The 60,922-nt window shown below is 40.3% G+C and overlaps 2 protein-coding genes across 3 annotated transcripts; one reads left to right on the top strand and one right to left on the bottom strand.

The window, feature by feature from the left end:
* Positions 1 to 17,460: 17,460 nt before the first annotated feature.
* On the bottom strand, positions 17,461 to 47,776 carry fhl3a (four and a half LIM domains 3a). 2 transcript variants are annotated; one of them, XM_061050138.1, is made up of 6 exons: positions 47,518 to 47,776; positions 23,782 to 23,954; positions 22,217 to 22,391; positions 19,734 to 19,903; positions 19,426 to 19,612; positions 17,461 to 18,699 (listed from the first exon to the last, which is right to left on the bottom strand). In XM_061050138.1, the coding sequence occupies exons 2-6, from the start codon at positions 23,935 to 23,937 to the stop codon at positions 18,548 to 18,550; spliced, it is 840 nt and encodes a 279-aa protein (XP_060906121.1). In that variant the 5' UTR covers positions 23,938 to 23,954; positions 47,518 to 47,776; the 3' UTR covers positions 17,461 to 18,547. The 2 variants fall into 2 exon arrangements, with proteins under 2 accessions (XP_060906121.1, XP_060906122.1); XM_061050139.1 differs by lacking the exon at positions 47,518 to 47,776 and adding an exon at positions 24,094 to 24,253.
* An 8,699-nt stretch (positions 47,777 to 56,475) lies between these two features.
* Positions 56,476 to 59,605, top strand: utp11 (UTP11 small subunit processome component). The gene is made up of 8 exons (XM_061050137.1): positions 56,476 to 56,699; positions 57,094 to 57,155; positions 57,300 to 57,402; positions 57,622 to 57,735; positions 58,586 to 58,679; positions 58,797 to 58,927; positions 59,082 to 59,192; positions 59,326 to 59,605. The coding sequence occupies exons 1-8, from the start codon at positions 56,640 to 56,642 to the stop codon at positions 59,407 to 59,409; spliced, it is 759 nt and encodes a 252-aa protein (XP_060906120.1). The 5' UTR covers positions 56,476 to 56,639; the 3' UTR covers positions 59,410 to 59,605.
* Positions 59,606 to 60,922: the final 1,317 nt, after the last annotated feature.

Genomic DNA, 60,922 nt, shown 5'->3' with positions numbered 1-60,922 from the left:
AAGCATTCTTGACTAATTGGTCTTATTTTCATTAGTTCCAGATTTTTTTTTCAAAGCAGGCCTAATGTGATTATTTCTTGTGCAAAGTTTGTACAACTTAATGTCCTAATTCTTGTTTTCTGACCTGACATCTGGGTGTTTCGGTGCAATCAATCTCCAGCCCTGAGCCCTCAGTAGTCATGTTCTGTCCTATATCTCAAACTGAAGGAGGCCATCTTGGGTGGTGGAAGAGCTCCGATGGTGTGATGGTCCCGATCAGCGGCCAAATGCTGGCGCCCAGGAGGGGGTCGTAAAAGCAGAGACAGAAATAAAAATTAATGGTGTGTCATAGCCAGAAGGGAGGGGGTATACCATGCCTTGGACCTACAACAAAACAGCCGTTTCTCATTACCAAAAGGGAGGGCAGGGGGAATGGTAGAGTATGCACCGTAAATTACACATTCATCGCTCTTCCTGACCATAAATTCTTACCCTGGCTCCATTGGACGGGGCTCTCCCTCACCTCCCACTCTCCCTTTTTACTCTCCCTCATGTTCCCCACTCCCATGTTTTCCAAGAGAAATGAATGGTAAATCTTTGGAGTATATGGGTGACCTTTGATTTGCCAAGATCCATAACACTGAATGATTTCATTACTTTAGTTTGGCCTTGAAGCCGGACCCCAGGGAGAGTGTAACGACAACAGAGAACACCCAGTACACGTCGGCCTGACTTACACGCACAATCCCTGATCCAAATGTAAACAAAGCGATACCACCACAGCACCAAAACTTCCAATCAGGGGGTGAAGTCACTTTTGCACTGACTGACATGTTTTTGAAATCCAAAATTATTTATGGAGGTATTAATGGTTTTAATGCAGTTTAGGGTCTTTGAGAAACAAAAAAATTAACTCAAAGGATACATTTTATTTATTTAGATGAAGTGCCCAACCATTGCATTAGGTAATACTGATAGGCAATTGTTTATAATGATGTTGAGAAACAAACAAATAAATTATAATAGGCCTATTAAATAAATAAAAAAAAGTACACTTTGGTAAGGTAATTTGTCCAAGAGAAACAAGTTTTTCAATCATGACATTGTGTTGTAAATAATTACACATTTGTGGAGCACAAAAGCTTAATGCAGATTTTCCAAGTTCAGGGTGAACCTGCAGGACTTGAGATATTTAGCAGAGGGATTTGGTTGGGTCCAGTGGTCCAGTTCAGCAGAGATGTTAGATGATGAATGTCGTCTAGTGAGGGATTTATAGATAAAAAAAGATTCAATCAACCATCTATCCAACTTTGTGATACAGAAGACAATGACGAGTGTAACAAGGATCTCCACATTATGTATCTAAGAGCAATTTATTCAAACCTTGGCATTATTTAACCAGGAAAAATCTCCTTTTCAAGAGTTTCCTGGCCAAGACAATGAGCAGTCGTATTCATAAACGTACAAGATGCATTACTATTACAATACTATTTATACACCAAAAAGACAGGAAATCAAACCAGCAAAAATGGGTCAAGGTCGCCCACTGCCATTTATTTATCAGGCAGAGCATCTCTACAGCGTGATGTGTATGACCTCCAACATCCTCTTAAAAGCATCCAATGAGAGCATCTCATTTAGTTTCAGTTCTTTTTGTAATTCGTTCTAAGTAAAGGGCGCAGAAAACTTAAACACCTTTTTCCCTAGTTAAGGAAAAGAAGAAATTCCAGTCCATATATGATTAATTCAAAAAGACAACACTGAACATTATTTAGGTTAACTCTCCGCCCCGCCGTTCATGAATGAAGGATCTATGTACGTTTGTTTGAACCAGCGTTACTTTAAAACAGTAAATGCTTAAGAAAAAGAGGTGTAATATATATATAACATTTAAGATGAAAAATCTTTGCCTTGCACAGGATAATCCAGTCACCTCAGATGACCTGTGTTGGGTCACAGTTGGATATGCACGAATCTTAAAAATCCCCCACAGTTTTTAAATGTAAGTCTTATTTTCTGAAGATTTGACCATGTAAACATGTCTGACTCACATCGCCTGTGAGAGCACCCTGTCAGGTTGCAACAAAATTCCCTCTCTCATCTTTTCCAGTTCCATTTTAACGCACAGCATCACCGACATAACTCTTGCAGAAATCTTCCTAAGATGTTCTGTCATCAGCCCGGCGAATAAGAGGTCTGGGCTACATTAGGTCACTGGAGTCTCCAACTGAGTCACCAGTGACCGCCAGCAGCATCTCACTGGTCTCCTCCCCTCCCAGTTCTGTTGTTTCCAGCTCTTTAAACATCAGCCTTCAGAGATGTCCTGTCAGCATTCCCACTGATCCATGATAAATCCCATTTCTAAACTCCACAACCACCCTCTCTCGTGGCGCAAGATCTGAGAGGTCGAATCTGGAAATCTACAAAGAGAAAATGTCCTCTTCGATTCAAAAATACTCCAACAAATTGTACATCAGCGCTGACAGACCGGCATGTTTCTATCAGCCGCAGATACCTATTAAAGAAGAACTGCTAAATCAAAATAACAAAACTATTTCATGTCTTTGGGAAGCCAACCGTCTTTGTGAAGTTGCATCTGATGATAGTTAAAAGACATAAGTCACTAATGATACAAATCATATCTGAGGCATCAGGGTGGTGTAGTGAGTACACATTTGGCAAACCTGGCTTCATTGTTAAAGCCAGATGTTTAAAGAGTCCCTGAAAGATTCACTGAATTCCTGCAGTATCATCTGAAGTGTCTGCACTTTATATTTTCTTTCTCAAAAAGCAAGATTAAGACCCAGGCTATGCATGTGATAAACAGCTCTTTTAAGGATGTATAGCTTCTATTTATAAAGTTTGTTTTAACCCAAATGTGTATTAAGCTGAGTGCAGGGTCATTGAGTCCAGATACAGAGCAGAAATGTTTTTAAAAATCGAAATAATACTATAATTGATATGTACTGCCCTCTTTTGGAATTAGACAGAACTACATGGGAAGAAAACCAGAATTTCTTAAACACTGTGGAGTAAAGGATGTGTGCTGATCTGTGTGTACGCATGTTTAAAGGAATAGCCAAAGGATAAAGAGGTGATATGTAACTATAATAGACTGGAAATATTAAGGTAATTATCTTTGCTGTGAATTTCACATGATTTAGTTTAAATAATGGGGGGTTGGCAGGTCAATTAGGGGACTACCGGTGCATTGAATTAAGCAGATCTGCAAAGAACCTATCAAACTATACATCAAAATAGAAAGAGTAGGGGGTGCGCGTGCCCCAAGTGAAGATACCTGTGTCCTTGGGAGGTCTCCTCAGTTTCATCCGACCTGTGGCCCCTTTCCCGCATGTCATGTAATGCCAAACCAGGCCTGTCTTTTCAACATTTAGTATATCTTTTACTTGTATCCCTTTGGGTTTCTGTAGTACACAAGCTGTACTGACTTGAACTATATGCGGTAACAGATTAAATCAGCAGTGTGTCACAGTAATAGTTGATGGGGAGAATCAGCAGTTTTGTGGTACATTTTCTGTACAAAAGGTAAATATTTGGTGAATTGTTCTTTACGTAAATAGTATCATCTTGCAGATTATGATATCTTAAATTTGTGTTGGTGGACAATTGCAATGAAACAACAAACAACATGACCTCAAGAGGGAGCCAAAGACAAACTATACACTTCATCCACTTCCTGCAAATCAGACTTCAAGCATTGAACCATTCTAGTATGAAACTGAGGCTTAAGGTTTTCTGGACTACCCTTGAGATCGTTATAAGGCATGCATAATAAAGCAATCCAAACGAGTAGAACAAGGCTTGTTAAAAGAGTTTGGGCTGAACGTTTTTGGACGAGGACAGAGAGCTGTAAAGAAGAAAGGAGAAAATAGAAAACACAATAAAGATAATGAATTCAATCATATCATTTTTTGCTGGTTCAGTCAATAATTCTAAACATATTTTTCATGGTTACAAAAGGAGAATTTTCCCCTTCCCCAGTGTACCAAACAAAACCAGTCCCAATCCCAAATCTGTATTTACGCCCACATGTTTTTCCATCTGATACAGTGGGCTTCTGCTGCTGTCCTTGTTGAACTTCTGATAATAGACATGTGACTGTAATGTCTGTCCTGACTGTCATTGTATGCATGCCTTCAGAGGTTCTCTATGTATGTTTTATGGTTATATGAGCTTGTGAGAAAAATACTGTCTGTGAGGCAGGTGTTTGCAACCCCTTAAGTAGCTGAAAGTAATGTGAAATGATTATTGCAGTGATGATAGAAATCCCATTGCCTTGATCACACTTAAATATATTTAAAGCATTAATTAACTGGTGTCTTGAAATCATAAACATGATCTTAAAAATACCCAAATTAAACCCAGCCCAGTTGTTCAAAAGGTTTAATCCGGATAAAAATTATCCAAATTTGGTAATCCAATTTTATTCTACCAAGGATGATGTAATAGAGCTCGATTTTATCCTGGTTGTTCAAAGAAAATGGGAATGGATCAAGGGAACGTCACACTTCATAATTTGTCCACAGAGGGCGCCAAAGTTCACAAAACAAAGAGATAATCAGCTGCTTTTAATTAGATATTTAATGTGTGTTATTGACGCTATTTAGTGAAATACTGTAACGGACAAAATACTGTATTCTTTTTTACAACCCTAATGTCTATTTTTACATCCACTTTTGCTGAGCTATTTTTGGGCCTTTTGCTTTATTGCATAGGACAGCTGAAGAGAGAGGAAATGTTGGGAGGAGAGGGTGGGGGATGGCATGCGGCAAGGGGCCAAGGTTGGAGTTGAACCCACAGCAGCTGCAATGAGTACTTCAGCCTCTGTACATGTGGCACACAACATAACCAGTAGGCTATCCGGTGCCCCGACATTATCCATGAAAAAAAACCCATTCTAGAGCAAATACATTCAAAAATGTTAATTATCAACTACTTCCCTGTAAAAATAATCTATTTAATAGTTTTCTTATGTATTTCCCAGTTTCCAGTCTGAATCAAACCCTCTGCTGGGATCAGCATTTTTTTTTAATCATTCCATCAAAATCCGACTTTCATAGATAACTTTCTTTTTTACAGCTTTACCACAAAAAGGGAATTAGGGTCAGGCTTCTTGACAGCTCACCTGCTTGTCTTCAGTGCTAAATCTTCAGAGCTAAATCTTCTCGACGTTTTGAATTACAGTCAATCATGGTCAATCCACTCCTCAAACTTCCTTCATACTAAACATCTCATCTCCTAACAACTGTTCCAGTGGAGCTGCTCAGCTGCCAGGAGGACTGGAGTACGCTCTGCTGCTGAAGGAAAGACATGCAAGTGTAGGAAAATAACATTGACAGTTATCAAAGAAGCATGCATGATCGGCTAACACTTTTTTAATCACCCTTAGTCACTCTTTGTGTTTTATAATCTCAGGATGGTCACACACTTCCTCTTGTAAAAAGGTTTCTACTGGCAAATATTTGGTCCAATTAAAGCAGAAAATTGATCAACAGGTTTCCAATCTGCCATTACATTTTTGTCTCATTTGATCAATCTGATGTCGTCCTTACCGTTGACACATAAATACAGCAGAAATCAATTATATCCTCTGTGAATGTTATTCTGAGTCATGACTGTCTACAATGAGTGTGAAGTGTGAGTCCCGCCAGCTGTATTGTTGTCGGAGCTTTGTTAACATCATGTTTACATGGACGGGACGGCCCTGCGTATAAAGCTGTTTTAGTCAAGGATTAGAGAAAAGAAGAATAATATTGCTTACTGACTGCTCCAGGGCTCGACATTATAACTGGCCCGTTAGCCCAGATGAATGATTGCTAGAGTCCGGGCCAGCTGATTGTACGTTCAGCTGGCTCGCTCGGGCCAGTTCAAATACTGCCTGAAAAAAAAATAGACAGTAACACGTTCTCAATTTCACAGCACTTTCCTATCATACCGGTGTTTTGTCAGTATTTTTTTTTTTTTAAAACATTGTGCTAATAACAAATAAAAAAACAGGTTTGATATAACGGTTTTAAAACCATCAAATCCCGACAAAAGCCGGGCTTAAATCAGCATTCAAAGGAAACAAATCACCGGAAGAGTCACGAGTGACAGCAGGTTTTAAAAGTTTCAGCCACAGTGGCAGAGAGCTGGAGGAGCTGGAACACACTGCAGCTAAATTTCCCCTTAAAGTTAAAGACTAGATCATGGTAAAGATAAAAGTTATTCACAAAGCATCTTAGCCCTTAAGAGAGCTCCTAAAGTAAAGATCTAAGGATGAAGAGTTTCTCACAGAGAAGAAAGAAGGAGAGAAAGGTGATCATAACAATTCCAGCTCTATCACAGCCTCATATTAATATCAGATTAAGTAGACTCTTACAGTTACCAGCATGGTGAATAAACATGAGCACATAAATATAAGAAAAATACAAAATATTTTTATAACTAGAGCTCAATTAATTAAATAAAAGTTGTAATTTACTTTTGCATCAGAATGGTTCAAGAGTAAATTGGTGTCTGTTATTCTTCAAATCAAAAGTAACGTTTCAGGGCCAGCGGTTACAATGGTCGGGCCAGTGATCTTTGAAAACCAGTGGCCCGGAGGGCAAATTTAGCTTAACGTCAACCCCTGCTGCTCACTGTCATTCCGTGTCAATTTATATGCAATATGAAGCTTTGAGTTAACCAAAGTGTGCTAACATTAGCCTGCTAACACAACAATGAAGTGCCACAGGCAATTAATGGTGCTTAATAATGATGCGATCTAAAAAGGGAATGGAGGTGTGCCGCTGGAGGTGAGAGGAGGCTTCAGAATAGCGGCGGTGTTGCCAAACAGTAGTTTGTTTTGGTTTCATGCCGGGGCTCAAGGGGGATATCTACTGGATCAAAAAATTGCACATTCTTACTTTAAAATATTTTTTTATTTCCAAAACCACATCAAACACTTAAACATGTAAAAAATAAAAGAGGGAGATGATAGCAACAGATCAAACAACACATTTAGCACCTGTAGGATGTGTGAAATGAAGTGTTAGTGTGAAATCCAAGTACAGTGCACACCTAAAGAACATTTTGTGCACATTTATAGAAGTGATTGGATTCTTGAAAAAACACATTTTTGTAGGAGTGGTGGTGTTTTTTAAATTAGAAAAGGTGAGGTATTAATTGTCCGTAAAAAGTAAACTGCACACCGACCAGGATGCCAACCAGAATTAAAGTTGCCATCCGTCATACTCCAGAATACAGGGGATTAAAATAGAGGCTGAGCAGTGGACACATCTGACCCTGACCTCTGGAAAAACAAGCCCTTGTTTTCCTGCTGCGAGCGCTTATTACAAGACAGTAGACAAGCTTCCCACAAACAAGCACAACTCCTTGACCTAAGCTGGGAATGAATGGAGAGGATGAGAGCTTGGGCCAAGCCACAGAGGCAGACTCTGAAAAACCTCGCCAGCAAGCACCAGCCTCCCGAATGTCAGCTTGGGACACATATGTATGTTGTTGTTGCTTCACAGCACAGATAGACCTTTAGGACACAGTGAGCTGCTACAGTTGCTCTGCAGTGGAGTGTTACTTTATGTTGTTGGACAGAACTTCATCCAAATAAATCCAACCAATATGCGTGTAGTAGAAGAAGAGCCTCCCTTCTGTTCTAAATAACCAATAACAGTTTTGGAAATTTCTCTGTGTCTAGGCCGGCTCAAAGCCAGTGACAAATGACGAGAGGAGACTCGCAAAAATACAGCGGCCAGGCTCCTGGCGAGCAGCCGTCTCGCCGCTATATTTATATTTTTTCGGCATTATTAGCTTTCTCCATAGAGCCTGTTAGCATAGCTTCCAAGCAATATGGCGGACGTTAAGTTTCGATTCTAGGAGTGAGTTCCCACCCACTGATCTGTGATTGGTCTGTAGCTTCAGTGGTCAAAAATATGAGGAACTAGCGTTGTATTTTCACCCTGCTAACCGCAACAGCTTCCAGTGACGTCACTGGAAGCTCCTTTTCAGACTTAGAAGTACAAAGATTTCCCATCTCAGGGGAAAATGAGGATAGGATGCACGGCCATTCAATAATACTACCAGGTTTCTAATGATACAAAGCGTAATGCAAATGGTTGAAGTATCCCTTTAAGTTGATACTGACTCAGCATTAGTCCATGGTCTCAACGTTTCCAGTAGTAAACATGCAGTTAAGTAGTCACTGAGGTATGTTAAATTACCATTGACAGAATAATCTCTCAGACATTTGGGGTTAAACCCACATCTGCTGAGGTTACAGTATACAGTCATGACTGCGGTGGATGAGAGAATTTTGTCAAGGAGACCACAGATTGTATAAAACATGGATGTATAGTCTCAATGATGTCACCCATTGGTTACTCAAGAGGAGTTTTGAAGTCCAATGATGGCTGTCAACATAGTGAAAATGCTGTCTCAACCTAACTTTGTCTCAACCTAGAAGACAAATAGGAGCAGCTGAGACAGTCTTCGAACCTTAACATCAAAAAGCTTCATCATGCCTACTCTGAAGTCAGAGTAAAAAAAAAAAAAAAATCATCCTACATGTGCCAGTAAAGACGTGAGCTATTTAGACCATAATCATTTTTGTACCAGACTGTAAACATGTTTATTTCTGCTATCAAAATGAGCCTTGTAACATCATTGTGTATGTGATTTTTGGGGCTTTTGAAGCCAGCCCCTAATGGACATTGGATGAACTGCAGTTTTTTGTAGTTCTGCATTGGCTTACTTTTGTTTGCCACTTGGTAGACATCTAAATGTTAAAAGGAGTAATGATACCGTTCAGCATAGATCAGGAGGAAAACATGGAAAATATGGCCAGAGTTTAATTTTGTATCTTTTGGTTGCATCATTGATCAGTTAGTTTGAACATTTTTTCTCAGAAAACTCAAATCCTGTCTCTGCAAAAGTACATAGATAATTTGATGTGTTTCTGGTCAATTTAAATAAACTTGTGGTTTAACACTTTAACTAGTGCTGTCCTCAGGTTACCTCTGTTAATCAACATATGAAAGCATAGCTCTCTTCTTATAATCACAACCTGACTTTCTCTGTTTAACCACAATCACACATTGTCTTGTCAAAAAGGCACATTTTCTCAAAAAAGAATAATACAAGGGCATATTAGTTTGTGATTTAATGTGATTTATTTGACAGAACAGAGAACAACACTGATGGATACAAGTTTAAGGCCCAACATCAAGAAACTAATTTCTTTTAAAGTTTTTTTGATTTTGATATCCTTTGATATTCCTGAGGGAAATTCGGGTTTACACTCCTGTTATTTATAGGGACATGCTTCTCACACACATAGGCCCGAATCACACGCATGCACAAACAGGACCTGTGGACATGCAATGGTGGAGAGATGTCAGAGTGGGGCTGCTAAGCAGAGAGACCCTATTTTTGTGATTTAGAAAGTGAGGTATATATTTACAGTGATTAAGGAGGAATTCTCATTGATGTCCTCCTACTTTTTTCTCATTTATCTCGGAGAAACCATGATCAATATTACCTCTATTAGTTTGGAAACCTTGAAAATCCGGACCTTATATCTGAATAAAGCCAAGAAAGTAACTTCTAGATTTTAATGTTAAATTAATGGAGCAAATAACTCCACATAACTATGATGTTGGTGTTTAAGTGCTGATGTGATGATCAAATAGACAATTAATCAAGACAAATTAAACTTTATTGAAGAACCAAAATTCCAGCAGTTAAAAATGACACACACCAAAAGAAACTCACAAAAGTGCTCGCACTTCTGTGTCAAAACCATGACAGTCAAGGACAGGTCCTATACTATTGCTTACTTGAACTATAATTTCTTCACAGCAACATGAACTTCTTAAACAACAAAAAGAAAGCAGATGACACACCTCACTATATTTACACAGCACATCACTCACCACAAGTGTGTTTCCAAGTAAGTAAGGTGAGACACTCAATCTCAACAATTGCCAATCTTACCAAGTTATTTTTAATGACATCATCCTAATAAATAAATCTGTTGAGGAGCATGCTATGGGTACATTGAACATGTGGGTTACAGTAGATCACGATGAGAATAGTAACATCGTCTTCTGACTCATGCGTTGCTACGTTGTCTAGACATCATTCAGGACATGACCTCAAGCTGCCGCAACACTCACCAATGCTGGAAGGAGTTTCTCTGATTATGTCTTGATATTTGATAAATTAAAGGCAGCAGGGTGGTCATTAATTGATAATTTCAGTTTTAAATTAATTTAGTGTTTCAAGCACAAAGCAGCTCACTTACTTTGTAGTTATGTAACTAATCAGATTGGTCAGATTATTTTTTTTATATTGGGAAATGTTTTGATTGAATCTACCCAGATAGACTTTTGTAGGGTAAATTATGTGATAACTGTTTTGTATTACTACCTATTTAAATTTGAAAGAAGCCTAATACACTTGGATGTGAAAGGGTGTTGCCGCATGCAGCTGTTTAAAAAACAACAACTAATCCAATATGTCTCAGACTTAGTGGAGCCTGTTTGAACTGATGCATTATGTAAATTGGGAAAGTTGTTTACTTACAGGACCAGTATGTAGGATCTTCCAGAAGAAATGGATCGTGACAGAAACAGAGAGGATGGAGAGAAATACAGAGACAGAGAGGATGGAGAGAAATACAGTATTTTTGACCTATGTGTATTACTTTTGTGTCTCCATAATTGTATTTTCTTGTGTTATCCATTCACTAAGATAAAACACAGGATTATTACAATCAACCTCCTGCACCCTGCTAGAACAGACATTAGACCAGTGGTTCTACGTACTGATTTCTCTGGCCATAAATTCAGTAGATCATCAGACCAGTCTTCTCTTTCCCACAACACAAAGCGCCAGGTCAAAGATTGAAAAGACGGACAGCAACGGCTATCGTACCAGAGAAAATCAATAATACACAAATCAAACAATTTAACAAGATATCGCAATCTCTGCGCCTCTGTTTACCTATTGAAAATAATTAATTTAACTGACTCTATAGGATTCTGTTAATGATGACTGATGAGTCACATACTTTGCATTTCAGAAACTGATGTGGATGCCATTGATGTTTGCCTGGACGGACAGTTTCTGGTGGTCTGCGAAAGAAATGGAAACCTTCAGTTGATCTATGTCCCTCTTATGGCCAGAGCCACATTCTCTCCTCTTTAGTTGTTAACCAGCACATGTTTATTTAGCAGTCAACAATACAAACAGCTTACCCAATTAGTTTGATTTATTATGAGGTTTTTTTTGCATTTAGTCTTTCATTGTTTAGATTTTTTTGCATATAGTTTAGACATTGTAAGATTAAACACTCATTTCAGTTATACGAATCATTATTTCTTTCTTTTGAGTTACCTGGATGTTGGGGGTGGGAACTTCCTGGTCTGGCCAAAAGGCATGGCCAAGGGCAGACCAAGATCTTATGCTGAAGCCAGTTTATTGGAGCAGACCATGTGCTGTGAAGTCATGGGGGGATTTGGGTTTAGTTGGTTTTTCCTTGTATTTAGTTAATTTGGCGTCCATTTTGTCTACCCCTTGTGTTGGAGTTGGTTTGGCCAAACCACTATATAAGTTTCCCTTTTATCTCATTGTGTTAGGTCTGTTTTTTTAGTTCATACCTTAGTTTTCATCTTGTTGATTTAAAGTTATATTAAGTTGACCTCTTTTATAGACCTAGTTCTTATAATTTTGTTTGTAAACCAAATTACAAGAACTAGGTCTATAGTATTTTCTATTTGTGGGTAAAATAAAAACCCACCCTTAATCCTGTGTCTTGTGCCTTACTGCTTGGTCCCAACAATTGGGGGCAGTGGTAGGATCATTTAGTGAAAGACACAGGATTTTTTTTTCTCTTCAACATTTGGATTTGTTTTGTTTTCTACCCTGTTCCCTCTGAAAAGAAGACAAATGCATCGTGGTGGGAAAAGTGGAAGGAACAAAGGAGGGCCCAGTGAATACCCAGGAAAGGCAAGCCAGTGATGAAGAGGAAGACAATGGAGCTTGTGGGGCGGTAGGAAGCACTGAGGGTAAAGGTAAGGAGCCAACTCTGTCAGACCAGATTTCCATTCTCCAGGTCCACATGGGTAAGCAAGAGGCCCGGGAGGCTAAGCATAATGAGCTTACTACAAGGCAAGAACAGCGATTTAAAGCACTTCAACATCAGTTTCAGCTTCTGCATTTAGAAGTTCAGGCCAGAACAACTCCAGTACCTGATCCTCAGTTTTCAGACTCTGATCCATCAAATGTGGAGGCTCCATTGACTACCCTGCACTATCCTTCCGCCCAAGCTGAGGCCTCTGCAGGTCCTTTTCACTCACACTACGAGCCAAGGTTGGATAAATTGTCTGGTAATGGTGACATTGAACACTTCCTAGTCACGTTTGAATGTATTGTTGTAGCATACCGTTGGCAAAGAGCTGATTGGGGTTTTCACTTCATACCATTTCTTAATGGCAAGGCTAGAGGTGATTATGTGCATATTGACATTGATGACTCTCTTAATTATGAAAGGGTAAAGCCATTTTTGCTAAAAATGACATTAACCCAGAGACTTACAGGCAAAGATTCCGCTCCCTGGACGTCGACCCTGATGAGAGTTGTATGTGAGGCTCAAGGAGCTCTTTGGGAAATGGATCCAATCAAAAGGTAAAAGCATCCAAGAAGTAAGTGAAATGACAACCAGCTAGCAGGCCAACAAAATCCTCTAGCAAAAAGCTAATTTGTTATCTATGTGGACTTGGAAGGCCATACTTAACCCACGTGCCCGAAAAACTCGGCAAAGATGACACAAATGTGCTTTGTATCACATCCTGACATTGAAAATGAGCTTAAAAATGACTGTTCTATTAAAATGCAAAACATTTAAGTTATTGGAACCACTCTTAGGGCCTTCCTCATCTCTGGGGGTGATTAGACACTGGTACACAGGAAGTTGGTACCACCCAACATTGTCAGCAACAGTGACACCATCCCTATCTGTTGTCTACATGGAGACGAGAAGCAGCTCGTACATTAAGGCAGAAGGTTAAACTTACCTTTTGAACATTGGGGTTGCTGATAATCTGCCTTTTGATGCTGTTCTAGATTTGTTGGAGCCAGAACGAAGCAGAAAGTTTAACGCTGTGGTAACCAGAATGCAGGCCAATCAATTCAATGAGCCCTCCGTAATTCTCAGTGCCCTGCCCTTTTTCAATGAAGAGTTGGAGACCACACCTGGGAAGTCTCGGAAAACCCGCAGACAGAGAAGGCAGGAGAAATTCCAAAAGACAGTGGTGATACCATCAACCAGCACTGAGCCAGAGTTACCACTAGGGTTTCAAGTTCCAGGTAATAAGTGATATGCAGAAAACTAATCCATCTTTAGTCTCTTTTCCAGGAGTCAAAGGAGAAAGAGCCGGAGGCTGAGTTGGACATCATAAGTGATGAGTATATCCTACAAAATGGCATCCTCTATCGTCAACAAGAGTCAGCATTGCAGCTAGTGGTTTCCCAAGCAGCTAGAAACTCCATACTTGCCCTGAGGCATGCAGTTCCATGGGCTTGCCACCTGGGTAAACACAAAACCACGGCTCACATTAAAAACCATTTCCACTGGCCTGGCCTGCGAAGAGATGTTGCTTGTCTCTGGTGAGATGTTATTAACAAATAAAACCAGCAAGAAACATATTGAATCAAGGCTGTACCTACCAGCAGCAACACCAAACACAAATGCACATGCCAGACAGGAGCGGGAGGCCTGTACCTTGCATACAGCTGCCTTAATTAAGATCACCTGATTAGTTAGTGGGGGAGGGGACAGGTGAAAGGCTGTGTTGAAGAGCTCACTGTTGTGTTGTCTACCACACTAATTAGAAGTGTGCTGGATGAAGGAGAAGTGGATGAGCAATACTTACCTCTCTCTAGTGACCTGGTAGACCATGATCTCAGTAACCTCTCAGACAACCAAAGGCTTCAGGTGAAATCTATCTGTAATTCAGAGGTTTTCCAGGAGAATCCTGGGAGAACAAATATTGTTGAACATGACATTGTTGTAAGAGAAGGTGCTTCAGTGAGAAGATTAAGTTACAGGATCCGTGAGGGCCTGCTGGCCTCACTGAAGAGGGAGGTTGACCCTGGGGATCATCGAGTGGTGTAACCCAGTGGTGCTCATACCATCCATAAGGATGGAAGCATAAGGTTCTGCATCGATTTCAGGTACCTGAGTTCAATTTGTCACTGTTTTTCTAACTGTCAACCCGTCAAAGTGCGTCTTTGCTGCTGCAGAGACAGAGTACCTGGGCCATGTCATCGACAATGGGGTTGTACACCCTCAGGCCAAAAAACCCAGGCCATAGAGTCCTGCCCACTGCCACAAACAAGGAAGCAGCTCCAATCCTTTTTTGGGCTATCCGGCTTCTATCACCGCTTCATACCCCATTTCCAACAGGGCAGCTCTACTCACAGACTTGACTAGATCCCGGAGTCCCAATCAGATCTAGTTGACAGAGGAGGCATTGGCAGCTTTCAGTGATATCCAGCAATCACTAAGTAAACAACCTGTTCTGTACAGCCCAAACTTCGACAAACATTTTCTTCTGCAAACTGATGCTTCTGACAGGGGTTTGGGAGCTGTGTTACTCCAGGGACCTCAGGATGATCGGCATCCAGTCGCATACATCAGCTGGAAACTGTTCCCCAGAGAGGTTCGGTATTCGACAGTGGTGAAGGACGCACTGGCTATGAAGTGGGCCCTTGATTTCTTCCGGTACTACCAAATTAAACATTAATTCCTCTTTTTTTTCATCGCAGCCGTAGAAAAAATAGATGTTGGATCTTTGAAAGAGGTTAGTTGAGACCCTCTTCTGTAAGTGCTATTTTTTTTTTCTTCTGATAAGCAGAATTTTAATCCCACACACTCAGTTCCAGTCTCAAATAAAGATAGACTTCTCCAAGGGTTACCACGACGAGGGCAGCAGTACAGCGTTGATGTTCATTCTGGGCCATGAAATGTTGTGTGTGCATTGCAGCCTATGCTTGTGTAGCCTAAATAATGGAGTGAAAAAGTAATTTCTACCCGTGGGATTAATAAAGGATATCTTCTTCTTACAATGTTTGTCTCTGATAACATACTGTATACATATTCCTCAAATCAACACATGTAAGCCAAATTAATGTGTATGCCAACTGAAAGTAAAACCAAGTTTTGATAAAGGAAGAATGTGCAACATATTACACATAAATACAGCAGAAATCAAGTTTATCCTCTGTAAATGTCTCTCTGAGTCATGACTGTCTACAATGAGTGAGAAGCCCCGGCTGTACTGTTGTCGGAGCCGTGTTTACATGGAAGGGACGGCCTTGCGTATAAAGTTGTTTTGGTCAAGGACTAGAGAAAAGAAGAATAACATACTCACTGCTTATTTGGACGTCACATAAGTGTGTTTAGATCACGGTCATTCTGTGTCAATTTATGTTCAATGTGAAGCTTTGAGTTAACAGAGTGTGCTAACATTAGCCTGCTAACACAACAATGCAGGCCACAGGTTATTGCAGCTCCAGCAAAGGACAATTTTGTCCGCCACTTTTTCTAAATGGTGCTTAATTATGGTGCGTTCTATTTGATAACTTTTGTGTGAACACAAGTGGAGAGGGGTTGGGGATGTGCCGCTGGAGGAGAGCAGAGGGTTCAGAATAGTGGAGGTGTGGCCAAACAGCAGTTTGTTTTGGTTTCATGCTGGTGCTCAAGGGGGCAACATTACTGGATCAAAAAGTCACACATTCTTCCTTAAATTAATTATGAATTAATTTAAATGTATGCTTTTATGTAAATGTTGGACAGATTGAAAAAGCATCCTGTATGTCTTTGTGTAGATTTTTCTAACACTAATCTCTTCACAGGGTGATAAAGAAAATGTTCTGACTCACTGGATGAAGGACCCTCATCAGGCCAAGATCTGCTCGCTCACTCTGTCAGCGATGGCTTAATTCCAGGCACGCTCTTGTACAGTATATACATAGCTAAACACGTTAAATGCCCTTTCAACTCCTGAACATTTATTATCATCTTATTAACATTTAGAAACAAAAAGTGACACATTAATGGGCTCGCGTTTTTGGACAGTAACTCACACTATTGTGTTATCAAACCTTAAAAGCAAAGGAGGCCGAGCATTTGCTGTCAGAATGGGAAGAAAGAGGAAAGTAAAAACAAACCACAAAAAAAAAAAAAAATGTATTGTATTATTTTATTATTATAATGAATAAGTAACCTCAGGTTATAGCAATGATATCATCATTATTATTGTCACCATCATCACTACCAGCAACAACTTGCACGCATATGAAGTAGTAGAGGACCCGTGCTTCACATATTTTTTTTAAGTGCACAAGACTTGTGACAATGTTCCATCCCCTGTGCAGATAAGGACAAATAACAGCTGCGCCCTCTGTTGCACTAACAACAGATGTCTCTGCGAGCAAGGAGGGTTCGACAGAGCTCGCCATTTTTGAAGTTAATATGAATCACTTTTCAAAGTTGGAAAACTTTCAATTAGTTGAGGTGACATAAATGTATAATATTGAGTCAACACAACATTTTCATAGACTTGAAGTAAAAAAAAAAAATTTTATTATGACTTTTTGTTTTTACAGTGTACAGTTAACATCTCCACAGCGTTTCCTCTGACCCTTATTGCTAAACATCACCTCTCCGCCCGCCTCCTTTTTCCAATAAATCCGAAGGGGGCCTTGTGTGCAGCTGACCCCCTGACGAAAGTGCCATGGAGCAACTCCAGATGTGAACATCCTCCCTCTCTTTCTCCCCTCTCTCTCCCACACTCTTTTCTCTCCTTCTTCTACCACCAGTCAACCCCCACTCCCCCCTCCTCCCTTCTTCTCACCCTCCCCCATGCAGCTATGAGTTTTCCATTTCCTTTTTTGGTGAAAAAATCTCAAACAGAGGCAGGGAGGAGGACGTCTCACCAATACCGACAGGAGAGTGTGTTTGGCAGTCTGTGTACTTCATCAAGGCAATGAAACGGTCGAGTCAGCATAAACAACAGTCTGTATATACAGTTTTTATATGTACATCCAGACTCACATGTACACACAAACACATGTGCACTCACTCACTCACTCTTTTATTCTCACAAACACAGAAAATATCTTAAACTTACACACACACACACACACACTTTAATCTCTTTTATTACACATGCATGGTTTCTCTCTCTAACACTTTTTCCACACAAACACACTTTCTGTGTGCACCCTCTCTCTCTCTCTCTCACACACACACACTTTCCTAGAAATACTTTTTTTTTTTTTTTAAACGCCAGAAGGTTTTTCTCTGGCTTAGACTGTAAACACTGAAGTTTTCAGAAAGCTATGACCTCATAAACCAGTCATGGATTTTTCACTATAACAACAAAAAATACACAAAATAAAACCCAAAGCAAATGAGAGATCGGTCAGTGTTAATTTATTAAGACTTCACAAGGAAAGCTAAACATGTTGTACTTAGCCACATCTTTCTCATCGTAAGTTCATACTGTAATCGCCTTAATTTCCATTTTTAATTGTATGTTTGCCAACTCTGACTCACCAGCATCAAAGCTGAAACAATGAAATAGTTTTTTTTTTTGTATAATTTTCACAAATGTTACAAACAATGGAAAAAAACGCACAGAAAACAGCGTTAAACAAATGAATGAAGGGAAATCATGACAGACAAAGACATGCATACTCCTGCAATATACAAGTACAGTATTTAATTTCAGCTTCTTTTGGGTTATAAATGCTGACTCTTTGAGCAATGGTGAAAAAAGGAGATTAATTACAACAAATAAAAAAGAAAGAAATGAGAGAAAACATTGGGTAAAAATAAGTGTCTTTGCAAAGTTAAAAAAGCAGATACATGACATTATAAGCGGTCTGTGTGCCATGTTTTTTATACCCATTATATTATGTGCTCATAACATGATTATCCAAAGTGCAAATGACTTTACTGATAAAAACATCTAGACTTTCTACCTAACTGAAACATATCAGAAAACTTGCTTTTACAGTCTGAAATACTTGTATCAAAACACTTTAAACTGCAGTTATACGAGCAGAGAGCCACAGTACCACACTCTGATTACACAGTTAGGTTCACATACTGTACAGTATCAGTGATTGGTGAGGAAACTTTTCATACAAAATAGTAAGGAGTTTTTTTTTTAGCAAAGTGGCTAGCATTTTGCAGTTCTTTGGTTTAATAGCACATAACATTTAAGTAATGTTATCCTTAAGGCACATAATTAACTTTCTTTCAGAATATAGTTAACTTTTTGGGAAGGGTTGATTCAGAAAATGCAGCATTCGAACAGGATTTTTGCACACCAACGTTGGATGTAAATCTGACCATAAGAGGGACCACGAGTAACTGAACTCTTTATATAAAAACAACCTGAGGCAGCGTTATGTTAGCATGTGTTACCTTCCTCGGTAATGACTTTGGGGTTCTTGAAATTGCGGGGATAAAAAGTTGATATTGTGGTCATTTACGGCTCTATAGGTTAGTGTTGCAGTCGCGACACAGGATCCTGTCACCATCAGGGAAAAAGCCGGCTCCCACCAGCGTAACGGAGCACTGGGAACAGGTGAAGCACGGCTGATGCCACTGGCGATCCTCAAAAGAGATGTACTTTCCTCCTCCAAAACCTAGAACAGAAGAAGAGCAAGAAGTCACATATTAAACTGTATGTCCAGTGTCAGAGAGCTGAGTTTCAATTCTGTACCAATGAAGTTGCAAATCAGGAAAACAATTAAAAATGTGGTCTAAGGGGGAATAAGCTTTTTTTTTTTTTACAAATGAAAAATAAGCATTGGCTTCATATTAATTCTCCATTACATTGATGAATGAAAAATAAAAGGAAAACTAAGTTAAAAATTATCTTTTTGAAGGGTTATTTTGTCTAAAATCTAAGAATAGTCAGAGCTGTGAGGATGGGATGAAACAGATATGACTGAAAGTGACCAAACCACCAACTGTCAGAATCCAGTCCTGCCTGATTCTGATTGGTTGTGTAATCTTTCAGTTCATACCAATAAAAACAGCACAGAGAAAAACAAAAAGACAATAGCCCTTATTATGCTATCGCAAAAACTGTATTGTCAGAAAAATCAGCAGGACGATGATAGTGAAAAGAAGTTCTCAGGGCCTGAAAGACATTTCACAAACATTTTTTTGCTTCTTGTGATGTACTTCCTTTTCTTATCAAGATTTGTTATCTGTATACCGTTAAATCTTTGCTTAAATCTAGCAGAGTCTGAGACCGGTTGAAATGAAACTGCAAAACTAAGCTGACAATTTTTAAGTAATATTCCTTTAAGCATTAATAGTATTCTATGTAAGCATTGAACAACAAACAAATAATGCCATCTTGCCTGTGATTGGCTTGCTGCAGGCCTCGCACTTCTTGGAGTACAGGCTGCCGAAGCACTTGAGGCAGTACGGGCTGTCGTCTCGGGAGGTGAAGTGTTGACCTGCCAGCTGCGTCTTACAGCTGGTGCACACAAAACACTCCTTATGCCACGGCTCGTCCCGATAGGTCACGCCACCTTTAGCCAGGGTCTGAAAATGAGACGGACAAAGGTAAATGACTACCAGGAGTAAAGTCACTTCCTTTTCCAAAGTACAAACATAGTTTTATTTGAGTTTTTAAAAAACGTCTTGCAGTCATTCTGTAACTGACCTTTTTACAGCGCGTGCAGCGGGGGGCGAACTTGTCCTCGTAGCACTGCAAACAGTAGTGTTCATCCTTGTCAGGGATGAAGGACTTTGAGCCAATCGGCTGCTCGCAGCTGTGACAGATGAAGCAGTCCTCGTGCCAGGTAGAGCCTGAATACTCCAACTTCCTCGAACCTGGCAGAGAAAAGTGAGAAGACAGGAGGAGAGACGGATGGAAAAATGACAGAGAGAAGAGAGATTAGTTGTTTTTGTTCAATTCATCTTTGCAGATCTTCAGAAGACAGATGCAGCAAGTATTTCTTTGAGGTAATTTTATTGAACATGAAATAATACACTTGAAAAGTATGAAGGCAATATTTTTCATAAATGTTCTCTTTTGTTTTAAATCATAATACCACAGGCCCCAAACTTCTTCCCAACTTGCTGACAGTGGCGACAGGCCTTACAGAAAGAGATAATGCCATTTTTCCTCTCTGTGTCCCCAACCAATCCATCTTCTCTCTCCGGGCTGTTGAGGTTTTTATGATACTGGTTGCTTTATTCTATGGTGGCGCGGTGGTTTGTGTGGAGCCGACATTTTACACGACTGCTGTCTGCGGATATGCTAACATTTCAATGCCTCAGGCTGTATTCTGTGGTGTTCTCAAATCCACAACTGCAAAAAAAAAAAAAAAATCCTCTGCAAAAACATTAGCGTTTTTATAATATTACAGGATTCTCAGTGGCTCAAGAAGGGCAACATTACTGGTTGGTTATAAGTGTTTGACAAATACAATAAAATAGAGCAGGCTGAAATGCTCAATAACATGAGAATTTCAAAAAAGCTTAAAGAGCTCTGAAGCTTATTTAAAAAATTTAATATGTATCATATACATTCAGATTCAGTTGATCACTCTACTCTAACCGGAGACCCCTATAACACTCATCATTGTATTCTGTATAACACAGTTTGTTGGTCTTCTCTGGCACACCCATATCTCTTTATCTATAAATCCCTTATTGAACGTACAACATCTAATAAAACATCTCTGCTGAACTGGACCACCAGACCCTACCAAACTCACTCTATACTGACTGTCTATTGCTTCAGGTCCTGAGGGGTTTCTCTGATATTGGACAATCCGCTTTTAGGTTTTGTGCTCCAAAATTGTGGAATCATTTAGACCACACTCTCAAGACTGACTTCTCTTGGGCAATTTAAGACAATGATCTCTAACCACTTCACCACAGTGTGTGATTGTTTTTTTTCTTTCTGAGGATCATCCTGTCTTTGTTGCTTTAATCATGCTCTTTTTTGTGACTCCACATCACTGTAAATGAGGGGAAACCTCAATGATTTTCGAGGCTTAAATAAAGGTTTGAAAGATGAAATGAAGATGCCACAGAACAACATCTGTAACTACAGCATGATTAGGCTTTTCTCTCTCTAGATTTAAGATGTAAGCGCCTCAATTATTACACTGCAAATACCTTTACTACACCTGGCAGCAAGTTTGATCTCCACATTAAGTCTCCTGTCAATATGCTTTGAACTATTTATTCTGTTGTTACTGTGTGCGCTCCATGTGTGTTCCATGTTCAGAATATGTGTTTGTGTAATGCATGTCTACCAAATATTTGTCCAAGATAGTGAGTCACATTGGGCCGTGACATAAACAGAGATAACATCTGTTTCATGACTTTTTACATCAGAATCAATAGTACAATAAAAAAGCTAATTTGTTTGAGAGAACAGCCTGCAAGACCACATTTGATAACTGAACAACTGCAGCAGGTATCAGATCAATGTTTTGATGTTTCAGTATTGTCCACTTTTTTTGTTTTCAGCAACCGTTTGTAGTGTTGTATACTACTAAAAACTATGAAATTTTCAAAATAAGATTAGATTGGTTCAGTGTTTGCTCTCACTTACATTACAGGCTGTAATACATATGTGTGAACATGAGATAAGCTACAGTAGAGAGAAAAGAGGAATGTTTTCCTCTTCCTGGAACCATGAGGGCTGTGTTAGCTGTGCAAAGCAGCGCTGGAATAACTGTGTAGCTTATCTCTTCATATCATCACACTGCTGGCAGACCACCAGCTCTGAGGATCTGGCTTACAGACAGCAAGTGAAGCATACTGACAATTACTCTGTCACATTCAGACCTGGCTGCTGCTTTATCATGATGACCCATGGCTTTGGTCTAACTAACTTGGTCCCCTAACTTCTTTGGAGAGTTTGGATTTTGCCATATCATCATTTTCCAAAATCTGTTGCTTAACTATCATGACGGGAATTTGTATACAACATGGAAAAAGAAAAATGTGGGACAATGAGACCAATGCTTAGCGGTTAAATGAGTTCTGTCAAATGCATTATGCACAAGATTTTTCACAAGTCACTCCATCTCTTATTCTATTTCTAAACTTTTTCATCCTGGGTTTTAAGCTCATCTGTGGTTGGTTAAAGAATTATTGCATGATGAGATGCCTTGCATCTTGTACCTGGCATGACGATCTTGTCGCAGGCTACACACTTGGAGGAGAACTCGTTGCAGTAGCAGTCATTGCAGAGCAAGGCCTCATCCTGGCTGGTGAAAGGCTCGTCCGCCAACGAGCGATCACAGCGGAAACAGCGGAAGCAGTGCTCGTGATAATGTCGGTCCTCATAGAAGAGCTCCTGGCAGCAGAACAAGAGGAGACAACAGCCATGTCATTTGTTATTGCGTCATTATTTCCTGAGTTTCTGAATCGCAATCATCTAAAGTAGGTAAATAAGAAAGTCAAAATGCAACACCAACAAAGGTTTCTGCTTATAGTTTTAGCCGAGTTGAGTGTTAAATTCATCATAGTGACCCGTGTAATGTCTGCATGGGCAGTGAGGATTATGTGGTAACTTTGTGTACATGTTGGACAGTAGTTATGTGCATAACTGTTTAAAAAAAAGGATGTCAAATTACATTTCTAAATGCAACTGAGCCAAGAAAACACTTCCTTGATTTATCATCCACTGCCCAGGACGGTGTCAATAACTCATTAGCCTCCTTAGCTCAGCAAACTACCAAGCACTTAAGCATGCCTGTTTCTGTAAACTTCACTAAGTAGAGTATGTCAGTCTTCCACTTCATGTGAGTGTTTTCCATTAAGGGTGAATTAAATTTTAACTCGGTTGTGGGCAAGAAAAAGAGAGACATTCCCTCATGCTGCATTTTTACAATCTAAGACTAAATGAGCCTGCTGGCTTATGTAGACTCAGTGGAAATTGCCTGTATAATTGCAAGATAAATAAGGTTTTACCTTGTCGTGCCACACAAAATATATAGAACATGCCTCATTAAGCATGAATCATGCATCGTTAGCATGACCAAACTTCTAGCTAAGATATCAAAGAATGTGCCAAACACTGGCTAATGGTTTAGAGCTGATATGGGGAGATTTTAAAAAAAAAATTACTTTTCCTGTTTTAACTTTTAAAATATGGTTCAAAGTTTGGAACTAGTAAGATCAACACCAAATCTCTAAGAGGCGGGACTTGTGTTAAAATCAGCTATTTGGGCTGGGTTAAATGGACTTGAGCTTGTATAATGCATTTCTAGTCTTCTGCCTACTCAAAGCGCTTTTACACTGAAGGTCACACCTACCACTGTACACCCATTCACACCCTGCTGGCAGAGGTTTCCGTGTAGGCTGCAAGTCGCTTTCTTTGTATTTCCATGTGGTGCATTTACATTTGTTTGTATTTAATTGAGACTTTGGACAGAAGTCTTGTATTTGAGTCCTTAGAATTAAGCTTAGAAAATGTATATGATGCCACTCTCTTTAATGTGATTTGTTAAGGTATGATAAGTGAAGACAGGAAGGGTCAATTAAATGCTTACCAACAGTACCCGTGTGCACACAAACTTCATGCCACCCCTGTATAAGTCAGTGCTACAGAGGGCCAACCTATTCATAACAGTCTCGATCCGCCTCTGTGTTTTGACGAGTATAATGAATGTTTTCCAAAATGTAAATGTTGTGCAACAGAGAGCTGATATCATGCCTGATCATGTCCAAATGAGAAGCCTTACCCTTGCATCATGCCCGATCAGTTCTTTGCACTCCTCACACGTGTTGGAGAAGAGGCTGTCGTAACAGGGGATGCAGTAGGGACTGTCATCTGACTGGATGTACTTGCGGCCGTACAAGGACTCCTTGCAGTTGTCACAGTCAAAACGGTCAGCCATCGTTATATTGTCTAAACCTGCAACACAGAGAAGAAGAGACGCTTTAAATGGCAAAACAATCCAAAAGAGAAGAGAACAACAAACAAGGACTGTTATAAAGGAGGAGGAGAGGACAAAAAAAAAAGGTGGAAGAGTGCTGAAGTATTATTCTGTAACCTTTTCTGGCACAGCAGTGTAGAGTTCTTCTGCCAATATTTATGCTGTAAATATTTCGGCTTGTACCGGCGATGGAGCTGAGCTGCAAACAAAACACGCAGTGCAATTGGGAGCAAGTGGGAAAAAAGAAAGAGAGACGGAGAAGAAGAGTGAGCGAGAGGCTGTACTAAATGCCGTTTAACTTTTATTGCTGTGTGATGAAAGTGTGGTGGATGAAGAGGGAGGGGACAAGAGAGGGAGCTGTCACTTTTTTTTCCTTTGTTTTCACTTTCAACCGCTCACAAAGCACGGATTAAAAGTGGGACTAAAGACGTGTATACTTGCTTTTTAAGCCCACACCTGTGGATATTTATGAGGCAAGACTTTATTAGTGAGAAAAGCTGGGACCACCGGCAGATACAGAAACCTCATGAAGCGTTTGTTGTTTTGTCACAGACACTTGAAGCTGTTTGAACTCGCTAACAGGTGGCTTCCTTTAAGCATAAAGTGCAGCACAGCAACATACAGATACAGATATGAGGGACATGGTTTTCACCGTGCGATAGGGCCCCTTGATCATGACTGAGCACACAACAAAGTGACAGAATAACATTGTGAGAGCATTATGGCAACAATATCAGGTTGCCATAACATTACAGCATGGCTGGAAGGGAGCCTAGTGATAATGGATACAGTCCTCTGGCAGGCTGCACTACTGGCAATTCATTCCCACCATCCAGAAATAATAATCATGTCTGATACAATAATCAATCACAAACTGGCCCCTTTGCTGCCTGTCTTACACCCACACATACATTTTGCAAAGGGTCCACCAATGCACTCGAACACGGGGGTGATGCAGGAAAAAAGAAAAGGAACGAACGCCAACTCACACAGAATCCATCATCTAAGACCACATCAGTCCCAGACTCTCGTGTTACATCCGTCTCAACCGTTTGCCAGACAAAGCTCTTAATGAATCGGGGTGAGAAAGTCAAGATCCGACAGACCTCACCTGCTCGTAGTCCTCATTTATTAACCCACTGACAGCTTTCTGCTAACACAAGCGAAATTCCACAAGCTGAAGAGACGCTCTCAGCTCCCTCAGACGATCTTAAGACATAAATAAGATGTATAGTGTAAATTCTCATGAGGCCAAACAGCCATGTGTAAACACTGACTGTCATATATATCTATTTAAAGACTTAATGGACACATCTTTAGTATCAGATGTCTCTCACTATCGCTTCCATCTGGAGGCTTTGGCAAAGAATCAGAAACAGCAGCTGCAGTCTGGCTGGGTGAGGGTGCTGAACTTGGAAATCTGCTGTTTTAACACAAATTTCGGAAGATTTGACAAAACCATCGGTCAGAAACTTGCAATCAGCCGACAACATCAAGATAAGATGAACAGAGTTAGGAGCTGAAAATGAACACTCTGACCTTGATTTAATCTGCAGTGCCAGGTAGGTATGCGCTGCCTTCGCTTGCCAGGTAAGAGGACGAGACGAGGCATGATTCACAAAGCTGGGAAGCGAGTTCTGTGACGTCTGATGTCAGCTTTAATTTCCAAAGCAAATCAGGCAGCTGTTTGCTGCCCTCCCGTAAACTGTATAATCCATATATTCTTGACGTAATCAAAGTTTGTAGAAAGTAGGACAGGAAACTTTTTTCCAAATAGGCAGACATGCAATCCTCTGACAAAAGGAGTAATATTCCAAGACTGATGATTAAACCTACCAACATCCCTGTATCTGAGAAGGATCACTTGAGGGTGTTCCTGGTTGCATTATTGGCTAGTCTCCCTCTCTACAGCTGTTCTTATTGTCTCCAGAGAGAATCACAACTTTGCCAGCAATCAATTTAGGATTAAGATGTATAAATGTAAAGGTCACACTTGATTGCAAAGTTTCCAAAGTCTGATGCATGAATACAAATGAATTAACAGATCACAAGAAGAGCTTGTTTTAAACTCCAGGTCATGAACTGATTAAAGTGTTCAAGTGACCAATACAGATCCTGAAACGAACCTCTGATGGCACCAGCTCTCACAGAGAGGGGCATGACATCAGTGTTTTCAATCCCTAGGGCGAAGGACTTAGACATGACGGCATGAAGATTGCTGACCCAAAAAATCCACAAGAGAAGAGAGGAGGAGAGGAGATGAGAGGAGAGGAGAGAAGAGAAGAGCAGGAGAGGGGAGGAGAGAAGAGAAGAGAAGAGAATAAAAGAGAAGAGAAGAGAAGAGAAGAGAAGAGAAGAGAAGAGAAGAGAAGAGAAGAGAAGAGAAGAGAAGAGAAGAGCAGGAGAGGGGAGGAGAGAAGAGAAGAGAAGAGAAGAGAAGAGAAGAGAAGGAAAAGAGAAGGAGAAGGATCTGGGTCATGATGAAATCCAGTCCGGAGGCTAGTTCTCACAGGGCTTTGTATCTGCTACTGTATATGCTCACTTCCAGGCAGAGGTCCATCTCCTTCATCTCCAAATGACTAAGAACCGACTCTGGGTTCTTAATGATCCCAAATACCAGAGCTGTGACTGAATACATGCCCCTGGGAAAAGTGTGGGCTTCAAGTAAATCACCAGTGCCCTCACACAGGACAATGGTTCAGAAATGTTGCAGGGACTTTTTTTAATTATAGAGTTGCAGCACAATGGAAGAATCTATTTTTAATGGAGCAACCATGAGTTTCATTTTTGATCCAGAGAGGTTCATCTGAGATGGCATACCAACATTAATATTACATGTAGCTCTGTTAGTCACAAACGATGGGCTAGTTGTCTTGTTACCTTTGACACTTCTTGTCCATGTGAGCTGAAAATCAACAATTAGGCCGACATGTCAACAGGCCGAACTCAATCTGATGATGAAGACGGGGATATGGCCAAAGCTCCTGTACATTTTTGTAAGATTATTCTTGTCCCACCTTTTTTAGAGTAAAGAATACTATTTTCTAAGATATGTGAATCCTGTTGTTTTTTAATTTCTCCTTAGCCACATTTTTTCCATGCTGAGGTGAAAACTTTTTTTAGGGATTGAATCATTCAAATAAGATAAATAAAAATGATAAATTAATGACTAATATTATCTTCTTTACATATGGCATTTTGTTAATAAGTGGCCATGGTGAAAGAATGATAAAAAGAAGGGGGATTTAAGACCCTGCTTCATCAAGAAAGAACAGGTGTCAACCCTATCTTAATATTATGGGATGTGATACACTCTGAAGGCTGTAACAGGGATTTAAACTGTATGTGTTTTCACACATTTGTCTATTAGATAACAGAGGAATTCCAAGGCTACATTCTTCTGGTCATCACAGCCCTCCATGATTGGCATAATGAGGTCACGTTCAGGGTCCAAGTCAAGCAAGCCAGTTGTATGCTGTTGCTAGGCAACATAGTCACAGTTGGTCACTGAAGGTCTAGCATTTACCCAGTCCAGTCCAGTCCAGTCCCACAGGCAGGCCTGTTAATCCCCAGGCCAAACTTTGCTTACGCTCTGGTTGATTCCAAATGAACAGTCGACACAGACTACTGGGAATAATCCTGACAGCCCACCATTAGAAAGAAAAGGATTATACGACTGAATATTAGCTAATTAGAGGAAATATGTCATGACTTGCACTAAAAATTCAAAGAAAGTTACCATATTGATGTTTAAGACATGAAAAAGAGACTAACTTTGATGCCATTATCTCTAAACTAAAATTTAAGGGTCTGAAGACACCTATTGTGGGTCACTGTGAGTGTGAGTCAGTGCCATTAAAGACTGGCTAACACTGAAAACATAGCCTTAGGACAAGAGCTCATCTCAGTGAAATCACACCAATTACAGACATTAGTCAACGGCTGTACAGGGTTTTTCAGTAAACAATCCATTATGAACATACAAGCTATCAACAGACATGGTGCATTCAAGATATTTAATAAACTTAAATCAATAATTTGTATTTTAGAAATGAATAAAATCAATGTTTCTTGTGTAACTAATCTAATGTGTTGCACTAAGAAGCTCCATTCAAAGTAAACTCACAGAAAACATCAAATCAAACTCTTGGTTTACAAGTAGGTACAGACTATTACCAGGGAACTTAGTGACGCACTGATACTTTGGAGGGTTTCAATGTTTTCCAGCACATTTTCAGCTACTTCGTACTTCTAAAGAGGAATGACGCATCTTTTTAACCTAAAAGTCAAGTATTTTCCATTAGTTCATAAAATGAATGTCAGTGGAGCTGCAAAAACAAGTGACATAAACAACAAGGAAATAATATTGTTCTTCTGTGGTTGGAAACAAAATAACATATTTTCTGGTTAGATATTGCAGAGCTAATGTGGGAATGTCTTCAGATATAGGGAAAGTGACAGTGGTGGCAGTGCAACTGTGTTCTTCCTGATAAGACGACAGGACATGGCATCACAGTCTGCCAATGGAGGCTGGGTCAACAATTGGTTTGGTTAATCGCTAAGTGGAAAACGCTTTAGAAGCTGTGGCCTAACAGTTGCATGTTGGAGTAACTGGAATCAATGCAATCCCAGGGAAGTTGCTCTATTTGTAAGACATGTGTTTTTTATAGTACAACTGACAAGAACACTTGTATTAAAGAGGACACTTGAAAAAGTGTGGACTTAACAGTGCACAAAAGGTCTGATTTACTTGAAAAAATATCAGCTGCAAAAGGCACTCAGTCAACTTTAACTGCCTGATCTTCTGGCAACAAAGAGACTCACACACCAGAGGAAGAAGTGTGTTATTGAGCAGGTCCCCTTAAAGTACACATTACTTTGTCCCCTTTTATACAAGCTCCAGAGAGAGTGATGAAAGACTGGAGGAGAAATCAAACAAAACAGTGGGAGAGAGAAACAAAAAGGGGAAGAAAGAAGACGGTGACATTTAGAGGCGACTGAGCGCTGCAGCAGGAACTTAAAGCCATGACAAGTCTTAAATCAAACTAGAGGAAAAGTGAAACGGCTGTGTTCAGATAAACACATACCATCGCACTGCCCTCTGTCTGGTGTCTGGACATCTTCCAAACACAGTAAAGCTGCTGCTTGGCTGGCTTTGAGATGGGGAAAAAATCATAGCACTGGACATTTAAATATATCATTTGAGGGCCTGGTTGAGCATATCAAAAATAAAACAAAATGTCAAGAGCACACTCCAGAAAAGATCATTTGTGTCTCAGTCTGGTGGCCACTTGAAAGAAGCCTGATGTAGATGAAGTTGAATCGTATTTATTTCAGCACCTCGTGACCATGGAGACTTTTCACTTGGTGACTAATGTGACAAAGAGAATGCACTTTTTTTTTTTTTTTTTTTTAACGCTCCAGCACTTGTGTTTATGACACAATGTCAGAGGGATTTCATTCATCTTCAAGGAAATGGAAACCAAGGTCAGAACCTTTGGGAGAAGCTTCCAGATCCACATTTTCTGTGAGACTAGTCACTCCACAAGCTAAATATCATTAACATGACTAACTGTGTGCATGGAGACCATCTTTTAACCATTCAGGTTGCAGAAACACAAATCAAATGGTAGACAATGACATATACTTGTTATGGATATAAGTTGAGCCCCAATGATATACAAGGTTCAGCAGATATTATCAGCTATGGGCCTATAACTGATATACTTGTTTACAGAAAATACAAAACACAGAACAATGCTTAGGAGTAGAACACATCGCAACTCCATAGTTTATACTACTTTCAGCTCTGTCTGCAGCATATGTAGGGCATCACAGCTGCGCAAATTGTAGTCCGCACTATACTACTGTATGTGTTATGTTTGCCTTTTTCAGACTGCTTCTTCCGCAAAAGCGTCATAAATAAGCTCAGCCATCATCACGTCTTCGTACATACATATGGTGTAATATTTGTGTCCCAGTTCAGTTCAGTTCAGATCTTTATTGTCCCTGGAAGGGAAATTTGATTTGCAGCAGTGGACACAAAAACACAACAGATAAACAGACATAGGACAGTGCAACACAACCTGATGAAATACAACCAAGAAATATATAGAAAATATATATAGAAAATGTCACTGTCTGTGAATTCACATTGCGTTTCAGGGTTTAAAAGGACATCACAGCCGGAGCTCCACATGGACACTCAGTCACATGCACAAACACACAGCGCAGCGCTAACCCGCTAACTCAGCTGAAACCGCCTCGCCTCTGGTACGCCTGAGTTACTACCTCTGAAGCTGGTACAGAGAGGAGGAGTGGGGGGGGGGGGGGGCATTACACCTCCATGACATTCCAATTGAAGGCGAAACGTCACAGGAGCATAAATATGGCGGCTTGAAACAGCAGTTTGAATAGGGTTATTGTCAGATCGCCTTTTATAAAATGGTATTCCAAAGCAGCCCTCTGAGTTTCTCTGAAGGGTCGTATTGTTGCAAAATCTCATCAGGAACGTTTATTTCCCTTCCAGCTCAACAATTCACTATGAAGGACGCCATATCTGTAATCGATCAAATTTCCCCTCTACATTTGATATCAGTTTTGGAAATCCTTTATCTGTAAGGGTCAATATATGACTGAAGAGTTTGGTGTTCGGCCGCCTGCTGGCTTTCTCAATCTGATAAACGAGGTCTAGAAAACGAAAGGACACAGTGAGGCAACGAATCTTATCACAGGAAGAAGAGGAAATTGCTCATGAAGGGGAGATAATGCTTTAGCCACCTTCATAAACAGATGTGCTTATTTAAACAAGCATACAAGTATGGGGTTATGCACACATATAGAACATTTGAATTCTGATGGTAAGAGAGCAATCTGCTGTATAAGAGGTGATACAAATCTCCCAGAATGGCAGCTGACTAAAGCATCATCATGATATTTAAGACTTACAGCAATCTGTGGTCATCACTGTGTATATGACAAGGTGCTGTTGGTAAATAAAAAGCAGCTTTACAATGAATCTTGTCATTTTTAATCTCTCTGTCTTGGATAAGAGGAGACTCTGGACCACCCACATCCTCAGGGCACTGAATGAGGCTATAAGCAGGAAGCTACTGAGAGGAGTTTCAATTTACAGAGTTTCTTTGAACAACATCAATGAACAAGCTGCGGCAGGGCGGAGGGGATCGGGGCTTGGGGGTTGGTGAGGGGGCACCTGAGACTGCTCCACTGTGGGAGCCTGGGTCAGACTTGACGATAGAGTACAGGCCGCCGGACCAGACACTGGAACGCAAACCTGTTATTGTCCCTGAGCGTTTAAACACCGCCTGGTGTGGAGTGGGAGGCGACAGAGGGCTCAAATGAAAGCCGACATCATAAACACAAAGGATGGAAATGACTACCTGCAGCAGAAAATGTCACCGCAGCCTTTGTAATTTGTCCTTTCTTGGCAACTTTTAATGACCATGCAAGTGCAGGGATATGACTTGATGTCTTTTAATATTAGCCTTGCTTCTGTTGTGTGGTACACGCTGCAGCATTAGCGCAAAAGCTACAAGTGAATAGCAGCTTGCTCTAAAATGCTGTCCTGTCAAACCCTCTGGACTCATTTATTATAAGGATTTGATATGGTGGTTGAATTCAAAGATACACAAAAGCTCAGGACAAGCCTGCACTGACGTATGTTTAGTTATACTTAAAACACAAATTTGTCATAATCTGACAGGCACTTGGCAGGCTGAGACTTGAGGACGTGCTCGCAAGAAGGACCGTGACCGTGGAAGACAAAACTCTCTGGAGAGAAGTGCAGCTAAAAAAAAAAAAATGCAATTGTTGCATCTCGTCTGTGCTCTCCCGCAAGCCATTCTCAATCCCAACGCTCAACAATACTCCACCAACAACAAACAATAACATTGCAATTACTCTAAATCATAGAGTACTTCCCCAACCACCATGAGGGAAAGCTTGGAGCTCAGGAATGACTTTATTTTTGTATCTCTGTGTGCGCACGGCCAAAAGACTACATTTTTGGCCTACATTTGTCTTCCTTTGAAGGAAAAAAAAAATGCTGCCATACATTAGTGCTTCACATCTGGTTTGCATCGGGGAAACTATGCAGTCAACTCCTGTGTGCCAGTGGAGGTTTTTGGAGAGTCATTGCCTGGCGAATGCAAGAAAGATTGTCTTTCTCTCTCTCTCTCTCTCTCTCTCTCTCTCTCTTTCTCTGTGTGTGCTGGTATTTGCCGGTAAATGTTTAGATGGCATAGGGAAAACTAGAGCAGGAGTGAGAAAAGACAAAGCAAAGAAAAAAGTCTGGTCTGTTTGCAAGCTGATCTTTGGATACACTTTGAACATTGCAGGATGTGTTTTAACTGATAAGTCAACGAAATGGTTTAAAGCTGATGCCATCTAAACATAACTGAATCTCCACGCTGATGTGCATTAGATACAGCTGAAAAAGTTGCTGGAAGATCTCATTGTTAAAGTGATCTTCTGGGGGGTCTCATCAGTATCTCTGGTGTGGCTCCTTGTTGTATAATAAATAAGTTGAGTAGGATTGTTCTATTGCCTCCGTATACAGCCATACTACTGGAAGAGTATATTATTTCTGTATGAACAAACATGGACATTAGTCCCAGAACCCCTTTACTGCTACATCATTTCCCACAGATTTGTGCCCAAAAATGGTTATCTCAGTCACTGTCCTGATATAATCACATCCTTCCTGTCATGCTTTACCCTCTCTGATCCGAGCGATAGAGCATCCTTTGAAACCTGAAGCCTTGACTGCGTAGCAGAGATCCATCCCGATGTTGACACCTGCTTTGTTTAGCTGAGGACTGTTGACCTGCATGTTTAACACTATTTGACATCCATATCTAGAATAGTTTATGCACTTGTCTGTTAACTTGAATGTTTGAGTTGAATGTTTTAATACTTGCATGTCTACTACAGAAGTAACTCGTTGAAATCAGCAAAGAAAGCACAAAGGAATTTCGCACAGATGGACCAGGATGTACATCTTAGTTTGTTGATTTTAATCACGCTTGATATGATTTCCATAAAAACAAAGACCAGTCAATCTGAGCACAATGAGAAGTATATGCAAAGTGAAGTCGGGGTACTTTCACTTACAAGCTGGCTGATTCAGTTACTGGTTTGCAAGCCCCTGGAGAGGATGTTATTTTCACAAGATTAACCTCCGGAGGGGGAACAGAAAGAGCCCTTCTGATGCAATATCTTCAGTGGCAATACAGAAACATCAACCTTTGCCTGTTTCTTTGTGCCTTTGCTACAAGCCATATAATGGAAAATTACCTCTGGGCTGCTCTTATAAATAAAACAAACCTTTTTAATCTGCTGGATCCAGGAGATTTCGGGGCCTCCTTTGATTTACACATTTCCTAATATGGATTTAAAGCATGTGCCTCTGGACTGTTGCAAAGGAGTTGAGCCCAAGAAATTTGTTCACAGAGGATATCAAGGATGCTTTGACTTAGTTGTCCATGTTTCTGATAAGATATAATCAGTCGTGGCCTAGTTCCTTTCTGTCTGCTGTGTCTATATGTCTTTATTGTTTAACTTTGGTGGAAGTGTTTTTCAGCTTTTATGGCCTTGATTTAAGGAGACCACTGCTGTTTTTATGCACTTGATTTGTGGCTTTCAGAAGCCAAAAGGGACCAGACCCCAAGGCTAACCTTGAACCAAAAGACACAAAATGGCTCCCTCATACTGGTCATTCCCAGGTGGTCTCCTAATGATGCTGAGTCAGCCCAGCTAGCCAGGACATAAAGGAGCTGGGTTAAGGTTTCACTGGCCGCACACTCAGCAATCTAAGCATGCCACACACACACACACACACACACACACACACACAACTGTGCAGTTCACACCCACAACTGCTAGCAATTATTTATAACTCATTCAGACTTGCGGCTCATGGCTGCAGTGATGGCACCTGACCCCGAGGTTAATGCCCAGACAAGAAGGGTATTCTTTTTAAGCAGATGTCCCAACATCCCAAGACATGAATATTCAGCAATGTTGTTTTAAGCAGGTGGATATTTCCAATCACTGGGTGCAGGGGGGCTTTCATGGGTATTACACATTATAAGCAGCAAGAGCAATCTACATTCTTGGCAACAGCTGCATGAATTATCTCCCACAACTGCAGCGGACCAAAATACTCACCTCTCCCTCCCCATCTGACTCTGTGACCCTGAGAAGATGGGTTCATATGAAGAAAAAAACAAGCATTACGTCGGCTTAGAAAATTGGAAGGGGTGCTGCCAAATGTGAAACGCCTGGGATGAAAATCTAAGAAGTCATTTCCAGTATATGCAGCCATTTTTTCCCTTCTCAGGCACATCTCCCCTGACAACGTGTAAACAGTGCCCTCATTCCCCTGGAACACAAACCACTTGGAAGTGATGTTTAGCTCTCATTTCGTCCTGGGCACCACAACCAACCGTTTTATTAAGGATGCTGTGGCTGTATGAAAATTAATATGTTGAGCCATAGAAAATATGTCATATTACTACATCCCAAACTTAGATCACGCAAAGAGATTTTAGCCTTCCTAAATATTTGACTGGAGCCTCTAATGCACTTGTAGAAAATCTGGTGAAAGTTTCTTAAAATAAATTCTAAAATTCACCAGTGCATGCAGTTAAATGCATACTACTATATGTGTTTTTAAAATCGCCACATAGTTAAATCCCAAAGCGTAAAACCGGCAACCATAAATAGATGTGATAATGGGGGTTGACCTCTGAAACATCCCTGTGCACCATTTTCCTGCCATAAAAACATAATTTATTTTTCCTTTACTGTGGTATATGCTGTGAGAACGCAATGCGGGTTCACTTCCTATCGGGCAACAACCCCTTTCACCACTGTGGGTTTGATATCAATGAGGAGTACACACACAGGCACACACACACACACACACACACACACACACACACACACACACACACACACACACACACACACACACACACACACACACACACACACACACACACACACACACACACACACACACACACACACACACACACACACACACACACACACACACACACACACACACACACACTGGTTCTTCCTGTTACCCCAAACAGAGGCATCTCTGGGACTTCTCAGAAAGACGGTCACACACTTTCTTGGAAACAAACAGTCATCATGAGAAACAGACCTATAATGTCTAAACACACTGACAGGCCTGAGTGCTGCAGAAAGAGGAAGTTGCAAAGGCACAGGCATACCTGCAGCCAAGTACATGAGTAGTCACACCTCTACATAGAACAGACATGTGAAAACAAAGTTAAGGGATCATCCAAATAAATAAGCACCAGCCAAATGGAGGGACAATGTGTGAGTTGTGCAGAGACAGTGGGGATTCTTCAGCTGTGGATCCAACCCCCCCCCCCCCCCCCCCACCACCCACACACACTCACTATTTTTTTTGTCCCAGAAAAGAAGCTACACACACTCTTAATAGTCAGACCTAACTGACATTCTGGGACTGTCTACTGCAGTGTGGCCATTTCTTTCTAAAGAAGGAAGATTTACTTATGCAAACAATGATGTCATCATTGGTGAGACTTCTGGAGAGGGTTTAAACTGCAAGGGATGATTTTTCCATTCAGACTGTACTGGAGATACTATAAATTCGCCCTGGTAATTCTGCACACTGCAGCAGAAAGAGAAAACTAGCTGGGCTCTGAGAGAGAATGTCTCTCTTGACCCAATTTACGATTTCAGACAGGGACCACCTTCTTCTCTTCTTTGTCACTCTCTATGTTTGCTCTGACCTCTAAGTTCATTCCTGAGGAGAGAGCCACGTGTCCATTGCAAACCCCTGCCGTTGACTTTTGCTTGTTGGAAACCAAAACACACTGATGAATTGCCACATAATCAGGAAGTGCATATGCGAGTAGTACGCCAGTGGAGGTTAATGACCCAAGGGTCATTTATCCCCCTCACCGTACCGCAAGGAGAATGTCCCTGCTCCTGAAATGCAGCAGGCAGGCCGTGTGGCTGGAATGAGCTCACTTCAAAAGGTGTCCATAAATCATGCTGCCATGCATCCCAGGACTGCCTCCACCCTCCATGTCCCAGAGTCGCTCACCAACCTACCCTTTTCCTTTTACCTTTGCTGTCCTCCAGACCTTGAATATTTGTGCATTACTATATCTTATAGCGTTCATTTCATGAGCCTTTGCAACCACCAACAATGCAAGAATTGTTGAATTATATTGTGTGCTAACCTGGCAGGGAGCAGGTCATGTACAAATCAATCAAAGAAAAAGTGTAGGGGAGCAAAAGCGTGGTGGTGGTGGTGGATGTAAGCATGTACTAATCTTAAACCGATAAGCATCAAAAAGCAATACTCCCTTCGGAACACAATGGAGCTCAATGGATTTATCTGAAGGTTCATTGAGTCTCCAAAAGAGCTGCAAGTTCAGAAATCCTATACCTAGTTTCTTGACTTTGCTTGAACAGACCTGCAATCCGTCAGGTCCTTATCTCCCGCTGTCAGACATTGGGATCTCTTTATCATGCAGCCATGCAAAACACCATTCATCTTCCACGCCTACTTCATTATCAGTGATAAAATGCAAAGTCCCAGCTGCAGTTGTTAAATGGAGGGACAACGTGAAAACAGGTGCTTTGGTAAACACTGATAGTGTGCTTGAATTATGTTGCTTCCCAAGCAGACCTGTCTATCTCTTTCAATCTATTAACCAAGACTCTGGCTCGGCTCTCGTCCGACCTTATTCTGCTTTAATCCTGCTTCTTTTTCCTATAAAGGAGTTTTCCTGGCTTTCCAAGGATGCAGGGACATAAAACAGACACAACGTGAGAAGCTAGCTAAAGGAACAAGGTTCCCTACAAGGCTTCAGAGCGTCTTCATCGATCAAGTGACCTGTAAATGTGTGTCAAGCGTTGTGTAAATTAACAGGATATATTGCTCTGCCTTGCTTATTGGACGAGCAGAATCAAGTGGTGCTGGTAGATGAATGTTAAAAGCTTCATGGCGCCAACTTGCACACGGTTGTGCTGCACAGGAATTGTATTATTCCCCCCTAACAGATCACCCCATGTGTCACATGATGAGTCCAACGACCGTCACCATGCAAGACCTTTCATATAAAGGAGATTTCTTCCTCTGTTTTTCTATTCTTCAGCAATCATTAAACCTTAAACAGTTTCCACTCACCATTCTTGTGAAAGCGTGCAATAGGATGAGGGATGGGGTTTTGCAAGGGGGGGTTGAATACTTTCACGGTGAAGTCATGGTACTTGTGTCATCGGCCCTCTTCTGTGCTTTGCTCACCGTCTGGCCCCCATTTTACCCATTGATCTAATTTCCATTGCCGACACTGGATGTGGTTCTGTTTGAAGCTGAATGTTTAGGCCCATTAAAGCGCTGACAGAATCACAAACGTATGGTGGACCTTTAGAGAAGTAAAGAGGAGAACAACAGTTTGCCAGATTCTCACGAATTTACGCAAGACGAATGAACATTTTTAAGTTAAGGTTGCAAAATCTAAGACCAAATTAACACCTTGTGTCAGCAATCTTCTTGAATTTGTCACTAGTTGAATCAGAGGTCAGAAAGAGAGTATAAGCTAAATCCTTTTGCTAACGAGATGAGAAATGTAAACTGTTTTTAGGTAATCTTGTAGGCAATCTAAAAATCTTTTTTGAAAATTGCTGCAAATATCTATGAATTCAATCATTATTCAAGAGGAGCCAGAACCAACTAGCAGTTTGCAAGTAGAGTATCTGTACTTTTGTTTAAGCTGCATCATGGACACAGAAATTGCAGAAGCAACAGCAAGTATTTGTCAAATGACCCTTTTAGTGTTCAACATTAGGATTTTAAAGGCTTCATATGCAATTTTTTGATCCAGCAGATGTTGCCCTTGAGCACCAGCATGAAACCAAAACAACTCGCGGTGCATTGTTGTGTTAGCATGCTAATGCTAGCGATCTTTATTATGCTCGTATCGTCACACTGCATGTAAATTTACCTGAAATGACCGTGATCTAGCAACGCAGTTAAGCAGTGAGTACAGTATGTTATTCTTCTTATCTCTAGTCCCTCAATTAAACAACTTTTATATGCGAGGGATTAGTCGGCCGGCCGTCCGTCCCGGGCGATGTAAACAAACTGAAGATAGGACTCAGAAAACTCGGAAAGCATCACAGACAGTGGGACTCGGGTGTTACGCCCATTATAGACAGTCATGACTCACAGAGTTATTTTCAGAGGATATACTTGATTTCTATTACATTTAAGTGTGAAACATCGCATATAAAGCCTTTAACAAAGGCTCAATTATCCTCATCTTCAGGTCTCATCTTCAAAACGAAGGGACCTGCTGTTTGAAACACAGTTACATTTCTGAACAATACAGTGAAAGTGGTCATTTGTTTCTTCAGTGATTTTCATCTGCTGCATGTAAGAGGGATCCCTGCAGGATCCTGTTTTTAGGGACTCAGCTTTTTTGAATGTTAGGATTTCCTCAGTGATCATTGTTCACAAGGTTTTAGGGCTGGATTGACTGCAGAAGCTTTTTTTTCTATCCCAGTGATTAAAGTGAATAAACGCTGAATAAACAGCTACACATGAAAAATCTGTGGTTCCGTCACGCTTTGAAAGACCTTGGGGACATTCTGTAGTTTACTTTATCTCATTAACTCACTAAAATCTCCCATCATTACATTATATCGCTAAAATAAGGGGTTAATGAACGCATGAATGAATAGTCCAAGTTTCCTATCGAACAGCTAAATCTGATCCAATGACAATTTAAAAGTCAGGTACAGCCCTAATCTTATTTTTGTATCTTGATGCCTATAACAGCCGGCCCTCCGCTTCAACCTGCTTACACTTCTTGTTGGGTCAGCATGTAACAGTTTATTTCCATTTATATATATATCGCCTACATGTCGATCGGTGGCAGAGATGTGATACATTTGCACTATGCAGCTGCTAATGTGGTCAAGCACCATCCCTGTATGGTGGTTTGGCTGAATGCCTGAGACATTTACACTACATCAGCTGCCACTTGTAATGGGGTCCATATCTGTCACATCATTTCTCCAAGATCGCAGAGACAGCTTCATTTCTAGGAATTATTGCCAAGAGCTATACAGGAACTCTTAAGACTCAGAGAAGACAAAATACCCACCGCTATCTCTTACTTCAAGACATGAAATCTACACCTGACTTAGGACTTTATTAAGTGGTGAGGGTCTGTTATTACTGTAGTGATGTTCCACAAGATAAAAGGTTTGAATGACAGGATGAAAGACTTTTCCATAGTCATTAAAAAGTACTTTTTTTTTAGGTTGAATGATAAAACAAAGGTTATGCAAAAACCCTAATGTTTTTTTTATTTCTATCTTGTTGAGGGTCTATGAACAAAGGCTACTTAGGAACAGTCAAAGCAAAGCACCACAGCATCAGTTTCTGGAAGTCTGTGAATCATTTGGTAATTGTGTTGAAAGTAAATGCTCTGATCTCCCTCTGGACTGAGTTATGTCCGAATCCTACAAACATCCTGAGCTCAAAATGATCTGCTGGTTGTGAACATAATGTCAAACAAAGCAATATGTCACTCAAATGATCTCACTGCCACACTCTCCAGAACTTTAATTGCACAAGGTGAACAAGAGCTGACGCGGGATGCTTTGGGTAAGTCACAACATGTTCTTTTCTCTTGTGTACATTTGCTGTGATAAGGGTAAATAGTTGCTGCACACTTGTTTTCTCAAGATTGGGGGTGTTACACATAGAATAAATTTGCATTTGTCTTCCGATTACGCTATTCTGTGACAGCCCGTTGACAGATGCGCCAACAGGCATCAATAGCGTGCTCAGGCCACTCCTCTCTCCATCCTGTGCTTTCGTCCTCTCTGCTAACTCCGACTGATGAAGGCAAGAAATCCCTCCTTGGTTCTGTCATAAATCACCGTCTTCTCTACTAGGAGCTGGCGTCCTTTTATAGCCACACCAAGGACATTTTCTGCCATTTATGGCTCCTCCATGGCGCCGTACGAGGGCCGTTCAGTGAAAGTGAGACAACACAAGGAAGAAAAGGAGGTCAAGAAACACCTTGCCTGTTTTCTTCTACTATTTAATGCAACTTTGAAAGTTTTACAACTAAGTAGAGTGTGCCTGAGCTGTGCCAAGTGCACTCTCTTTTTTTGTATGACTGACATGAATCCACACCTCACTGTATGTAGCAAGTCTGGCTTGTCTCAGCCTGTCTCCGCTGTAGACACTGTTGTCTCTCCAACAGCGCCATCGCATTGAAAGTTAAGAGGCCAAGATAAGGAGCGTGTGTGTGTTTCCCTGTAAATACTAGTGAGAAAAAACATGTTCAGAGAAAGAACAATGATAAGGCAGAGATGGTGTAAGACCTCTTGGGTAAGGAGGCACATTCTTGATCACTCACTAGTTTCATCATGCAGAACAGGCGTTTAGACAGTGTTTACTTTCAGTGAAGGGAATGCTCTTGTCCGCAGCTGCTCTCCAAATAAACAGTCTTGAATCTATTGGTGACAAGATAACATGCAGCTAATCTGAACAAGTAACAGCTTTTCGTGCAGTTCAGCAATTCAAGTCATCTGATTTGAGACGGCTGTGAAACACGGAGAACATTTGTGTGCAATTGAATAAAAAATGTTCACATACTGATTACGAACACCTTGCTATGTACACCCACACGCTCATGACTGCACTTCCTCTGCCATGATGTCACAGTCTGGGTTCATTCTCTGCAGATGTGGGAGCAAACCCTATTAAGTGTTTGGGAAGCAATCAACACTAATGCCTTTGGCACTGCTGCAAACTCAACTAACTAGCCATATAAAGACACAACTCCCACTGCGGCAGTGGGTGAATGTGGGGATACAGGAGTGGCATGGTGAATAAACAACATGTGTCTACTGCGCCAAGGCTGAATTATCCCTCCAAGACATCTGTTATGAGAACAGGGTCCTGCGAGCATGTTGTTGTGGAGAAATACTTCATTAATGGCCCACTCTCTCTGGGTTTACAGTGTTTTGAAAGGTGATATTTTCAGCCTGAGGCATTGTTGACTTGTTTGAGGCTTGCTGTGTATCACAGGGTGGTTAAAGACTGTATGCCAGACCATCGCAAATGATTGCCCAATTAAGTGTACAAGGGGATCCAATGGGAAAGTTGGAGGTATTGCTACTCCAAAGGCACAATCTCTCTCTGGTGCCAGTTTAGATAAGAATAGAGTGTGTTCCTGTACTCTGGTATATGGTTCAGTCCTTGACGCAACCGCTTGGATTTGACTTTGGTCATCCCCCAGTGTTTCCCCTGAGTATTACCTGTCTCTCTTCTGCTGCATTTCAACCAAAGATACCCAGCACACTCAGTCCAGTGTCCATTGGCAGTGTCATGAATGTAATTGTTCAAAAACTTGGCTATGCATTACATGTGTTACCTGAAGATACCTCTAGAGGGCACACAAGAGAGCTCAGTCTGTAGGCAACTTCCGGATGTAACAACAGACATGACACTCAAGGAGGTTATACTATTATCTTTATTCTGAGATCACTACAGAAAAAAGCATCAGTGGCTCTTACATAGTTGGTATGAAAGTTTAACAGAATATACCGTCAGCACATTTCCACTTTGTTTCTCCACTTGGAGAGTAATCGTCCTACACTTGTGTCATTTTAGTTTTGCAGGTTTCCACCTCAACTCTAAAAATTTTACTTTTCTGTAACCAGCTATTTTGACAGGCATGTTTGTCTCTGTACAGCCAATGAAACATCACACAGATGAGGATGGATGTGGACTTCTATCTTCTATGGACGTCTATCAACCTTTCTGCAAAATCTTTGGCCATTGTTGTCCCTGCTACTGCGGTGATTCTGTCAAATTCCCTGTGCCTCATAATTTGCCCGACCAATCATTTGCATACTGCATCTTTAGACCGCTTATCATTCATTTTTGAGGATGTGCGCAGCTTATGCTCCTGACAGGTGCGGGGTAACCATCATGCGCACATGAACGCATCGCAAATATATCTCAGGCCTTAAAGGTTCCACTACTCGTTGTATTCCACTCCACCAATCTCTAGACCATTGAAACAGAGTGAAATTACTGTTTACAGGTGAAAAGTCTTTGCTGAAGGTTAATAAAAGTTGCACGTTTTATTTCTAACTAACAATTTTATCTTATTTACATATCTGAATTCAGTATAAGACATTGTCTTATTTTATCCAATGTGCCCTCTTTCTCCTTTTTTAATCACTACGCTTGCTGTCGTACTATTGACAGCTACCTCTACCTCAGAGCAGTGTACATATTTAGGCATGGTGGGGCAACAAATCCAGATGGTCAAACCCCTTCCTGCTCTGGATCTTCTGAATGTTGCAAGCACTCACCCAATCCAAAATCAACAACAATGCAAGGCCCACCCTCAACGTCCCTGTACTTTCAGGAAGCATTGCCCCTGCAGCAGGGACCTTTTTAGGGGTTACAATGTAGTACCCAGGACTATTTAGTCCCTTCAGTTCCTAGTCACTGAGGAAAATAAATACATTTGGTTGGTAGGGGTAGTAGTCAGCATCTAGGATTTTGTAATTCTTTGTGGAATCTACAGCAATTTAATAGTGATCCAGCTCTGACAGAAGCCATGATAATAGTAGGTTAGTGGACCAGTGAATCCCTCAATAACAAAATGATCCATATGAAGATGTGGTGTGGTGTTGTTGTTACAGTATGAGGTGTAAGCCTTGGCTCTTTTCTCTTAGCAGAGGTCTGCCAGGGTGAAATAACACCCTATTACCTTGTGTCCTCAAGTGCCTTCTTTGACCATATGTCATCCTATGATTTAGCCCCCACTACATAACCATTAGTTTTAAGAGTTCACGATATCACAAAACCAGCTGAATAAAAACCACTGCAATTTGTCTGCTGACATTATTATGTGTACTTCCCTCTTAATCCTTCCTTCTCCATGCTACTTGATGTAACAGTTTGGTGAAAAAAACATAACTATCTGTCTTGCTGTTAATGGACTTTTTCTGCCCTAAATCCCTTTGAAGTGTTCTGTTTTCCTAGAATAACATTCTGTATGGGTGCCAGTGTATTGGGAAATCCTGGAAAGACTTGCTTGCTTATTGGCAAAAAGTCTTTCCACACACAGCAGATGTGTGCGAGTTCCAAGACAACACAGACAGGTTTATCGAGGATCCTGTTCCCACAAGCAAACTGAGGCAAGTTGGGCACACAATGTAGGTAACCGCCGCACTTTCTGCATCATTATTGTACACTTTTACATGCCATGCACCTCTGTTGCAGCATGACACTGCCGTCCTCCCTTTAGGCGAGGGTGCAGGGAAACAGTCAGGGCTGACTCACACCCTCCCCCAGCACAAGACAGAAAGGGATGATGCAGCAGTGATTGGACGGGATTCTTACACCTAAACAACATCTGCTTTAATGTGAGATGGTGCAAAGGAAACACTAATAAAGTAGAGTGGGTCTCATTCATTCAAAGTGTAATCAATGTACAGACAGATGACAAGATCAAATGTAGTGAAAGGCGGAGTGAGGCATGGCATAGCCCCATTCTTTCCGAACATATAATCAGTCTGTATTAAAAGGTGGGTAATATTGAGGCTTCTGTAGCTGTGTGCTTACAATTAGGTATTTCCTTTGAAAACAGCCCTTCCTTTGAGAGTAGCAGGTAAGTGCTAGGTATAGGCCTGTAATTGTATCCCTTGAAGAATGTAATTGCCCTATTAGCAGAGTCGGTTACTTTTTACGCCGCTTAGCTGCCTATATAAAGTTTATGTTCTCAATACATAAACTTCCACATGGAGCGAACACTGTGGCAGTGAGAGTACGCAGAGAGAAAAATAATAGACACAAAGAGAAAAAAGCAGGATGACTGGATTGTGAGGGGGGTGCGCATTACCTCCCACAGGGGCCCATGCTCTAAGGATCGAGTTTCAGACGTTTACCAACAAAACATCCATGGAGGAAGTCTTGTGCTCCTCACAATAACACCACAGCACCTGGGCCATCCCCACACAGGAAACCTGAGGTCACTTCCCCCCTTTCAGTGAAGCCAGACACACTCCTGCTGCCAGCCACGTGCCCACACATATTGTTGGAGAGGAGGCATGGCTACTAGGGAAGGATATGCTGACACAAACTCAAAAGGATTGTCTGATTAATAAGAAAAAATGTATCCAAAGGCACATGATTACACGAGTTTTCACTGACACACATCATAAAAAAATGCAGCAGAGATGTGTGCCAGGCAGGTTCCATTAACACCAAAGCAGAATTTCCCTTTTATGGTCTCACATGTAAGACAGATGTGATGTTTTTTTCAATCAGTCCTAAGAGCTAAAAGCTGGATTTGGTTGCATTGTTTAATTATGGTTGGAGTCATATGAATAAGGCTGAAAACGAGGTATGCACGCTCACAGAAGAGCTGGAATGTTCAAATCTTTTAAGTAACAAAAAAGGGCACCGAGAGAACAATGAAGAAAAAAGTTCATTAACAAAGGTCGACCATCGGAGGAACTCTTTAACTTGAAACATTGGACGAACATGCCTTAACTGAAGGTGTTTGAATCAAGCACTTTATGGAGTACAATGTCAAGTTACAGCATTATGATCAGCAGCAGCATGGTGGAAAATATCGATTCATCATTATATTCTCATCCCGACTTGTGTGACACAACACAATAATCAAATCACTGGTGCAAAATATCATAGTCTTACTGGAAATAACAGGCATTCTAAACAGATCTATGTTTTAAAGGAGAAGGAGAAAGTCAGATAGCGGTGAAAATAAGTTAAAAGACGAAGCATGAATATTAGCGAAACTGACACCAAAATGCAGTGAATAGACACATTCATCACTTTACCTTTTAAGGAGGCATTTTGTAATCTTCACTTCACAGATATCGTGATCATACTGTATCGTATTGTGTCATATCATGAGTTAGCCTGCCATTCCTACTCAGCAGGTGGGAATTCCGCATGACTGTGTGAGTGCAGGCTTAGAAATATGCCAGAAAGAGACTGAAACAATGCAAACTGTGTCCAGTGTCCTTTCGAGCACCATGGGAGGACAGACAGCTGCAGAATGTCAAAACCCTAAATTCTGCCCTCTTACCACCTGCAAACACTTGACCGCAAATTCTCCATCATTATGGTTGGCCTGAATTCAAACGATGCCAACCCATAAAACCAGCCACAACCAGTCCGAGACATTTAGTTGCGCAGTCCCACTGCAGTTCAGAGCTGGCCAGGGTCCAACCACCACGCAGGGCTAACCTTTGGAAAACACTGAGACCTCCGAAGAATGTGACCATGGTCAATGAAACAGAGAGGGAGAGGAAGAGGAAGAAAGCAAACAAATACATTACGCATCCCGTGGGCTCTGTCAAGGCAAACTTCCCAGATGCTAAATAGGACAGAATGACTGGCTTTTTTGGCTGCTATGGGATTATTTCTGCTCGTTACTGAGACAAACACTTTGTGTAAAAATAACCTGTCAGTGGCGAGAGCACAGCATGACGCCTAAGAAACCAAATTCCTCCAAGGTGTTTTCCTGTATTAACAGAGAGAGAGGTGTGACTGAAATATGTAAAACCTGCAACTTGAATCTGCGTGATACAAGTTACTTAATTATTGCGCCGTAAATTGATCACAAATGCTCTATAAAAACTGTCTCTTTAAATCAAGCCTGTATCAATCACTGTTAAACCGTGATAAGTAAAGCTTCATTAGCCATCATCTTTGTTTTAACAATGGATCAAGTGACAAGGTGTTGTATTAAACAGCTAACTCAGAGGAACAAATCCACAATTATCCACCAACTCTGCAGTTTCCATCATCAAATATGAGCGGTTTAGCATCTTTCAGATATTGTTTTGGTTTATTGAGAGTAGCTTTACTTTTTCTTCAGTCTCCCTGCTCTCAGCCTCCTTTTCAACAGGCAGCTGTTCAGGAGAGAAAGCCTCTATAAAGGCTTACCATGAACCAAACACCAAGTAGCCAATATCATCAACTATGAAGTGAATATAGAGGAGCAAATAGCATCCAACCAGATATAACTCTTTATCTCCAAAGCTACTGTTATGTAATGCAAACATATTGAAAATAACACAAGTATTGACATATTCTGAAAAAAAAAGAAACGTAAGATCTTCCTAAGAAAAGTCTTCCGATTGCCAAACCCCTTTTCCCCAAAACAGATGACACAAAAGGCGAAACAGCAAACAAACGTCACGAGGATGACTCCACTACTACACTCAATGATGTGATGATGTCTGCAGTACAGACAGACACACCCTTCTCACACACACACACACACACACACACACACACACACACACACACACACACACACACACACACACACACACACACACACACACACACACACACACACACACACACACACACACACACACACACACACACACACACACACACACACACACACACATTCTGCTGCTGGGGAAGAGTCAAGTTTAGCCGGAGGGACCTTGCTCTCTGAGGCCTTCACACTGCTCAGCTGGGAGCTTCTGTGACACAACAGTTGTTCCTTAATCCTTCCTGCACACAGTTCAGTGGGTCACACACTCAAATACAGTCTTGCTCCTCCATTGACAAGACATTGTTTATTTGCTCTTTGCTGGTCTTGTGTGTGTGTGTGTGTGTGTGTGTGTGTGTGTGTGTGTGTGTGTGTGTGTGTGGGTGTACATTATATCAGAGGGAAATTAGTGCAGGTGTGAAGTATAATGGTGGAGGGAAAAGGGAAAAAAAAACGATAAGGAGAAAAACATCCTGGCAAACCCAAAAAGTCCAGACCCCCCCTCACATGTCACAGGAAGTGGTTCCTCTTTAGTCAGGCTTGTCCCCAGGCTGCATGTTTGACTAAGGTGTGAAGTCTAAGGCTTGTCATAATGTCAACCCACGCATGCTTTAATCAATACAATAACTGATTTTAAATAAACAGAAAAGAATGTAAAAAGTGAGAAAAAAGCTTTAAATTATGTATTCACAGATAATAGTTGTTGTGAAACTAACCATACAACTCCTTCTACTCCTACTAACAAGTTAAAAAAATAGTGAAGACAAAATTAGTATGCTGATATTAAACTTGATTTTTGGCAAATTCTGGATAAGTAACAACCACAAACCCCAAAGATCTGTATTCTCACTAACTATCAATTGGAGTCAGCATTTTATTATAAGTTATGACGTTTAAAGCTAATATACCTCATTTATTCATTCATTTTAATTGGAAAAGCTAAGCCCCAATCATCATGAAGATACATGGGGGTACACTTGTTAAAATTTCCATTAAATTCATTTTCTTCAGTTTAACAAAGTGTGAAGACTTTTCATTGTTTTGTGAAGCGCCAGTGATGTGGAATATTATTAACACTTGAAACGTACGAAAAGTGTAGCTCGTGCTGAGAAAAAAAAAAAGAAAAGTGGATTCCTACCAGGAGTAATCTCTGAAGTCTGGAGGCACCTTCAGCAACAACTGGGGCTCACCGCCTCTCTCTCTCTCTCTCTCTCTCTCTTTCTCTCTCTCTCTGTCTCGCGCGCGCTCAGGTCAGGACTTTGGATCAGTTCGCTACTCCGGCGGCTCACGCGCGTCGCCCTCCAGCTGGAAAACTTTCTGTATCTCTTCTGACAGTAGTCAAAATCTCTGCGGCGGAGAATGATGCAGCTTGCCGGCTACATTTGTCCTACTACTGAGGAAGTTGCTGGTGAGTCACAAGATCCCGCCCCCCTTAAAAAAAAAAAACCTTCCCTCCCTCTTTTCCAGCGACTTCAAACGAGAACAGAAAGCATTAAGTGATGGAAGTAGACCCCTCTGTCTCTGCTGCCCATTATTAAAAGTCTCTTCTAATAGATTTATGTTTTAGTGGTATGTAATGGTGAATTAGCCTAACCACATATTTCCTTAAGTTTCTGAATAAGAGACTGGAGGCTATGAGATGGCCTGATTTAAAGCCTCTTCTTAATCATTTTTTTCTTTGTATCAACTTCTCAAAAATCAATAACCCAAGAGTGACAATTATTAACTTACATTTCATCAAGTTATTCAACACATCTGTTGTTACATATTTAAAATATGCACACAAACTGTCTCATGGTCTTAAGGTCAAAACAAAGTCACCAACAAACCAAAGTCTTTTCCCACTCAATATATAGCCTACTCTTTTAGTGGCCATTTGCATTAAGGCTTCCGTATCACATATATCTCTCTGTATTATGTAAGAACTTTGCTCTCAAGTGACCTTTGTTGACCCTTAATGACTTTGCCAAACAGGGTAAAGACCAACCCTGCTGTTAATCTTCACTTCCTTATTTTTCACTGTGGCTCCTTTCCCTGTGATGTTTCATTTTGTCATGACTCAACATGTGGGAGTGATGTTCATCCTGGATGCAGCTGGCTGCCATTATATGGAAGGATTATTACATCTGATCATTTGAGTCATTGCTGATAATCAGTGTGTGCCCACTCTATGAAAACACAATATGACTGATAGCTTTGTTTTACTGCTTCCCCTAACATTTGGGGTTGCCTGTTTCCAGCTTACAGTCACCATGCACTTTCAGCCTAATCTGCTGTGAAACACCACCCCTGCAGCCTCTCAGATATGAGATTTTATAGGCAGGAACCATGACTGGAAGTATTCTACGTTGGGCCCACAATGAGTTGTCCATGGAAAAGTGCTGAGAAGTGCTTAGGATAGCCTCGATCAAAAGGCCCCGGTCAAAAGCAGGCAATGAAAGAGATGAACAAAAGACGAAAGTCTGTAAATGGGGATAATGAAAACTTTCAGGGTGTTTTTGAAGAAGCTCAGAAAATGTTAAGATTTTGTAAGAGAATTTCAGGACAGTCATACTTTCTCACCTCTGTAAACTTGCCCAGTAGCTGCATGAAATCGGCACGAATGTCACATTGTCAGGTTCACATTATTCCATAAATTGTTGCACTTTTCCTGGAGCATATGACACATCTAAACTCTCTCCTTAAACTCACACTGAAAAACCATCAAAATTAATAAAGTGACCATGTGGGGCGCCAGTGATCTAATGGTAAGTGTGGGCGCCCCATGTATGGAAGCTATAGTCCTCTCTGCCGGCGGCTCGGGGTCCAAACCCACCTGTGGCTCCTTTCTGGCTATCTCTCTCTCCCCGATTTCTGACTCTATCCACTGTCCTTTTTCTAAATATTAAATGTATAAAAAAGCCCCAAAACAGCATTTGATCAATGGTATTTTAAAGACAGAACTATGACTGTATAGTCATTCACATAAAGTATTTTATGTTGCACCCACAATGGGTTGTCCAGCCTGGCCAAAGTAATAATACGTTTCCAGGACATCTCCAAACAAAAGGAAAAAGTATGCTGTGAAGGAGCAAATCACAAATGTTGTTCATGAAAGAGATAGCGGTGCACACTCTCAGACAGTTTCTCCTCATTGTCTTTGAAAATGTTAAAAGCTTGTGAGAGAAATGTCCCTTCATGATTTCTCTTGCCCAATAGCTTCATGATATAGGATTTAATGTCACCTTATCAGTCTTGAAAGTGTTGCTATTTAGCTTGAACATACTGTCAACCTTGAAACTCTCTCCTGAAAAAATAAATCTTTCACATATCACCGTATTGCATTTTAAGCTAAAAGTTAGCTTTGCCATGCATAAAGCCTGGAAACAGGGGGGAAACAGTTTTCCTGACTCCTTTGGAAATATATGAAAGTAAGGCAAAGGAGAAAAGAAATCAGTGCTATTACTTAATATATAGAAAATGGCAATATATTTCAAGCTTCTAACTAAATGTTTGTCTCGTAATACATCCCATAACATTAATGCATTATAACCTTTAATCCAAACTTTTGTGCTTTGATGTTAAATTATTCAGCATCTGTGTACATTCAGTCAATTTAAAGCAGTAAACACTTTAAAGTAAATGTTGAAATGTTGTTTGAAATTTTGATTTGATCGGTTTAAAATCAATATTATTCTTTCCTTCTTTGAGCATTTCGTTGTGTTTTTGAAAACCCCCCCCAAAAAAAATGAATTATCTCATCAAACAGGGACTTGTTTCTTCTATTTTACTGAACTGCCCACATGTGACTCTTATCGTTTATGACAACCGAAAGAGTGTGATTCAAACTGCTCTGACCCCTGAGTTCCCCCACAACCCCCGTAATTATAAATTCTAATTTTACACACTCTGAGGCGTGGTCCTGTCAGACTGTTCGACAAATTAGAGGACAGATGCCTGTCAATTCATCACGGCAGAAATGGCCTCATGACTCCCCTCACTGTTTCTTTTCATTATAAAATAGGTTGATGTCAGCTGTTTAATCCTCTGCATAACACATCTCTTTGTTTTACTTGAGGAGAAAGAAGGTCAACTGGGGTTAACAGAGTTATCTGTCCAGACAAAGCACAAAATCTAACATGAATAAGAATGCATGGAATGAAAAAAAAAGAGTAAAGATGGGAGCTACAAAGGATGTCTTGTGTGAAAAGCTGTTCAATCTTAACTTAATGATAATTCATAAACTAGTTGAATAATTCTTTACAACTTAAAAGACACTTTGAAGTAGCATGTGAACAATGATGATGACGTCTCAGGTGAATGTTGTGCCCAGTTAAATTCAATTTAAATGAATGCTGCAGTTTCATCCTTGATTTTTTTTATTCCGATGTTTCGGGAGAACTTTGTGAAAACATCTCTAATGAGAGTCATGTACATGTACGATGGAGGGCCACGTTAAAACATTTTTTAAATTTTGAGATTAAAGTCGTAAATTAACGAGTTCGAGACCAGCCTGCGTGAAAATGATGAAAGTAGAACTCTTAAAGTCTTTAAAGAATAAAAGAATAAAGTCGTTATTTTAGTCTAGATCAGAAGAGCAGCAGCATCCTGTTCTCAAATGACAAACATGGAGCATCTTGTCCTACAGGTTTCACTAATAAGGAAATAGGCAACTTCCTGGTGTAGTCGGTAAAAACAGTTAGTTCAAAATAAGTTTTCACTTCAACTTGCAAGACCTTGTTTATCTGTAAAATGATGTATGAACAGGACACAAACTGGCTCTGCACATGAGACACTTTAACAAGGCAGACCGATAACAGACACAAAATAGTTGTGTTGGGGCTTTACTTATGCAGATATGAAACTACACATGCTTTTGGCACATCATCATCTCCACAAAATATCAGCACCCTGAAAAGATACTGCAAGAAACTGTGGCTCTTCTGAAGAAAGAACCACACTGACTTGGAGGAAGTTGTCTGCAGAGGAAAATACTTTAAGAGTTCTACTTTCATCATTTTGCGCTGGTTGGTCTCGAACTGGTTAATTTATGAGATTATTCTCGTAAATCTACGAGTTTAATCTTGTAAATTTACGACTTTATTCTCATAAATTTACAAGTTTAATCTCATAAATTTACAACTTTATTCTCGTAAATATACAAGTTTAATCTTAAAATTAAAAATTATAATAATAATTAACATGGCCCTAATCCTCCGTCGTATACCTGAGCAGCACATCAATACAAACCCTGTCCTATTTCACTTATGTAAGTTTCTACAACAGTTAGTTCTCACCCAGTGATTTGATCGGATTTGGCTCCACTCGGATTTGAGTGGAGCCAAATAAATTACTTAATAACCATAAATTATAACATCTTTAGTTGCCTAATTCTGTTTGCTAAACGTGCACCTTGTAGAAGTGTTTTTAAATAGCGATATCACACAAGACAAAGAGCTGTTGTTGTGAATATCAGCATGGCTGTGATTGTTTTCAGCACTCTGCCTGTGTTGTCATTCCTACGACCTCCTCTGTAAACTACTTTCAATGCAATGTGTCCGTTTTAATCAGTGAAGTGAAGGCGTTAAAGTATCTCAGGATCTCGTTCACGAGTGAGGGTAAGATGGACCGTGACATTGACAGGTGGACTGGTTCAGCGTCTGCAGTATTGCGAGTGTTGTACCGGACCGTTGTGGTGAAGAGGGAGCTGATCCTCAAGGCAAAGCTCTCGATTTACCAAAAGAGCCAGTTGAGGTGGTTCAGGCATCTGATTAGGATGCCTCCTGGACGCCTCCCTTTTGAGGTTTTCCAGGCACGCCCAACTGGGAGGAGACCCTGGGGTAGACCCAGAGCTTGCTGGAGAGATTATATATCCCATCTGGCCAGTAGGGAACCCCTTGGAATCCCCCCGGGAGGAGCTGGAAAACTGTGCTGGGGAGAAGGAAACCTGGGTTGACTTACTTTACTTGTTGCCCCTGACCCGTCTTCGGAAAAGTGAGGGATGAGCTTAAATCAGCTATCAAAAGAAAAACACCAACTTAAAAATCCTTGAGATAATATTGCTGATGACCTTTTTTTACAGAGCACATGAAGAATACTTTCTCTCGTCTAATTCCCATCCACTTATCACCTATTCACCCTTTGTGATTGACTAGAGTTTAAAACAAGTCACGCTACAATATGCACTTCAGGACTCAAGCAGGGAAAATAATTAACCAAATTGGCACTTAATTGTGGACAACTTTCGTTTTACAAGGGTTTGTGGTTAAGAGGCTGGAGTGAGAATCCCACCCAGGAGTGCACCTATTGTACGGCAGGGGGGTTGTAAAGAAGAGGGGAACATTTGGGGGTAAAACTGGTCATTTCCAGTAACAAGTGGTGGAAGCATAATTCAGATGCTTTACTGAAACAAAAGATGCCTGAGTATTTATTCTACAGTAGAAACAGAGTCCTTCAGGTACATTATTAAACATCACTTTAACAGACATTTGAAAATATAAAATCAATATTTTGGTCCCTCCTCTGACAAGGCAAAAAGCCAATCACTGTTTGGCACCGATGGGAGCCAACTAGATTTTAAGGGGGGTCCATGCCACCCCTGGACACCCTTCTAAACACCCCTGTTGTTTAAAATTTGAAAATATTTTTTTTAATTTTATAAGCTTATCATATATTTATTTTTGTAAAATCTTTATCATAAGTAATGTGTCACTGTGACTGTCACACTGATGTATAAAAAAAATGCAACACCTCACTCAGAAAATGTATCGGAGTACAAGTGAAGTAGCCAACAATTGGAAATGAGTGAAGTATAAGTGCCTTGACATTGTTCTTAAGAGCAACATTCAGATAATTACATGTATTCAAGTTCAACCACCACCAAAGAAAACATATTTAACAAGCTGACCTCCTCATTTGATGTTGTTTTTTGGCTCTGTAAGGAGATGCAACTAGCTAATCACGAAGGGGAGAAGATTCCGGCTCTTGCACATTTCTTAACTGGGCTCGCCTGGTTGCTTGCTGCAGATGAGGACCAACCATGGTCAGAGGAGACATACCAAAGTCCTGAGCTCAGCCCCAGTCCAGCAGCCGTCTTACAACATGTCAGCAGTGTTATTTTTACGGGGTCATATTGGAAAATCAAATGAATCTGCATCTGCCCCACAAGGGCATTCCTCCTTTACTGACCTTGAACGTACCCACAGCCTCTTGTCGTCCTGCTCTAGCGTCAGCTTGTTACAGGCCCCTGATTTCCAAAGTAGTATTTACCCCTGCCGTGGCTCACCAGGCACTTCACTTGTAATGATAAATGCTCCCATGAATTAAACAGCAAGGAGTCGGGTAAGTCAGAACGCAGACATTTAACCCGTAAATCCTGGCTGCCTTCTGTGTCTGCCTAGTTAAACACGTTAGTGGGCGAGTGGATCTGTCGGGGCCTTGGGCTGAAACCATCACAGGAATCGGGGTCATTAGCCATCAGACTGATAAACAAGCCAGTGACATAATGTGGAAACACTGATCCCATTCATCGGTCTAATCACCCGCAAAACATTCTACATGCCGGACAAATCTCACACATATAAAACAAATTCCTTGCGGTTGGTGGGGAGGACAGAAAGCTGCCATGGGGGGAAAAATGTCTGTTTAGTGGAATATCTTTCTCTGTGTTACTGGCTTCTTCTCACATCCACAAAGAGTTGAAAGTCTGGGTGAGATTAAGCAACTGGTGCCGGTATGGCTTTGTCTTTGTCTACCCTCTACCCTGAATATCATGTCAGGAAGTGGTTATTCTTTTTTCCCCGGAGTGGAGCGATGACCTGCTCATCCTCTGAGTTCCTCAAGCTCTTATTTCTTCTTCAAATGGAAAGTGAAAAAGCTGCACAGATGCACATTCTATGTTTGTGTCTTTGTTTTTAATAGTCTGTTAGATCTACCTGTAGGAGCAAAACAATTCATTCTTGTAATTTATTCAGATGCAATTCATTAGGTGTGAGTGAGAAAGTTGTAAGATAAAATGTAGGTCTTTTGTTCTTGTCAAAAGAGGAGTCCTAAACCTCAATGGAAATGTTGCACCCTTAAAAATGAAACAGTCAAAACACGTCCATCTTCACTTTTTGATAATTTTATTTTAGGAATGCCCACAAGCTCAACACAAGCTCACTTCATTTTTCAGCCTACACATCCAGCATCCCTCCGTTGAGCCTCTTAAAGGGACAGTGCCTTACACTTAAAGGGTATGTAAAACATGTTTTTTCCCCTCTAAATACAGTAAATAAGAATACAGTAAAGTACTGATTTTAACTGTTGACTTGCATTTTTCTCAGTGTATTACAAATATAAATATACATAAAAACGTATAACTATGTTAACTTGACACACTGATATCACAAATCACCATAAATATGAAATAACATTTTGAGTGTGTTACAGAAACCTGCTATAAATGCCCATGTTGGAAAAACATAAACTTGTTACCAATCACTGTTAACTGAGCTTTTGAAGATGCAAGCCCTCATGAAATCAACCAGTTAAATTTGGGTTATTGACACTGCAACCAAAACATAATATGTCAGCAGTGTGATGACCCTCACTTGTTCAAAGGGGATCATAAGCAAAGACTGGCTCGTATAAACCTTGAATATGTCTGATAACATTTGTCTTCTACCTAAATAAATATAATAAAGAAATTCCCTTTAGCCAGAAAATGCCAAAAAGCTACTTTAAGACTTAGTGTTCTGGATTTTTTATGCAAAATAAAAAGGATTGGGCTTCAAACAGAAATGGCATATGGTTATAAGATAAGAAAAATTATTGGGATTAAATTAATTAAGGGTTCATGTTTTCCATCCAGTTACTTGTTATAAGATTATTTATTAGCACATAGCAGCAGTGGAAAAAGTTTCCAGATCCCCAAGATTGGTTACCTCAAATATACCCGACACTCTAATGTTGAGCTTTAACACTAAACGTGTTCTGTCTTCACCAAAATACTGTGGAGTCCTTAAATCTTGACAATATGTCATAATTTATCAAATGGCCCACTGTCAAATTCAACTATAACATGTATTTTTGAGTAATCAACCATGGTATACCTGCAGTCCATGTAGGAGACATAATGTGTAATATGAAGCATATTAAAACCAGGACCAAGAAAACCCACATCACTCCTGTTTTTAAATCCCTGCTCTGGCTTCCAGTGCACGCCAGAATTGGTTACAAAATCATTTTAGCTGGTTGTGAAGCATTGCATGGCCCTGCCCCAACTGCATAAAAGAATTGACAAGCCCATAGATAGATAGATCTTCAGCCCATGTCTTCCTAGTTTTCCTGCGATCCAGGTCTGGTGAAGCAAGCTCCAAATAGGTAGAATGCACTACCAAGCATTATCATAGAACACCCAAACACTGAACTCTTTAAGAAACATTTATTTGTATTTGTTGTATTTTATCAGGTTAATAAATCTGTGATTTTAATAGGTATATGTTTTTAAGTAGGTTGGGCCACTGTGTTTATAACAGAACCACTGTGCACTTTAATTGCTGCATACACCTATCTGCTTGTTTGTGTTTGTTGTTGTTGTGCTCATAGTAATTACATATGGGCATGTATTTGCTCCTGTGAAGCACGTTGTGATGCTTTCTGTATGAAATGTGCTAAATAAATAAATCTTCTTCCTCTTCTTCTAGTGCAATTAAGAGGCATCAAATTGCCATCCTCGAGTTAAGTACAACACTTTCTAAATATTAAGCACAGTGCTTAAGTAACAACTCTTATTTACTGTTTAAGAACTGCTTAAAAAGTTGTACTTTAAGTCCACTTTCATAAGATTGTATAGAGTAGCCGAATGTGCAACAGGGTGCTGCTCTCCTCACATACCATTTACAAAAGATGTACAACAGCATCCCCTATCGTTTTAAACGCTCCTCTACAACCCTTTTCGCATAAAACAATTATATTTATTATATCCAGAAATACAGTCATTTTTTACCTGGTTCTTGTAAAATAACAGTTTGTCGTAATTTATTATTTGTATTGTTTTAATTTGTTCCCCACGCTCAGGTGGTTCAGCGGGGTTGAGTTGCGAATCTGCGGAAGCGAAATTTAACACAACAGTCTCAACGAGGCAGGAAGCCACATGTGCAGCTAACACAGAGGAAGCAGTACGAGACTTCAGGCAGAAGGGACGCTTATAGCTGTGTGTGTGCATGTTAGAAAAGCCCTACAAACACAACCTTTGACTGAACTATTTAGCTCAATTGAGTCCAAGGACAGTTTTTTACAATGTCTTCGTTCAGGAAAGCGTTGAAATCCCGGCAGAAGAACCACCATGAAAGATCTCAGGTGAGCATTGCAGTATTATGCTACCTTGTTAGCATGCTAAATCAATCTTAATTTCCCATCATTAGCACAGCACTAAGCAACATTTAGCAAAGTTAACTGCAAGGAAAAACTTCCTTTAAAGAGGCAGAAACCTTGAAAAAAGCAGACTCATATACAGCAATCTGCCAAAACTGTGTTGGGCTTTGACAGTGGGATAGAGGGAATTGCAGATGCTGTCTTGTTATGAAATGCTACCCTGTTCAGTTACGTTTTCCAGATGTTGATGTATGCAAAGTCACCTCACCAAGCTAATTAATGTGCCACTATTTTCCTCCTTTAAAGTTATCATTCATACAACATATACATACTGTACAACGTGTAGATCTCATGTTAATCCATCATTTTGTTCCATCAGCCTGGTTTCAGGAAAAATCTGGGCTTGCTGGAGAAGAAGAAGGACTACAAACTCCGTGCAGAGTAAGTTTAACAAAGTTAGAGGAATGTGTTTTGTTTTTCCAGGCTTTTTGTAAAATCAAAAATGATATGAGTTCTAACATCAAACATGGTTAAGGAGCATGTTTTGGCGTGTACTTAATTTGCCGTTTTCCTATCCTTTTACAGTGATTACCACAAGAAAGAAAACACCCTCTCTGCCCTACGAAAGAAAGCTCAGGACAAGAACCCAGATGAGTTTTACTTTAAGATGATCAACTCTCAGCTGCAGGTGAGATACGCTCTAACATCAGAGCTAAAAGAACCAGCAACGTTATCCATCACATTCAGTCTTCATATCTTGTTTTAGCTTTTTCAGGTTGTTTTCTTTACTGTGATTGCAGCTACTGTAACTGTTATTTCCTGCTAAGGGTTGATAAAGTATGTATCTATCCAGTCTCAGTTTCTGTAACATTTGATATATTTGGCTGAATTTGTGACCCGTTTGCAGGATGGAGTGCACGTAGCAAAAAAAGAGAAGGTGGAGGTGACAGAGGAGCAGATTAAAGTGATGAGGACGCAGGATATCAAATATGTGGAGATGAAAAGGGTTGCAGAGGCCAAGGTAAGATAAAGTAATCTGTATTTAATCACGCATTGAGAACCTCTCATCTTTTAGTTTTGGTATAAAACAACTGCATATTGTCATGCTGTCAAATGTCTGCAGAATTACCCTTTTAAAGTTTAAGCAGCTGAAATGATTACTGATGGTACATTTAGCCAACATCGTAACAAGTTTAAGTGATGTCATTTAAAATCTTCTACTTGAACAAAATGAAACATAAACTGTTCCCTCTAATAATCACATGGCCCCCTTTTTTTTTTTTTAACAAAACTATATTCCATTTTCACATTGTCATCAAACAAAAAATTCAATATAACGGGGCGCCAGTAGCCTAGCGGTTAGGTTAGTGTGCTCCCCATGTACAGAGACTGGTTCCTCAAGCGGGTGGCCCGGGTTCAAATCCGTGGCTCCCTTCACGCATTTCATTCCCCACTCTCTCTCTCCCTGATTTCTGACTCTATCCACTGTCCAATCTACAAAAAAGCATGAAAATCTCTAAAATAAATCTTTAGAAAATAAAATATAATATGCACAAAGTAAAAGATCAAGGAATCAGTTAGGAATATCCCTTGAGCAATTAACTTTCTGTCTGTAGTAAAAGTAGTTTCCCTTTGTAAAAGCAGAATCTTTGCCAAAATCAGACAGTTGTGGTTTTAGATAAGGTTGTCATTTACCTTTAGTACCAGAGGCTGAAGTTTTTACTGATACTGTTGCACACAGTTTCTCTTGTAATGACCTGAATTGTCAGATAGATCATTGCCAAGCCTCCATCTGTTAAATGAATCCTCCCCAAGTAAGCTCTCTGTTCCTGCCCTGTGTTGATGTTTGTGTTTTAATAATTTTTTATCAGAAAATTGAGAGGCTAAAGGGAGAGCTCCATCTTCTGGAGGCAGACAGCAAACAGAAAAACAAGCACACATTTTTTGTCCAAAACAAGAAAGACGGTAAATATATGAAAACAGTACATGATTTTGTTAATAGTTAACATTAGACACATGTCTCTTCATGTGCTTGAATTGGTACGCTGGATGTTTAATGGCATTTTGACTTTGTCCCCTCAGTGGAGTTATTTGACCTGGCAGACCACCTGAACACGGCTCCTGAGCTGGTGGACAGAGTGTACAACAGACCGACTCTGCAGACTCTGGAGACAACGGTCATCCGGGCAGCTGAAGAGCCTCACAGTGTGATGGTCTGTGTTCATTTTTAAAGTTGTGTTGATGTAGCTCTGAATTAAAAAGTCTAAATGTAATGTGCTTAAATCATGTTTTAGTGACGCAGAGGTTTTATTTAAGATCCATCTCCACCCACTGATGATTTATGTATATGCCTCATTCCTTCTGCAGAAACTGGCCAAGCAGAGGAAACACCAGTACAAGATTCTTTCTCAGAGGATCGACAGAGAAAAGAAAATGTTTGTAATCAGCCAGAAGATTCAGACCCGCAAGGACCTACAGGTGTGGAAATCTTCAATTCAAATAATGATTTTAATTTCAGATGCTTGTGTTGGTAGCCATCCTTTTTCATTGTTTAGAAGTTTTTAACTTTTAAACAAGCACTGAGATATATTTTTCTACTCTTTTTCACCAGGACAAGATAAAGAAAGTAAAGGTAAAAAAGGAAACACCAAAGGCTGCAGCTATCTACAAGTTTGAAGTCAAGAGGAAACGCTGAGCGCGGAGCAATCTTCATCCTATGAAGAAATCAACAACATTGCAAAGAGACATTGGTGAAATCATGGACTGTTTCAACACGAAGTTGACTACATACATGGGATACATTTATTTCCCTTACCTGTTGATGCAGCTTTGTGGTTTTGTAAATATTTATCTAAGATTTTTGTTTCTTTCGAATAAATATCTGAAAAATACACATTATTATTTATAGTATGCAAATTATTGACTCAAAAATGTGTGAACTCCTTTTGGGACAGATGTTTATCTATAGTCCATGATCTTCAGGTTTATTTCAAAGATTGGTGTCAGAGATTTGAGAGAAGGAGGATTCACACTGGTATTGAGGAGTTGTGATTGTACTTTGCTATTGTACCACTAGAGGGCATTAGTGTTCTTTATCACGGTATCCAGGGAAAAACTTGGGAATTAAGCAGCTGGAAATTTTGCATAAAATGGGCAATATGTAGATTTATATGACCCCATATTTCAGAGTTAAACTGTGGTTGTGATTTCTGTCAGATGTCACCGATGTTTCCTGTTATAAGTTGCGAAGACAGCTCTCTGGATTGCAATGTATTCAGAAGCTGAAACACCTCATTGCCATTTCAAACATTTCATAGCAGACTGCGATGTTCCATTTCAAAGACTTCTCCAAAAAACGGTGAAGAAATGCATTTTCCTTCTGTCAGAATTTGAAGGACACCACTTTGGCGTGCCCCAGTTTCCTCCAGCTTGAAGCAAGTGAGTCACTTAGAAACAGGTTGTCTTTGTTTACCTCTCAGGAAGTAAGGATGCATCACATCACCAAACAACATTTCTTTCAGATTTTGCATTCAGGTGTGCATCAGATTTTGGTAAAAAAAGACATCGTGAACCAAAAAAGTTTACTCCAACCTGTGCGTAATTAGAGCCAGTCTAAAACACTGGTGTGTTTTTATCACTGTGAAAAAGTTAAAGTCACAGATACATTTTACAAAAACTGTTTTGAACTTTTATGTAACCTATCCTGCAAATTCTTGTGAATCATAAAATTTGAGTTAATACGGGAATAAACATAGAAATAGCCAACACATTTATTAAAAGTGAGGCGTGATGCATTCACAGGTTTATCAAGTCTCCAGAGCCTCTGACAAGTGTTGTTTTGTTGCAGCACTCAATACTAACCAACACCTTCACACGGTGACACCTGCTGCTACATTAAGTATGATTAAGATGTCAGTACGTAATCATTGCCTATAATAATCACATTTTCAATCCTTGCTTACTTAAGTCACCTTGATTAAAATGACCTATTATTAACTGAATGATTCATTTCAGCTGTGCTTAAGCAACAATACATCTGTTCAAAGACTACAGTGGGAGAAAATGAGACCATTGTTATATTACATCTTAGTTTTGTGTAAGTCGCTGAGTTATCTCATTGATGTGATGTTTTATATTCATCACAGGATTTCAAGTAGCCTAATATTTACCAAATCAGCGCTAATTTAGCACATATTTTGACATATTCA

Source organism: Labrus mixtus, chromosome 11 (assembly GCF_963584025.1).
Source record: "Labrus mixtus chromosome 11, fLabMix1.1, whole genome shotgun sequence".
NCBI classification, from domain to species: Eukaryota; Metazoa; Chordata; class Actinopteri; order Labriformes; family Labridae; genus Labrus; species Labrus mixtus.
The sequence above is the reverse complement of the archived record's forward strand: the minus strand, read 5'-3'. Positions and strand labels throughout refer to the sequence as shown.

What these genes read in the sequence shown, in the direction of transcription:
- fhl3a (XM_061050138.1), bottom strand. Translation starts at nt 23,937, where the DNA reads ATGGCTGACCGTTTTGACTGTGACAACTGCAAGGAGTCCTTGTACGGC. An exon ending in TGATCGGGCATGATGCAAGG is followed by an intron (nt 22,392 to 23,781) that starts GTAAGGCTTCTC and finishes TTCTGCTGCCAG; the next exon opens with GAGCTCTTCTATGAGGACCG. An exon ending in CTGCAGCAAGCCAATCACAG is followed by an intron (nt 18,700 to 19,425) that starts GCAAGATGGCAT and finishes CTTCTGTTCTAG; the next exon opens with GTTTTGGAGGAGGAAAGTAC.
- utp11 (XM_061050137.1), top strand. Translation starts at nt 56,640, where the DNA reads ATGTCTTCGTTCAGGAAAGCGTTGAAATCCCGGCAGAAGAACCACCAT. An exon ending in TGATCAACTCTCAGCTGCAG is followed by an intron (nt 57,403 to 57,621) that starts GTGAGATACGCT and finishes ACCCGTTTGCAG; the next exon opens with GATGGAGTGCACGTAGCAAA. An exon ending in AAAGGGTTGCAGAGGCCAAG is followed by an intron (nt 57,736 to 58,585) that starts GTAAGATAAAGT and finishes ATTTTTTATCAG; the next exon opens with AAAATTGAGAGGCTAAAGGG.